The following is a 59,117-nucleotide window of genomic DNA, read 5'->3' as shown; positions in this document are numbered from 1 at the left end:
ATGTTATGTTTAGTGTTGGACTATGTACTAGATTTCAATCTAATCCCAAGAAATCTCACTTAAAAGTTATTAAAAAGATTTTTAGATACCTAAGAGGAACTCATAATCTAGGATTATTATATCCAAAATCCAAAAACTTTGGGTTACTTGCTTATGTCGATTCTAATTTTGCTGGTTGTCAAATAGATAGAAAAAGCACATCCAGAATATATCAACTCTTAGATTATGCACTTGTCTCTTGATCTTCTAAGAAACAAAACTCGGTTACATTATCTACAACCGAAGTTGAGTATATAATAGCATGTGCATGTTGTGCATAAGTTATATGGATAAAAAATATATTAGAAGATTATAGAATTCATTTGAAAAACATATATATAAAATGTGATAACACTAGTACAATATGTTTAACAAAAAATCTCATTTAACACTCTAGAACTAAACATATTGACATTAGGCATCATTTTATTAGAGATATTAATAATCATGATATATCTTTAGAATTTATTGATACTAAACATCAATTAGCTGATATTTTTATAAAATAATTAAATGAGGAATAATTTGATTTTATTAGAAGAGAATTAAGCCTGCTAAATCTTTTTAATGCATGAGTTCCTCTATTATATTTTTCAGATTTCTCGACTTTTGAAAATTGAGTTTTCTTTTTCGAGATCATTTACTATCATTCCTTCTCTTTGCAATTCATAAAAGAAGAGATATATCATTCCTTCTCTTTGGAATTCATAAAAGAAGAGATCTAATTTATGGATCATTGGTATATTTGATCTTTTCCATATGAATCCTTTCTCTTTCTATTTATGAAAGTAGAACTTTGTTTCATGGAATGACTTGATATGATATCTACGCAAATGAGTGTTTGCACTATATAATGATTGTGATCTTGCTTGTCTCAAAAGAAAATGAGGCAAGAGTATTTGCATGTTGCATCTCAAAAGAAAAATAAAAAATGCTAGACAAAGACAATCAATAGGAAAATAGTGCACCGATGATGGCACTACTGGACCGGCGGTAGCACTACTAGTACGACTGCTTATAGGCGGTAGTATTGCCTAGTTAGCGGTACCACTGCCCGCAACCCTGCCCTATAAAAACCTAAGTTAGGGTCAGTGGTAGAACCGCTCCCAACCCTCTCTACACCCCTCTAAACTGCTCCAAACTCCTCATTCCCTTTACTCTCTCTCTAGAAACTCAATAAAACCACTATTCTTTACAAAGCTAAGGATCAATCTCAAAACCCCTTTTTGGTGATCACAAGAAGGTTAAACTACAAAGGTAATTCATTAACCTAATTATTTCTCTCATTTATTACTTGTGCTTGCCTCTTATTTTTTGTAATATATGTAGTCCTAATGGTATCTAGAAGATCCTCAATGGACAAAGGAAAGAGAATATTAGATGAAACATTTGACTCTATACTCTTTGATTCCCCTCAATATGCCCTTAAATTCTCAACTTTTGAGTCTAGAAGTATACATAAGGATATATATATATATATATATATATATATATATATATATATATATATATATATATCTAAAAGACTTAAGTGATTTAAAACCAATTCAATAGTTTGCTAACTGAGATGTTCTAGTGAACCCATTTATACTAGACTTGTTCGGATAATGTGATTTGTAACCTAATAGGAATTCCTGAGAAAAGAAGAGGTTGTTACTTTAGAGAATAATATAACACATAATCGATTGAAATTACATATTCTGAGGTTGTAGGTACCATTTTTGGTAACCCAAATTCGTCTATCATTCCAAAAAGCTATGAACATTTACTATCTTTCAACACAAAATTATTTTATCATATCATGATAAGCATTCTACTTCCAAGACAATACCATCATGATGAAGTTAGTCAAATAAAATTAGGAACAATGTATTGGATCATGGTAGGACATGATAACTATTTTGGATATCTGATACGACAAAACATAATTGAACAATCAATAAAAGATATAATGCTTCTATATGGTGGCTTGATTACTAGACTAATGCATGCACATGACATAGTCATTCTACCAAATGAAGAAACCTTGAAATTAGATAGATTTAATGTCATAAATAGAAACCTATTAAGAAGATTAAGATGTATAGTAAGAAATAGGGTTTGAACTAGATTACCTAAGAGGATTGACCCTCCCCCACCTGAACCAGAATAAGAAACACCTATATATAGGGAAAGTCAATCTCCTCCTACTAGTCCCTTTGAGGTAGCACCTCCAACAAAGCCAGCACCTCCTCATCTATCGATACCATAGTGACTTGATTGGATCGAATTGAACTACATCAAGATTAAATCTTAATAGAGATGTAACAAATTCATTGACAACTTAATACTATATTTAGGTATTTCGATTTACCACCACCAAAATAGCTTATATATATCTTCTTTTTGTTAATGGCAAAGGGAGAAAAGTCGACGGATTCTTCCATATACTCTTCAATGTTACCATGCATGATATTCTACATACTTTGATATGATGCAATGTGTTAGAGCTAGCCTCAGGATATTTACCAAAGGATAATTTTGGTAACCCAACAAAGACAATAAAGTGAAAGAATAAAAGAAGCGACAAGAACACCAGATTTACGTGGTTCGGTCAATTGACTTTAACCTATATCCACGGACGAAAGAGGAGCAAATCACTACTATAAAAGGGACAATTACAAATGCCTTAGGAAGATGTTCCTAGGCCATAAAACACCCAAAAATACTAAATAAGAAAAATCCAAACTGTAAGCCCAAACTATTTAACTGAGTGTGGACTTAAACCCAAAGTAAACACTTAGGTTTTTCTTGTTGTGCTACTTGTGGTGTGTCTGACTTCAAAGCTCAGACCCTTATTTATAGTTCCAATACGAGACAACAAGTATGATTTTCCCGATGTGGGACTATGAGACTTGCCAAACTAACAAATCTCCATCTTGGCATGTCCCAACAAAACTTGCTCCACCTTCTTCATAAAAGCCCCAACGGGCAATCACCAACAATGAACACCAGCCAAGTCCAATTACTGCTTAAACTTGTAAACCGGAAGAGGCTTCGTAAGCATATCAGCTGGATTGTCCTTCGTATGAATTTTCCGAACAAGGACCTTTCCCTTAGCAATAGTATCTCATTTGCATCCAACAGTTTTCTTACCCGAAGGCGGCTTCACAAGATCCCAAGTTCTATTCCGATGGAGAGATTCTATTTCTTCATTCATCGCAATCAACCACTTAGCGGAATTATCACAAGAAACTGCATCTGAGTAGGAACTAGGCTCACCAACTTCACTTGTCTCTTCTGCAACAAACAAAGCATATGCAACCAAATTTGCATATCTTTGTGGTGGTCGAATATCTCTCCGTGGTCTATCCTTGGCTATGGAATATTGCTCTTCCTTTGGATCATCTGCGTCAGTAGACTCGGGACCACCTACTGGCATTCTTTGAGTAGAAGAGTTCGACTTAAAAGAATATGAACTATCAATCTCAAGCTCCACCTGCTTCTGCGTACTATCATTTGTACAACTAGTAGAATCCTCTTTGGAAGATAACATAGATAATTCATCAAAAGTAACATCTCTACTGATTACAAATTTTGGGGATTTGAGATCAGAACACCATAATCTATATCCTTTCACCCCAGAAGCATACCCAAGGAAAATGTATTTTTTAGCTCGAGGCTCTAATTTTCCTTCATTTACATGCATGTATGCTGGACACCCAAAAATTTTTAAATCAGAATAATCAGCAGGAGTACCTGACCAAACTTCCTCCGGAGTTTTAAAGTTAAGTGCTGCAGAATGAGCACGGTTGATAACGTAACAGACCATATTAATCGCCTCTGCTCAAAAGTCCTTTGTCATCCCTGCATTTGAGATCATACACCTTGCTCTCTCCAAGAGTGTTCTGTTCATACGTTCAGCCACACCATTTTGCTGAGGCGTCATCCTAATAGTGCGATGCCGAACGATTCCTTCATTTTTGCAGAATTCTTCAAAGTCACCTTCACAAAATTTCATGCCATTATCTGTTCGAAGCCGCTTAATCTGTTTACCAGTTTGCTTCTCAATCAAAACCTTTCATTGTTTAAAGGTTAGAAAAACATCATTTTTATACTTCAAAAAATAAACCCAAACTTTCCTGGAATAATCGTCAATGAAAGTCAACATATACCTAGCACCACCCTTAGACTGAACATGAGCTGGACCCCAAAGGTCTGAATGAATATAGTCAAGAGTACCTTTCGTTTTGTGAACTGCCAGAGAATTGAAGCTGACTCTTTTCTGCTTTCCAAAAATGCAGTGTTCACAAAAATCCAGTGGCCCAATACTCTGTCCACAAAGTAGACCCCTTTTGCTCAATATGCTCAAACCTTTTTCGCTCATATGACCCAAACGCATATGCCATAATTTGGTGATGTCAGAATCAGACAATGATGATGACGAGACTACAACTGAGCCTGTGATAGTAGTTCCCTACAAAATATATAAGCTATCAAACCTGCAAGCTTTCATAACAACAAGAGCACTTCTAGAAACTTTCATAACTCCACCTTCAGCTATGTATTTACACCCAAGGGCCTCTAGGGTGCCTAAAGAGATGAGATTCTTTTTTAAATCAGGAACATGTCTAACATTAATGAGTGTCCTCACAATACCATCATGCATTTTAATTCGGATTGTGCCTCTACCAACAACATCACATGCGGCATTATTGCCCATCAAAACAATTCCACCATTACAAGATTCATATGTGGAAAACAAATCCCTATTGGGACACATGTGATAAGAACAACCTGAATTTAAAATCCATTCATTTTTAGACATTGTCCTGTCATCAGTAGCAAAGAAAATATTTTCAACATTCTCATTAGATGCTACACTAGCTTCAGCGGACTCAGTAGTTTTCTCAATAAGTTTTCTCTTTTGCTTTAATTTATTTTTCAATTTAAAGCAATCAGTCTTAATGTGCCCCATTTTATGACAATATCTGCATTCCAAATTTTTATGTCTGGATTTAGATCTAGATTTAGATCTACTACTGTCAATTTCTCTTTTATCTGTTCTCCCCCTAACAACCAGACCTTTAGCCTGATTCTCTCTACTTTCCCCAATGATATCTTTGTCTATCTGCTCCTTAGATTTCAGTGCAAATTAATTTCTTGATACGAAACTGTTTCTTTTCTATAAATCAAAGTATCACGGAAATGCTTAAAAGATTGGGGAATAGAACACAAAAGTAACAAAGCCTTATCCTCATCATCAATTTTTGCATCTATATTCTCCAAATCCATAACCAAAGAATCAAACTTATCAAGATGCGAGAGTATAGATGTACGTTCAATCATCCGAAGCATATACAAACTCTGCTTCAAGTAGAGACGATTCTCCACTGTCCTTTTCATGTACAAGGCTTTAAGCTTGTCCCACATGCTCTTAGTCGTAGTCTCCGTAGCTACCTCCCGTAAAACCTCATCAGAGAGATTTAGAATGATGCTTGATCGGGCCTTCTTATCCATACCCGCAAGCCCTTCTTTTGACATATCATCTGGAATGTTCTCGGCTCCCTGTAGTACCAAATCAACTCCGTCTTGAACCAGAATGGCCTCCATCTTGAGTTGTCACAAGCCGAAGTTGACATTTCTGTCGAATTTCTCGACAACAATCTTTGTTATTGTCATCGTTGCCAAAAGATCCCGAAACCAGGCTCTGATACTAGTTTGTTAGAGCTAGCCTCAGGATATTTACCAAAGGGTAATTTTGGCAACCCAACAAAGACAATAAAGCGAAAGAATAAAAGAAGCGACAAGAACACCAGATTTATATGGTTTGGTCAATTGACTTTGATTTACATCCACGGACGAAAGAGGAGCAAATCACTACTATAAAAGGGACAATTACAAATGCCTTAGGAAGATGTTCCTAGGCCATAAAACACCCGAAAATACTAAACAAGAAAAACCCAAACTGTAAGCCCAAACTATTTAACTGAGTGTGGACTTAAACCCAAAGTAAACACTTAGGTTTTTCTTGTGGTGCTACTTGTGGTGTGTTTGACTTCAAAGCTCAGACCCTTATTTATAGTTCCAATACGAGACAACAAGTCTGATTTTTCCGATGTGGGACTATGGGACTTGCCAAACTAACACAATGGATTCTTCAATGTACTCTTTAATATTACCATGCATGATATTCTACCTACTTTGATATGATGTAATGAATGAAATTATAAATGCTTTAGTATCATGTATGTTATGGCTAAAGTAATGTTGATTTATTTTTGGTATCATGCAAGTGATGAGTTATAATGTTTTGACATTGTACATGTTACATTTTGATAATTTGAAGTGATGCATAATTTTGATATGATATATTACATTTGATTACTATAATCGAAATTGTTTTATTTAAATTCAAAGGTTGTGATTTTTTTTAATTCAAGTTTGTCTTATCTCAATATGACATATAGTTAGGGGGAGTTAAGGTTAACTCTGTCATCAATTCTTTGTCATCATCGAAAAGGGAGAGATTGTTGAATCTAAAATTTTGATGATGAAATCAATTGGTGAATTAATGATCTAATATATGTGTTGAGATAAGTGATGCAGGACTAACTATGATCATTAGAAAGATAAAACAATTAAAAAAGAATTGAAGTTGGGCCAGAGTTAATGATTGGGCATTGGGTTGAATGAATCGAGGGATACACTAAAGGATCGAACGATACAGTGAAAGCTCGCTAGAAGTTCATCGAGAGTTCGTCGAAAGCTTATCGGAAGTTCGTCGGGAGTTCGCTGAAAGCTCGCCAGGAGTTTGCTGAAAGTTCACCGAGAGTTTGGATGAATAATTGACGTGTCAGACAACTAAGATTGCTTGCATTGTAATTGTCTAGCCTTAATTGTCGTAGTTAGAGTTTCAATTCGAGTTAGTTTTCAGGAAATCCTACTAACTCAGCTAGGGGCTAATTAGGCCTTTAACAGGGCTGAATTAAGCTGGTTGGATGGCTCATTCAGCCACTTAGAGCCACATCAAGCGATGGCACCACCCAGATTAAGCGGTGGAACCGTTTGAGGCTTAGCGTCCCAAGTGGTTTGGGTGATGGTACCATCGGTAGTTAATGCTATTAAGTGATGGTATTGCCCTATCAGGTGATGGTACCGCTAGAGCCTGATTTCCAAGGCTCTGTCAGGCAATCATATTGCTCAAACTAAACGGTGGTACCGCCTAGTGTCAGTCTACAGGCGGTTGTACCGGCCAATAATGGCGGTGGTACTGCCAATACACCAGAAACCCAAGATGAGATACTTTTTGGATCAATTTCTGAAGCCATTGGGGCCTATAAATACCCCACTCTTTCCTGCATGAAAGTGTGAACAAAAATCTTGATATTTTGAGTTGTAAAATTACTAAGTGTCCTCCTCCTCCCTTTATAGTTTTGTAATAATTCAAAAAGATGTCTGAGGCTTGTAAGGGTTGTCTCTTAAACCTGTAAAAAGGAGAAAGCGTTGTAAGAGGGTGGTTGGTCTTCCCCATTGAAGGAAGACTGTTAGTGGATGCCAGTGATCTCAACGGAGGAGTAATCGGGAACGAATGTAGGTCACGATGAACGAACTACTATAAATTTGGTGTACGCTCTCTTTTTCTCTTTGTTATTGTTGTTCTCTAGTTTTAATTACTTCTTACATATTTACTTCATGTGAAACACATTTTCGATATCAATTCCGATACGGGTTTCATAGAATCAAAATTTTTAAAATCATTCAAGTTTTCTGAATTGATGAAATTTTTTTCATAAATATTAATTCACCCACCCTTTAGTGTCGACTCAATCCTAACAAAATAAAGGAAACATGGGTGTGAGTAACGGGGCGAAAGCAGTGACCGATAGGTAGAGGATAAGAATAATTTTATTTTTAGAAAAATAACATTCTACCATAATAAATAAAAAATAAATACTAATTAGAAAAAAGAAGAAAAACTAATTTTTTTAAATGATTTGCTCATTATTTTTTGGACCTATGTATAAATACTTATCATCGTCCTCACTCGTGGTCTCTTAAATCTCGTTAACGCATATTTGATCATTGCCATGCACAATACAACTAGAGGTGTAAACGAGGTGAGCACGATGCAAGACAAAGACAATGAGGTCAAAGTGGATGACCATAAGATGCACATCGAAGAGGTTGTAGTCTTAGTCGATGGTAATAATAATAACGAGGACAAAGGTGCGTAAGCGAGGACAACAACTAAGATGAGAGTGCACATACAAGGACGATGATAATGTAATTACCATCACCCTCATTTGTCGTCCCATCTCTTGCCATAGCTACAATCTCGATGGGAAGAATGCATAGACGAGACGAGAGATGAAGAGAGAGACGTTGAGAGCATCGGGTGAAGGCCAAGGCAAGTATTTGTTTGGACCTATAAATACTTTATAAGAGTAATTTGTCTTAAAAAAAAATACTTTATAAGAACAAATAGGAAAATAAAAAAAAGATTCTTTTTAGAAGATTTGCTCATTATTTGTTTGGACCTATAAATAAATACTTGTATTAAAGGCCTATGTATGCATATATATATATCCTATATAAAAAACGAAGCCCTCTTGTTTGTTCCATTCCGGAACCCTAATTTCAGGGTAATCCGTACCTCATCGTCGCCATGGCGAAAAAGCGAAAGCCACCTGTCCAAATCCCCGAACCCTCCTCGTCGGAGGAAGAGGAGGCGGAAGAAGAAGTCGAAGAGGTGGAGGTGGTGGAAGAAGTAGAAGAAGAAGGATCCGAAGAGGAGGAGGAGGAGGAGGAAGAGGAAGAAGAAGAAGTCGAAGAAGAAGACGAAGCCCAAGACCAAGAAGAAGAGAAGAAGGCGAAATCTGAGGAAAAGGAGGAACAGGTAGAAGTAGAAGAAGCCGATGTCTTGGACCGTGAGTCAATACGCAAGCTCCTGGAGCCCTTCGGCAAGGACCAGCTGATCGAACTCCTCAAGGAGGCCGCGCTCCGTAACCCCTCTCTCCTCTCCCAGATCGCCTCTGCGGCCGACTCCGACCCCGTCCACCGGAAGATCTTTGTCCACGGCCTCGGTTGGGATGCCACCACCGAGGTCCTCGCCGCCGCCTTCACCACCTACGGCGTCATTGACGAGTGCAAGGTGGTCACGGATCGCGCCACTGGCCGCTGCAAGGGCTACGGCTTCGTCCTCTTTCGCACGCGTGCTGCGGCCCAGAGAGCCCTCCTGGAGCCTCAGAAGAAGATCGGCAACCGCATGACCTCCTGCCAGCTGGCATCCTTTGGCCCTCCCGGCGCCCAGGGCCCTGCCCCCGAGGTTACCGGCCGCAAGATCTTCGTCAGCAACATTGGGGAGCACGTGAACCCCGAGCGGCTGCGTGCCTTCTTTGCCAAGTTTGGGGAAATCGAGGAAGGTCCGCTGGGGTACGACAAGACCACGGGGAAGCTGCGGGGTTTTGCCATCTTCGTCTACAAGACGGTCGAGGGGTGCAGGAAGGCCCTGGAGGAGCCGAAGAAGTTCTTCGAGGGCTGTGAGCTGAGCTGCCAGAGGGCGGTCGAGGGGCTTAAGCCGAAAAATCAGGCAATTGGGGGTGCCAATGTGCCGGCGATGTTGCAGCCAAACGATTTAGCGCTGACCTATGCTTCACAATCTTTAATGGGTCTCAATCCGGTGGCTGGTTTAGTTGGGCAGAGTTTAAACCCTGCAGTGGGGTTGTTGGGGCAGAATGTTGGGGTTGGAGTGCTGAACCAGGGTCCGGTGGCTCAAGGGATGTCACCATCTCTGAGTAGGAGTGGGATGACTCCTCCACCTTATGGAGTCGGATTAGGAGGGGTTGGTGGAGGTGGGACAGGGGTGAATAGTATCAGTCCCAGTGTAATTGGGAGCTATCAATCGCAGGTAGCTTTGCAAGGATTGGGGGCTTATCAGAACAGTTACTTGTCTTCATCAACAGGGGTAAGGTCAAAGTCTGATATTGGATCACTTGGTAATGGCTTGCCACCATACTTTGGGCGCTAGGTGAGTTATTCTGAAGTCCTTGCAATGTTAACATAGCAAAGCTTGCTTGCTTTTATTGAACTTTTACATCTCTCTGGTTTAATTGCAAAAAGTACATAGTTCCACATGGCATGCTGATAAATTTTATTGCATCTAGTCATTCTAGTCATAGCATTCATGTGCTAGCATCTTCATCAAACAAATTGGAGGCAACTAATTCAAGGAAAATGCAACAGAAAGAAGGACAAATTTCAGTTATGCATAGGCTAGGGAAGGATTGAATCATGTCTATCTAAAAGAGGATCAAATCTTGTTTCTCTAAAAGGAAGTCAAAATACAAGCTAAAGCAAAATAAGCTGATATAATTTATAATGGATTTTTGCAAGTCTTAGATTAGTGAATACGAAAGGTGAAAGTCATCAAGTATTTAAGCTGTGGCCATTTGCTTCTTCTGTAGTTAATATCTTTGTGCTTGGTTATTATTCAGTGTGGAATTGGTAAGTTTTTATGATGATTTGCTTGACATTTCTTTTGCCATCCTTTGCCTTCTTTGTTTAGTGAGCCTATTTTTTTATATGAGAATCAGCATCTAGACTAACATAAGATATAAATGTCTTTTACAACTGGTATTAAATGAACAAAACTGGTAATGTTTCATTGTACATATATGTTAATTGTTAATGATACTAATGGAGTTCTACTCCTTGTAAGAATATTATAGCTCAATATCACACAACATTATGTGAATTACAATATTTTGTTACTTTTCTTATCAGCTATGTGCCAGAAACTTACATCTAGTGCAATGATGATCTTAAAACATGAGGTGTTGAATTTGTTGGAGAGTTTGCACTAAAGGCCATTTTAAAATTTTATAATATGGGCTTTGTTGGTGTAAACAACTTTTTTAGCCGTGGCCTCGGGGCCGACGCGGCTTGTTCGGGGGTCCGAATGACGGGGATCTAGCGCGGCATTTCTCGGGGTCTCCCGGTGGCCCATCGCGGTGGTCTGGTTGGAAGAAAAGCTTCGCCGCGGCGCCGGGTAGGGACGACTCCGGTCTAGCACCTGCACACAGGTCAGGTCGGAAGCTCGGCCCGACCCCTCCGACGATCAAGTCAGTGATGTGGAGTGGGGTTTTGGATGAGGAAGTGCTTTTTTTGTGTTCCCCCCTATTTTGTTTGGAGCCCGGGGGTATTTATAGGTAAGTTTGGTGTTACCTGATGTGCCAGCCTGTCGGAGCAGGACCGTACCTCTGATGGCGTCTGACATCGCCGTTGGTGTTGCGTGAAGGACCGAGCTGCCGCAGGGTATGAGCGAGCTTCGGTCGACGCTTTCCCCTGCCTCGGTCGGTCGTGCGAGGTCAGACGATGAGGTCGTCTGAGAATGGTTGATGTGAGCGCGCATTAAGTCGGCGTTAATGCTCACTTCCTTGGGCAGTGTGTCGTCCAGGCGTGGCTGACGTCATGGCGCACCATGTCGCCATTTTTGTCCTTATCATATTCCCCCCCTAAGGAAGCTATGCCTCGATTGATGTGAGGGGAGGTCCGAGGCATGACTTCGGCTTTAAGAAACTCTACCTGTCGGGCGGTTGCCGGTCTGTTGCCAGGGGTGTGAGAATTGCGGAGCTTAGCAGCTAAGAAGGGTTGGACGCGTAGCGGTGATCCCGGGCAGTGTGCGGCCGTGGAGCACGGCGCAGGCGTGGTCTCGGGCAGTGTGTAGCCGAGGAGCACGACGCAGGCGGGCTGGCCGCGCAGGTGTGGTCTCGGGGAGCATCAAGCCGAGGAGCACGACGCAGGCGGGCTGGTCGCGCAGGTGTGACCTCGGGGAGCATCAAGCCGAGGAGCACGACGCAAGCGGGCTGGCCACGCAGGTGTGGTCTCGGGGAGCATCAAGCCGAGGAGCACGACGCAGGCGGGTTGGCCGCGTAGGTGTGGTCACGGGGAGCATCAAGCCGAGGAGCACGACGCAGGCGGGCTGGCCGCGCAGGTGTGGCCTCGGGGAGCATCAAGCTGAGGAGCACGACGCAGGCGGGCTGGCTGCGCAGGTGTGGTCTCGGGGAGCATCAAGCCGAGGAGCACGACGCAGGCGGGCTGGCCGCGCAGGTGTGGTCTCGGGGAGCATCAAGCCGAGGAGCACGACGCAGGCGGGCTGGCCGCGCAGGTGTGGCCTCGGGGAGCTGCTTGTGCTATTTTCCATTTTTGCCTGCTTAGTCGTAGCGGGGGGCGAAAAAACTTTCGTATTTGATTTTCTTTCTGAGGGGGAGTCGGTTGCTTTCGCCGCACGCTTTTGGGCGTTGGGATCGAGGCGTCAGCCCGCTGTCGCTTCAGCGGGGTTGCCACGTCAGGCTTTTATTAAGGCAGGGCGCCTTTTGGCATTTCCGATGCGACGTGACGGTTACGCACGTGCGCGGGTGGGCTGCCGCCCACTCTCGGGAGGTGAAGGGGCGTTGGTTCTGGTGGTATATCTCCTTTAAATAGCGGACGCCCGGCTTTACTTCTATCTTTTGCTGTTGAGTCTCCCTCTCTGGCCTTGCCGTCCCCTTTCCAATCTTCTGCTTCCTGTGTCGTCCTCCCTTTCCCCGTAGCACCTCCTTGTTAAGGTTAGTTGAGATGTCGTCCTTTCCTCCTTCCCCTTCTTCCCCTTCCTGTGTAGCTGAGGGGGGACGTCCTTCGACGCCCCCCGTAGAATCCTCTGATGGGGAAGCGGCGCGGGCCCTAGAGGCCTTGATGTGGCCGCATGACTTTGACTCCACCGTGAGTGGGTCTCTGCTGGGGGGGCTCCGGGAGCGCTATTGCATCCCGGAGGACCACATCCTTAGTGCCCCAGAACCGGGACAGCGGGCGTATGACCCCGTCCCAAAGGGTTTTGCGCTGACTTTGGACGCCCTAAAGGCGGGTCTTCGCTTTCCCCTTCATCCCCTCATTGTGTCCTGCCTGTCTTTCTGGCGGATTTCTCCATCTCAAGTGGCGCCGAACTCTTGGCGTTACCTAGTGGTATTCCTGGGGGAATGCCACTACGCCAATATCACCCCCACCCTCAATCTCTTTCTTTCCTGTTACCGCCTTTCCAAGGGTTTGGGGGGTTACTTCCTATCTGCCCGGACGGGCTTTCGAGTCGGAGGGGCCCCTTCCAATAATAAAGGGTGGAAGGGGAGGTTTTTTTACATTTGCCGTGCACGGGACTGGGGTTTTGGGGTTCGGTGGTCCGCGAGGGCGATCGACAATACCACCCCATGCTTGGGCGAAGCAGAGCGCCAAGATCTGGGGAGGCTCAAAGAGATTCTCCTCAGGTCGCAGGCCATCTGGAACATGACCGAGCAATGGCTAGTCGAGGCTGGTCTCAGCCCGATGCCTCTGGGTACGTTAGTGACGTTTGGTTCGGGTATTTGTGTGGTTCATTTCTGGTACTAACACTTTTCTTGTTTTTTGTAGAAATGGTGAACCTCCGGTCGCTTCTGGGGGGTCAGGCGTCGCAAGCTCCTCCCCCAGCTCCGCCGGCCGACCTACAGCCCGGCTCGGAGGACGCCCCACTGGAGGTCGAGGCCGGGCGCCCTCGGAAGAAGGCGAAGGCAGCACCTTCGAAGGGGCCTGAGGCGGGCCCCAGTCGGGGCGAGACCGGGCCTAGTCGGCGGGCGGCTGGGAAGGGTCCGCGCCCTACCTCCGTACGTGACCTGTGCCGACTACCAGCCGGGGACGGGGAGCCGTTCCAGTCGCGGTTGGTGAGCGAGATCCCACTTGGGGAGTCTAGCGACCCCCTGGTCGCTCGCTGGGGGGGCTTGTCCCGGGGGGACAGAGTGTGGGCCGGAGGGGACCCCTCCGCAGCGTTCCTCCGAGGCGCGCTTCATCCCGACATGGCTCGGGATTTGTACGTCTTGCCCTCGGAGGTGCTGCTCAACAAGTCCGCCCAATCCTTGATCTGGGTAAGTACTTCTCCTCTTTTCTTGTTTGGGTTTGTTCGTATGACGTCGCCCTTTCTAACCTGTCTTTCCTTTTGCAGGGCCTCCATTATGCGACGGCCCTGATGGACAGGGTGCATGACGCCGGCCGGGTCATCGGGGGCCTCGTCAACCGCAACGTCGAGCTCCACCGCCAAGTCGAGGAGGTCCGAGCCGGGGCCGGCCCGGAGGCTGTGGCGGCCGTCGAGAAGCGCGCGGCGGAGTTTGAGGCGGAGGCGGCTCGCCTCAGGTCGGAGCTCGAGGCCGCCAAGAAAGCAAACGAGGAGCTCCAAAAAACAATAAGGGTGGAGCGGATCGAGCTCCGTCTGTTGAAGACGGAGGCGAGCGCCCTCAGCAAGAAGCTGGAGGAGGCGAAGGCCGAGACGAGAGCGGCCTTGGAGGCATTGGCGAAGGAAGCCCGTCTTCGACCCGCCAAAGATAAGGAGCTCCTCGAGGCGTATAAGAAGTCCGAGGGGTTCGAACTCGGGCTAACGCGGACGGGGCGGGTATCCTTTGAGTACGGATACCGAGTCGCCACGTCCCGTTTTCGCGCTCGTCACCCTGGCCTCGAGGTGGAGGAGGACCCCTTCGCTCCTCACCCCGAGGATCTAGGGGTAGACATGCCCGAGGACGTCCCCTTTGACGACCGCCTGGTTGTCCCATAATAATAATAAGGAAGGGTCCTGTATTTTAAAGTGCTAGTTAATTTTGTAAGTCGGGATCGAGTCCTGTAAGTCGGGGTCGAGTCCTGTAAGTCGGGGTCGAGTCCTGTACTCTTAGTTTTGAAATATAAAGCAAAATTTTCTTCTCGTGTGTTGCTTGTCTTCTTCTTCTTGCTTTAGGCGAAGAAGACTTCCTCTTCCCTTGGGCGAAAAAGCTCCTTCCTTAAACGAAGAACTTCCTCTTCCCTTAAGCGAAAAATTGCTTAATTTAAGCGAAGAACTTCCTAAGGTTCTGGACGTTCCATGTTCTCGGCAAAGGAGAATCGTCCATTGTCGCGAGCCGGTATGTACCCGGTCGGACTATTTTGTCGACCCGATAAGGTCCCTCCCATTTGGTGGCCATCTTCCCCCTCGCGCGGGTCGGGTCGTTGACCTCGGTCTTACGTAAGACTAGGTTGTCTAACTTAATCGGTCGGGGCCGTACCTTCCGGTTGTAGACCCGAGCGACAGCTCTTTTGTAAGAGAGGGCCTTCAGGTGCGCGTCGGCACGCCGCTCCTCGAGCAAGTCGAGGCCGGCTCGAAGTCCTTCGTTCGTGATTTTCTCGTCGTAGTTTCTCGTCCGAAGGGTGGCGATGGCTACCTCGGGTGGTAGGACGGCCTCGGTTCCGAACGCGAGGCTGTAGGGGGACTCTCCAGTCGCGGTCTTGGGGGTGGTGCGTAACGACCATAAGACGCTCGGGAGTTCGTCCGTCCAGGCTGATTGGGCTGCGGACACTCTTCTTTTGAGCCCGTCTAGAATGGATCGATTGGTTACTTCCGCCAGCCCGTTCGTCTGAGGGTGACCCACCGAGCTGAACCTCAGCTGGATTCCGTGGCTTGCGCAGAACTCCCGGAACCTTCTACCGGCGAACTGAGGCCCGTTGTCCGTAATGATGGTTTTGGGCAAGCCAAACCGGGTCACCAGGTTCCTCCACATGAACTTCTCCATTTGCCGCTCCGTGATCGTGGCCAGTGGTTCGGCCTCGACCCACTTTGTGAAATAATCCACTCCCACGACGATGTACTTCCGCTGTCCCGAGGCTAGTGGGAAAGGCCCGAGCAAGTCCAGACCCCACTGCGCAAATGGCCATGCGCAATCGATGAGGGTGAGCGGGGTCACGGGCTGCCGGGGCGTGCGGGCATGTTCTTGGCACGAACTGCACCGCTGCACATAAGCCTTCGCGTCGCGGCACATGGTCGGCCAGTAGTAACCTTGGCGAAGTATTTTGTGTGCCAGGGTTCGCCCGCCGATGTGTTCCCCGCAGACCCCCCCGTGGACTTCAGCCAGAACTGCCTGAGCTTCGTCGAGCTCCAAGCACCGTAGGAGGGGGTATGTGAAGGACCGCTTATAGAGCCGTCCACTCACCTCGGAGTACCATGCATGCGTGCGATGCAGGCGCCGAGCCGCAGCCTCGTCGGGAGGAAGGGTCCCGTCCCGCTTGAAGCGTAGTAACTCATGCACCCACGTGATTGGAGCGCCGCCGGAGACCGCGGCTACGATTTCGATGGCACGGGCAAGGAGCTTGTCGATCTCGGGCCGGACTCCGGGGGCTGGCTTCGACGCCAGTTTAGCTAGCGCATCTGCTCGCTCGTTTTCTCCCCTCAGAACATTGGATAATGCAAAGTGAGAGAACTTGGTGGTCAGGTTCTTTACCTGCGCCGGGTACTTGGCCATGACTGGGTCCCGAGCCTCGTATTCGCCTCGTATTCACCGCTGAGTTCGGCTACCAACTGCGAGTCGGTGAGGACGTGTAAGGCATCCACTTGCATTTCGAGGGCCAACCTGAGTCCGGCTAGGAGCGCCTCGTATTCCGCCTCGTTGTTGGCGGCTTGAAACCCAAAGCGGAGGGAGCGCTCGAATGATCGTCCGTCGGGAGACCGCAGCACCAGCCCTGCACCGGCGCCCTTTGAGTTGGCCGACCCGTCCACGTGCAGGACCTATGGTTCAGGAGGTTGCTCCAGATCCGTGTCCTCGGTCTGGGTTAATTCTGCGATGAAGTCGGCCACGGATTGGGCTTTGATGGCAGTTCTGGGCACGTATCGTACGTCATGCTCGCCGAGTTCCACCGCCCATTTGAGAAGACGTCCTACAACATCAAATTTAGACAAGACCTGCCGAAGTGGTTGGTTGGTGATGACCTCCACTGGGTGAGCCTGGAAGTAGGGGTGTAGCTTCCGGGCTGATAGCACAAGCGCCAGTGCCAGTTTCTCAATCGGTGGGTATCGTTCCTCCAGCCCGTTTAGGACATGGCTGACGTAGTAGACCGGTAGCTGCTCACCGGAGTTTTCTTTGATCAGAACAGAATTGATTGCGTGCTGGGAGGCAGCCAAGTAGAGGCCGAGCTTTTCCCCGGGAGAGACTGAGGCAAGTCGGGGGAGGCTGGCCAAGTGTTGCTTCATTTGCTTGAAGGCTTCCTCGCACTCCGTCGTCCATTGAAAATTCTTCGGGTTCTTCAGCGCCCTGAAGAAGGGGAGGCAGCGATCGCCCGATCGGGCAAGGAAGCGTGACATGGCGACGAGTCTCCCGTTAAGGCGCTGCAGGTCTTTGATCGTCCGAGGCGACTGCATGTTGACAATTGCCTGGACCTTCTCTGGGTTGGCATCGATCCCTCTTTCGTGTATTATGAACCCGAGGAATTTTCCCGAGGTGACGCCGAAAGCGCACTTCGCGGGGTTGAGGCGCATGCCGAACATGCGTAGCGTGGCGAATGTCTCGGCCAGGTCGGTAAGATGAGTTCTTGCCTCTTGGCTTTTCACGATCATGTCGTCGATGTAAACTTCCATGTTTCGCCCGATCTGGTGGGCGAACATCTTGTTCACTGTTCTTTGGTACGTAGCCCCGGCGTTCTTTAATCCGAAAGGCATGACTTTATAAAAGTATACCCCTTGATCGGTGAGGAAGGCCGTGTGCTCTTGGTCTTTGGGCGCCATTATGATCTGGTTGTATCCTGAGAAGACATCCATAAATGAGAGGCGGGCGTGTCTGGCTGTGGCGTCTACCAACTGGTCGATCTTTGGGAGGGGGTAGCAATCTTTAGGGCATGCATTGTTGAGGCTGGTGTAGTCAACGCACATCCTCCAGTTTCCATTGTGTTTCCTTACGAGGACTACATTGGATAGCCATCGCGGGTATCTGTCTTCTTCTATGAAGCCGACCGCTAAAAGTTGGTCCACTTCTTCTCGTATGACGAGTTGTCGATCAGGGGCTTGGCGCCTGGGCTTTTGCTTTACCAGGCGAGCGTCGGGTAGGATGCTGAGGCGATGTTGCGCGACCTCCGGGTCGACGCCCGTCATGTCAGATGGCGACCAGGCAAAGACGTCGGCATTTTCCTGTAGGAGACCGACGAGCTGCTTTCGTTCCCGCTCGGGTAACTCCAACCCGATTTTGATCGTCTGATCCGGCCGTCCGCTCTTCTAGCAACGGCAAGTCGACGGTGGATTCCCTTGGCTCGGGATGGGGGGTCTGTCTCTTCATCTCCCGAGGATCCTCCAGCGGTGGTTCGATCCTCGCCCTCTTGTTTAACGAGACGGCGGTCAAGTAACAACGCCTGGATTCTCGGGGGCTTCCCGTGACTTCCCCGACCCCGGCGTGAGTCGGGAATTTGATAGTTTGGTAGTAAGTTGAGACGATGGCTTTGACCTTGTTGAGGGTTGGTCGGCCGAGGATGGCGTTGTATGCGGTGGGGAGGTCGACCACTAGAAAAGTGGTCATTACTGTCTTCGACCTCGGCGGGGCCCCCAAGGTTAAGGGCAGGGTGATAGCTCCCAGCGGTAAGATCGAATCTCCGGTGAATCCGGTGAGCGCCGAGCACATTGGCTTCATGTTCTCCCTAGCCAAGCCGAGCTTCTGGAAGGCATCGAAGTAAAGTATGTCGGTTGAGCTCCCGGTATCGACCATGATCCTCCTTACTTGCGCGTTGGCGATCCTGGTCGATATCACAAGCGCGTCGTCGTGCTCGGGTTGTTCGGATGCTCCGGTCGGGAAAGTGATCTCGGGTTCGGGTCCGTTCCCGTGAGCTTCGGTCGAGGCGGCTCTGGCGTAAGCCTTTCTTCCCATCATGGAGCCCCCGCCAGACGCGGGGCCGTCGGCTATCACATCGATGTGTCGCTCGATAGGGCCCTCCGGGCGCGGCGAAAGTTCCTTGTCTGGTCGAATGTACTAGCCGAGATGCCCTCTATGAATGAGCTCCTCGATCTGCCTTTTTAACTCACAACACTGTTCAGTGTCATGCCCATGCTGCCGATGGAAGCGACAATATTTTGATCGGTCTGCAAGCTCTCGCGGGCTCCTCATCGGGTGAGGATCTTTGAGTAGTCCATTCTCCTTTATGTGGAGAAATATTTCTGTTCGGGACGAGTTCAAGGCGGGGAGAGGGGACCTTGGTGTCGGCGGGTCGGATCTATCTAACCTACGCCGGGATGCGACGGGTTGTTGCTGCCGGGGCGGTTCTGACTTGCCCCTCTTGTGCTCTTCACGCCTCCCGGCCATCCATGTCTCTGCGGCGACGAACTGGCTCGCTCGCTGCAGCATCTCGGGCACCGCCGTGGGGGATCGCTCCACGAGAGACCAGAAGAACCTGGAAGGCCGTAGGCCTATCATGAACGCCTGCATCAACAGAGAGGGGTGAGCGTCCGACAGCCCCTGAATTTGCGTCGTAAAGCGGTTCACAAAATGGGAGAGAGGCTCGTCCTCCCTTTGGTTGAGTCCGAGGAGCAACGCCACGGACGGCTTTGGTCGAGCGTGGGCTAGGAAGTTGAGCTCGAAGTCCCTGGCGAGCTGGTCAAAGGAGGTGATGGTCTCGGTCTTTAGCAGTGATTTAAAAAGCGCTAGGCGCCAAGGTCCAAAAATGCCTGAGGCGCTTGGCGCTCGCCCGAGCGAAGCGAGGCGCTAAAATATAAAAATATATAATATAATTAATAAGTATAATTATTTAAAATTTTAAATAAAAATATGCTATTAAATTAAGAAAATCTAAGATACAAAATCACAATGTCACATTAACAAAAAGTTTCAAAATTCAAAACATTAAAATTTTACATCAAAGTCATTCATCATAATCAATATTATCGTCATTTTCACACAAATCATCTTCATTGAATTCGTCTTCTTCCTCTTGTTCTTCGATTCCTTCCTCTTTATCAAGATATGTTTCATTCTCTATGTCTTCAACAATAGCAGGAGCCGAGCTTGATGCTTTTGCATTCATTTTTCTCTTTGACATCTGTCTTGTATATGTTTGTAATTCTCCAGCACCTAAAGCTCTTGCCACGTCTCCCCACGTCAATCTATCATCTTCAAATACAAGCTCGTCTTTAGCATCTTGCAAGTTAGCACCCATTTCTCCTACTAACCACTCATTTGAATCATCAATATCTTACAATGAGATTGAATCAAATCTATTTTTCAAATCATGACGAGTCTTCAAAGCTTGATTATACTTTATGTAAACAAGATCGTGCAATCGTTGATGTTCTAACCGATTTCTTCTCTTCGAGTGAATCTGTCATGTCATATAATTTAAAAATATATTAATACATATATCTAAATAAATAAATAAATTAAAATAAAAATATTTAGTAATACTTACATGCTCAAAGACACTCCAGTTTCGCTCACAACCCGAAGCACTACATGTCAAACTAAGTACTTTGACAGCAAATTTCTGTAAGTTCGGGGTGGAATTTCCAAATAGACTCCACCATTCAGCTGCAAAATTTATGTTATTATTAGCAATAACATAGTAATATAATATATATGAAATTAATTATATCAAATTATTAATACCTGGAGAGGTAGTTGTCCTGGATCGAACGACAATTGGAATTCCAAAAAGACCTTCAGCATTTTTATATAAAGATAATTCATGAATAATCTTATCTTGAACCTCAATGCTGGGAACTAATCTTGCAACACACTGATATAACCCACCCAAAACTTCTACATCAAATCCAACAGATTTAATCTTATAAAAGAATTCAGGGTTTAAATAATATCCTGCTGCATGTAAGGGACGATGAAGTTGACAATTCCATCTTTCGTCAATGATTGTAAAAATTTTCTTATATTTTTCTTCATTTTCATTAAAAGATCTTTTAATCGTCTTCTTTGCTCTATCCATAGCCTCATAAATATATCCCATTGCAGGCTTATTTTCATTATCCACCAACCGAAGGACTCGAACAAGAGGGCCCATTACCTTTAATATATAAACTACATGATTCCAAAAGGATGACATTAAGATGATATCAGCAGCCCTCTTGCCTTTTGCTTCTTTTGCCCATTTGCTTGTCACCCATTTCTCAGAGGTAAACATATTTCTCAGAGTATGTTTTTGACGATGCACGCTCTGTAATGTCAAGAATGAAGTAGCAAATCGGGTAACACCATGTCTCACTAATTCTTTATTCCCTGTAAATTCTCTCATCATATTCAAAGCTCCAATGTGATTATAAAGAAATCCAACAACAAAAATTGCCCTTTCTAAGGTTTTCTTGATTTCTAAGATCTTTCCAATATCTTCCAACATTAAATCAATACAATGTGCTGCACATGGAGTCCAATACAAGTGTTGTCTTTTTGATTCAAGCAATTTACCTGAGACAAAGGATAACAAAAATGATAAGACTTAAGAGTTTAACACACTTAATTGAAGATAAAATAATTAACAAAATCAAAAGATGAATATTACCAGCTAAAACATAGTTGCTTCTATTGTCGGTTATGATTTGAACGATATTTTGTTCTCCAATTTCTTCCACGAAGTTGTCAAGTAAATCATATATCTTGTCTCCAGATTTTACAAAAGATGAAGCATCTATTGACTTCACAAACATAGTCCCTAAAGAACAATTAACCATAAAATTAATTAGACTCCTGCGCCTCCTGTCAGTCCAAACATCTGACATAATAGAGCAACCATGTGTTGCCCATGATTCTTTATGACCCTTTAGTAAGTCATTTGTATAATTCAACTCTTTTTGCAGCAATGGAACTCGCATCTCATAATAACTTGGAGGTTTTAATCCTGCACCATATCTTCCAATAGCTTCAATCATATCCTTAAAACTGTCTAAACGAGTTGTACTAAGGGGAAGACCAGCCTGATAGAAGAAGCGAGCAATGTGTTGAATTGTTCTTCCTCTTATTTCTTTATCACAAGCATCACTTATATTTGTTTGTCTCAATTTTGAGCCTCCTGCTTGCCCTTGTTGTTTCTGGGATCCTTGAAGCATATATAGATCCATCGGTCCTTTTCTACCTTTCTTAGTACTCATAACTTCTTTTCCCTTTTTGTCGTATACTCTTTTTTCACTTGGGTTAATACTCGTAGAATAATCTTCTTCTTCATCTCTGATATGTTCAACATTGTCTTCTGGTAAATTCTCATAAGATTCATTCTTTTGTGTCTTCTTTTCATTCATATAATTCAGCAACTCTTCTTTTATCTCAGGTGGACATTTTTTGCAAGCTGCTGCATTCTTGAAATTTCCTACTAGATGTTGTTTTGCACGAAAAATACCACCTCTGGTAGTCTTATCGCAGAATATGCAAGTCACTGCATTAAGATCTTTCGGATCCTTCAAATAATTATACTTCCATGCAGGATCTTTTTTTGGTACCATTGGAGACTCTATTGAGTTGCTTTCTGCACTTGTCATTTATGTTGAAACCTAACAATAATTTCAAATAAATAAAAATTAATAACATTAAAATCAAAATAATATATTATTAATCTATTAACAGAAAATTAATCATTTCAAAATTCAAATAAACTTAATATTAAGAGTATACTAAGCCTGATGGAGAAACAAGGAAGCAGCGGCGACGAGCGGCGGCAGCAGCAGCGGCGAGCGACGGCAGCGGCGGCGGCGGCAGCAGCAGCAGCGGCGAGCGGTGGCAGCGGCAGCGGGAAAGGGAAAGGGAGCGGAAGGCGTGAGCAGCGGGAGGCCTCGAGGGAGGCGCGAGCAGTGGGAAGGCTCGCGGGAGGGCTCGCAGGAGGCGAGAGGGCTCGCGGGAGGCGCGAGCAGCGGGAGGGCTCGCGGGAGGCGCGAGCAGCGAGAGGGCTCGCGGGAGGGCTCGCAGGAGGCGCGAGCAGCGACAGCGGCGAGCAGCGGCAGCGGGAGCAGCGGTAGCGAGCGACGAGATCACGATCGGGATCGGGATCGAGAGCGGCAGCGGCAACAGGTTAGTGTTGGGTTAGGGTTGGGGTTATATCGGTTTAGTTGGTTCGATTGAACCAACTAACAACCGAACCAGGACCGAACCAGAACTAAAATTCTGGTTCGGTCGCCTTGGTTTACCCAGCGCTCGCCCGAAGCGCCCAGCGCCTGGGCTCGGGCGAGCGCCCAGGCGGCGCCTGTTTGAAGCGCGCCGCCTGGGACATTAACGAGGCGCTCGGGCCTCGCCTCGCCTCGCCCGAGCGCCTAGGTGAGCGCCCGAGCGCCTTTTGCAATCACTGGTCTTTAGGATGCTGTACCAGGCGCGGGCCGGTCCCCTCAAAGTCGTCGGGAACACCCTGCACATCAAGGCGTCAGAAGTCCCATACAACGCCATCTGAGCGCGAAAAGCGGCTACATGGTCCGCTGGGTCAGTGGCGCCGTCATAGGCGTCCAACGAGGGGAGTCGGAAGTGCGATGGGATCGCCTGATCTTGTATTTCGGGCGCGAACGGGGACCCTTGGTGTCCGTCCGCCCCGAGCTCTCCCTTTGTCCTGCGAACCTCCTGTTGTATTTCGTCGAGTCGTTGGCTAACAAGGCGCAACTGGACTCGCAGGGCGTCTGTTGAATCCACAGACAGCGCCTCGGGCACCGGGCGAGTCGTTGGTTCCGTCGTTCCTTGGTTCCCGGGTCGGGCTGACTGGTTTCGGGGCGAAGTGGGGAGCTCGGGAAGTGGTGCGTGAATCCGGGCGGCGGGCTCCCGCTGTTGTAGGGGTTGGGTCATGTGTGGGGGCGTCGGATGGGAGACGAGCGGAATGATGGTTTGGATCACGCCCGTCAAAGCTCGGACTTGATGAGCGAGGTCGTGAAAGGCTTCGGGCGATACAGACGGTGGGCCGGCGGGGGCACCGTCGGGTGGCGACAAACCCGGGTCGTTGAACAACCGCCAGTAGTGCTCCGATGTTGTGGCGGGACGTTCGTCTCGGGTTTCATCGCGCGGGGGGTGTTCCTCCGGGGTGCTGATATGGTGCAACCCGACAGCTGCGGGTTCATCAGAGTGGGTTTGCTGATCGCTCGACATTCGGACGACCCTCCTTCTAGCGCCAATCTGTTGGTGTAAACAACTTTTTTAGCCGTGGCCTTGGGGCCGACGCGGCTTGTTCGGGGTTCGAATGACGGGGATCTAGCGCGGCGTTTCTCGGGGTCTCCCGGTGGCCGATCGCGGTGGTCTGGTTGGAAGAAAAGCTTCGCCGCGACGCCGAGTAGGGACGACTCCGGTATAGCACCTGCACACAGGTCGGGTCGGAAGCTCGACCCGACCCCTCCGACGATCAAGTCAGTGATGTGGAGTGGGGTTTTGGATGATGAAGTGCTTTTTTTGTGTTCCCCTCTATTTTGTTTGGAGTCCGGGGGTATTTATAGGTAAGTTTGGTGTTACCTGATGCGCCAGCCTGTCGGAGCAGGACCGTACCTCTGATGGCGTCTGACATCGCCGTTGGTGTTGCGTGGAGGACCGAGCTGCCGCAGGGTATGGGCGAGCTTCGGTCGACGCTTTCCCCTGCCTCGGTCGGTCGTGCGAGGTCAGACGATGAGGTCGTCTGGGAATGGTTGACGTGGGCGCGCATTAAGTTGGCGTTAATGCTCACTTCCTTGGGCAGTGTGTCGTCCAGGTGTGGCTGACGTTATGGCGCACCATGTCGCCATTTTTGTCCTTATCAGGCTTGTTATGTGAAGCATTTGATTTATGAACATGTGTGGATGTCACCGGAGTTCATATTTGTAGCTGAGGCTTGTTTGCTAGAGCTCATTCTATTTATTGCCAAAGGATTAAGACTCTCCAGCTGAAACCTGATCTGACCTCAAAATCAAAACCTTAACCTAAGCCCAGCACTAGCTTATTTCCAAAGCTTGGTTAAAGTCATTTTATTCAGCATTTGTCTGCCTGCAGGAAAGATCAAGGGAGGTTTTGGCTTAGGGCCACATAGGCAGTGATGGACTCTATGGCAGGGTTTAGATGAGCACCACTGAAACAGAGAGCATATAGAAGGTTAAGAGATCTCTTATGTAGTGAAAAATACAGTTATAATACTCTATATGAGAGGTTTTACAAAGGCGAGAGAAAGATCATGTGAGCTTTCTTATGGAATATGACCAAACACTAGCTGAAACCTGATTAGACCTCAAAACCACCGTCCTTAACCCGAGTCTGGCACTAGCTTATTTTCGAAACTTGGTCGAAGTCAGTTTACACAGCATCCATCCGCCAGCTGGAAGGATCAAGGAAGGCATTGGCTTAGGATCACCAGACAATGAGGAACCAAATGACTGATTGCTGTGAGGACCATTGAAACAAAGAGTAAAGAAGCCCCAGTTATTCTTTATAAGAGAGAATATCAGTTATAATACTCTAGATGAGAGGTTTTGCAGAGGATCTATTGCAGAGAGAAATGGTGGTAAGAGGAAGATTATGTGAGCTTGTGTTATCGAGTGACCAAATCCCCAACCACTGTCAGGGTCACACCTTAGCTAGCCCTAGATAATGGTCTTTTAGATAGACTACTGTGTTCTTTTGATTTTTCATTGTTGTTTTTTTAATATTTTATGATCAAAGTCTTTTTCTGAATCCTAGTAGTGCTAAAATGTTCTGTTTTGGATATATAGAGAGGTTGGACTAGATATATATAAGCCACTAGGAGAGATGTCTTTGTATAGAATTTTGTGTGAGATGAGATCTCCTGTGAGGGAAATGTTTTTTCCTCACAGGAACTCTTATTACTCCTTTAGATATTTGAGATTGTAAATCATAGGAATTGTGCTTGAAATTGAGCATCTTTCCGATGCAATAAATTAATGGTGGACTAGTGGTGGTTTTCCTTCCCTTGTTCATCTTTGGGAGGTCAATTCTCCTCGAATAGAGAATATCCCAATAGGAGGATCATACTGTATTAGCTTGGGAGTCTAGAGTGGAACCTGACCTGTAGAGTTTTCGACCCAGCTGCAAGCTTAGCATGGAGCATCAGCAAAAAGCCACCATTAGAATTAGTGAATAAAATATGGACGACGCAAGGAACAGTGATGATGGCCTGGGATAGGGAAAAAGGAAACACAGAGAGTGGTTAATTTGAATGAAGTAGGAGTCTATTTAGGGTTTAAATCTCTCCGTCTCACATGCAGATTACTTTTGAGTATCATACACTGGGCACTGAAAATGGTCAGATGAGGGTTGAAAAACACTTGAATTTATACCACAAGTGAGCTCAGCTAGGGCCTGGTTTTCTAACCCAAGCAGGGGCTTGAGCAGTGGCAGTGCCCATCAATATTAAAGTAAACATGGTCTGCTTAGGTTGGAATTTTATATTTGTTAAGGATACCTATTAGAGTCCATATATTACTTTGAATATCAGATGACTTTGCATCTTGGTGCTTCATGGAATTGGAAAGTTCAGATTTAAGGGCAGTAACCCATGAATAGAAGTTTAGTGAGGATGTTCTTGTAGATTGACTGCCAGAAGAAAAGAACTTAGTGCAACTGATCTGTCTCAAGCTTGGCAGTTTATTATTAATGCTGGTTGTCAGGATGCAATGATGACAAAAAGTAGAGAAGCAAGCTGTTAGTAAATGAAGACGGTAAGTTGTCTTTGATAATTGAAGTTGGGGTTTTAGATAAACTTGGAAGCAAGAAAAAGAAACTATGTTGGCCGTTATGCTTTGCTGATTTTCTTTTTATTATTGATTGTTAATGTGTTTTGTTTCACTTTCTATTAGTGGGTGCCATACTGTCATTGACTTAGTTGATTTTGCCTATGTTGTGCGGCATCCTTGTGTGTCCATTTGCAAAGGGTTAGTCTTCTAGAAGCCTCTTATGGTTTCGTAAGGACCTATAAAAGAGAAGACGAGTAAGAGGAAGCATTTAATTCAGAATTCCACAAGCAGGCATTTCAATAAGCATTTGATAGGTAATGCAAATTACAAATATAGACTTTGCAAGCTTTGAACAGTCACGCAACCAAGAGTTTAATGTCGTTTGTTGTGATCAAAAGTCCCCACAAGTGCTCACATGACACTATTGCCGAACAAAACAGTGAACCAACCCTCGACAATACCCCAAAGGCTTATCCAACTATTTGTCACTCATGTAGCTCTAGTGTGCTATACTGGCTGACATTGCCCACCACTTTGTGGAGTTAGAAAACCCCCAAAATGATTGTGTGGATGGCTTATTTTTAAGCAATTTTGCCTTTGTGCGACGATTGCACACGATCTGTGTTTACAGGAGTAAAATGATCACAAAAGCTAACTAAAATAGGGTTGTCAAGCCTACTGTAAGTCCTTCACATGTTATGTAAAGTATGAACAAACTAAAAGACACAGACATACACAAACATTACATTGAACACCCTTTGTACGGATTTGTCCATGACATTCTCTCCCACTTATTCTTTTGACATCCTTGTTGAAGCCTTTGTGGACGCTACATCTCGTTGCCTTCGCTGAACCTTTAATCTTATACTTTAGCTACAATGCACTTCCCTCGGCTTCCAACTGCTCTAGGTCAATAACTTTGACTTTGGTGTGGAGTCGATTGAGTTGTGTTAGTCGTAGCTGGTTCTTGTGGATTTCTCATATGAAGGAAAAGATCTTCCTTATTGTGCGTTAATCTCTCAAATGTCTTGTGCTGCTTGAACTGAGTGGATGCCTGGTGGAGCTTTAATGAGCATCGTTTTGCAGACTTTGAAGTTTTGAAGGTCTTTCCTTTGCAAAATTTGTTGATCGATTCTTCTTCTATTTAGTTGTCGTCTCCAAGTAGGTTCACATCACTTTTGCTTTTGATTGACATTCAGTTAGGAAATGAGGTGGACAATCTACTCTTGATAGAACAATCACCGTTGGTGAGGATTGATAACTGTTGTCTTGTATTAGGTTTCTTCGAAGTTTCTTTGAACATGTGCAGAACTCCTTTGTTGGATAAATAAGAGAATTATGGTACTCAATTTCGCTTGTTCTCTTAAGAGTTGAGAAGACAAAGGTTACTCGACTTCGTTCGTCTTCTCGAGGGTTGTACTTTATGTATCAAGCTGGTTACTATCTTTCGTCTACTATTTACTCATACTTCTGAAGCACATGAAATATTTGCACTCCTTATGTTGTGTTAGTTATTGCAATTCGTTTCATTGCCATCGAACTTTTGGAATCCAAGAAGTTTTGCTTGAAAAGAGCAAATTTTCACCCCGACTTGGAGTAAGTCTTTGATAGCCTTAGTCGCCTCTAGGATTGTATCGTCTTCTCCATCATTTTCGTCGCCTATTCCTCTAAGTAGAAAAGATGCAACACCATGTATTGCCTACTTCGTTCCTTGGTCGAGCACTCCTACATCGACTTGAAGTCCCCCACTTTCGACTATCTTAATGGGAAGCCCGTCGACACCAGTCTTATGAAATCCCGTGGTCTTTGCCTTTTGGTGTGGTCTTAGTACTTGGAGTTTTCCTCTGCATTCTCCACTTTTTGTCCCCCTTTCATGACCATATATTCTTTCTCCATGAAAGCAAGGGATTGTTGACTCAACGAAAGTCCTGCCTCTACGATACCATGGCGATACCATGCCCATGGCCCTATTATCTGTCGCCTTGCATCTGTGTCCCTTTCTTCGTGATCGGTACATCCGCTTCTTCGACATTGTGGCACTTCTTCGAGTCCACCTCTATCTTAATCAACGCTTGGTTTTGGGTAGCTAAGTCCCTCTAGACTTGTCGTCGTTTTCTTGCTCTTTTTGACCACCTGTTTCAATATCTCTGTGTTCTCCGAGCAGTTCCTCTTGCTCGATGGAAAGACAAACTGTCACTTCCACGTATAGCCTTCGCTATCATGCTGTAGGGATCGCATCGATTCTGTTCACTTTTGCGTTCTTGGTAACAACGTTCGCTCTTTCGGCCTTGTCCTTGACTTGTCGATCTCCCTCAAGCAAATATAAGCTCTGGAGCAGTTTAACTTTTCAATCTCTTCGATCATACCTTTGTATGATTAAGTCCCCCTCATGGGGCTCATTGGCACTTGCACTTAGAATCTCTCTCGGTGGTACACGACTCTCATATGTTGATGACCAAAGCTTTCATCTGATGAAAAATTTGGTGCACGCATGTAAGATCCGTCTTTGTGGTGTCATAATATTCATTTCTTGAATCTATAGCCCTTCTTGCCGTCATGTTGCTCACTGGAGTTGGGCTCTCAGTAGCTTCCGACCATACCTCTGTATGCTCAAATCCCTAACGGGACTTTTCCCATATGTGTTGTATTGCCTTGAACTGTTCCACTACGATCTGCTGCACCACGTTGCCTCCTAATGACATCTTCATCTTTGTGGGATGAACTCGGACTGTGATCTTTCTATGTGTAGCCTCTAGCAGTACATCGCAGGGCTTCCACCCCCTTCAATTGTGTTTGTTCATTTAGCAATCGATTTTTGCTCACTTGTTCTTGGGTTACACACGGACGAAGCTTAACTCTAAAATAGTATGTTGCCTAGCAGCTCTCGAAGTCCATTGACTTTGTTGAAATTGGTGCGTTAATGTTTGAATCCTGGGTCCCTGCCCCCAACACAATCTCCACTGTTCACAGTTTCTTTTGCGATAATTGGAATGATAACACTACAACATATCCTTCAAGAGTATTTGTTTTTGTGTTCTCTTGCTTCATGCCAAAGTCTTCTAACCCCAATTTCACCTTTGCAAGTTGAGTCACCTTAGTTTCTGCGTCAATTGCTTCGCTGAGATAAGGTGCATGTGCCTCGAAGCTCCCTTCGACTTTGGCACCATGCAAGATAAGTTCGCTCCATCAGGACGAGGGACCCGTGGAACGACATGATTTCGATCTTGCCTTTGCAAGAGTTTATGCCCTTAACCTTTATTCAAGAAAAACTTCACCCCTTCGCTCTATGTTCCATCTTCTATGTTGATTTCCTTTATACGACTTGGGCATTTCACCAAGTTCCACCTAAGTTGTTTTGCTCCTTCGTTTGCATTGAGTTGATGGTAGCCCTTGCACCCACCATTTCACAGGTCAGACCTTCATTGAATTCGATTTTCATATCGACTCTAAGTGTGCTTTCGTTTGGTGTTACCTAAGATTGCTCCCTTACTTGATCTCACAATATGTCCACTAAGACATTACCATGTGTGAGATCATGCGATGACTCATCGTCGCTCACTCGGTCCATTGGGCTTTATGGAGCTATTGTCTTGAGATATCCTTTTCACATGTATGGCCCGTTGCATATGATTTTCTCTGTAGAGAATCAAGACTTATCCCTCTTGGATATCTGTCCCGTTAGAGCAAATTTTCTCTTTGCATCCTTCTCCTAAGAAATTTCAGAGACCACCATCCCCCTATACTACTCTGCCTTGCTAAACAAACTGTGTATTGTTTTGCCACCGTGAATGCACTTGCTAGATTGCAACTCTTCGCCCATATAGCCTTCGTTATGCTCCTTAAGGCTTGGCAACATGCTAAACCTACTACACACTTCAGCCTCCTATGAACGTATCCTTCCTATGCTGAAGAGAAGTTGCTTTGGGTTGGCCATGAACAATCCATCGTCCGTATACAATCCCTTGCATGAGTATCGAATCCTTCGAGTTAGCAATTCCTCTCACCTCTGTGAGCTTTGCACAACTCTTTTAGTCGTCGAGCAATCCATCCCTCCTTGCACGGTCTCACACTTTGCCAAGCGCCCATTTTGCCTTTAGCACTGTCAAGTTTGATTGTAAACGTCGAGTCGTAGCTCAAACTTAGTCATCCCAATCTTTGTACATTACGCGTTCTTCCCAGCTTGCTTGTACTCGTGGTGCCTCTCGCGCTAAGGATTGCCCATTCCTCTGAATGTCAATCTCGGATGCTTGCTCCATTGAGCGACTTCTTTCCCTATGTCTTTATGCCTGTTTCCCTCAAACGGTTGCGCATGTTAGCTACCCTCAATGCAGCCACGTTAGGTTCCTCACATTTGCATACTAAGTGTTTTTAAGTGTGCTTGTCTCACTCTGATATCATATGTCACGGACTTGGTTGGTTTTGCCTAAGTCGTGTGACACTCTTGAGTGTTCGTCCGCAAAGAATCAGCCTCACCAAAACCTCTTATGGTTCCATAAGGACCTGCAAAAGAGAAGGCGATTTAGAGAAAATGTTTAACTCGAGATCCCACAAATAGATATTTCAGCAAACACTTGATAGATAATGTAAATTACAAACATAGACTTTGCAAACTTTGAATGGTCGCGCAATAGGGTCCAAGGTGGTCTTGCATAACCAAAAGTCCCCACAAGTGGTCACATGACACTATTACGGAACAAGACAATGAACCAGCCCTAGACAAGACCCCAAAGGCCCACTAGCCATTTGTCACTTGGGTAGCTCTAGGGTGCTGTACTGATTGACACTCTGCACCATTCTGTGAAGCTAGAAAACCTCCAAAATACATGGATGACCTATTTTTTGACAGTTTTGCCTCTGCACGATAGCTGCACACAACTTACGTTTATAGAACTAAAACGGCCACAAAAATCAACCAAAATAGGGCTATCAAGTCTATTGTAAGCCCTCTACAGGTTATGCAAAGTATGAATAAAATTGAAAGACAGACATATACGAATATTACATTGAAAACGTTTTATACAGATTTATCCATGACCCATTTATGGTTATTTTGCTGGCTTGCAAACTTCAGTTTCGAGTATATTTGTTTCTTTGTGCCATTTGCAGAATACAAATTTTAATTTGATTTTTAACATACTGGACGCAATATCTATATGTAAGAGCTAGACCTTTCTTCGGGGTTTTTTCTGATTATTATTGTTGCTAGAAAGAATGATAAATAGTGCCTTTTTACTAGAATGCAGGTATTATCAGGCTACAATGAAATATATCCATACTAGAGGAGCTGGAAGGTGTGATGAACCATCAGACATAAAGGCTATGCTTTCAGGAGACATACAGAGATACTTTTAGAAGATTCAGGTTCTCCTTGTTAAGTAGACACTCGGGCACTGTATTACTATGTCTACAGTGAGCTTTTGTGGTTATTTATTGAATTGTCCTGGTTATTTGAACATATTAGTTGTTGCCATAACTGAAGTATTTTTTTCATACTAAGCAATTTCTTGTCGCTTTTTTATGATGACATCTTTGTGATGATTCAGTTGGTTGCCAATCAGCCCTTTTTTGGTAGGTCAATGACGAATGGATAATTTTCCATGAGAACTTTCTTGGGCTATCTATCGTGATCAATGAGCTAGTCCATTCCTTTTTAGTATAAGCAAGTTCTAGTTTTAGATATTGGTAATTACTCTTGGATGTACTTTTCTATGTCACTGTGTTTCTGACCCCTGCAATTTTTTGTACTCGTGCGATATTTCTTTTCTTGGTTTAGTCCGGCCAGCATATTATGAACGGACGGGATCGTCGGCTGTGGTTGCGCTATCTTCTGTGTGCCAAGACAGTGCTGAAATTGTTGGCTTAATAAAGGCTAAAAGAAAGTTCTTAAGATTTATGTATATGTTTTTCTAAATATACATAAATCACCTGATTGGGATTTCATCTGTTTCCTTCCAAAATAAAATAAAATAAAAAACATTGTTTGTTTTGCTAAATAGTTTGCAGAAAGCACCTGTTTGTTTTGACAGGAACTACATTACGACTGGAATCCCCCCCTCAAGAAGTCCTTTCAAGCACGTGCAAGCGAATAAAGCTCTTGATCGATCGGCCTTTGGTATTAACCTAATTTTTTGCCTGCATAAAGTCATTTACGAATAACAAAAGGTATGTACCAATTTTTTTTTTCTAAGAATAAATGATGAAGACGGATCTTGGTCTCAGGATTTTATGATTCTTACCTCTTCTTTTTAATCGGTGCATGAATCCAACAACGTACCCAAGTGCATGAATCAGTCCTGAATTTGATTTATGTATGTGTTTTTCTACTTGCACTCATTATCTTAATCTGATTTATGTATAGTCATGACTTTTACCTTACCGGAGTTTACATTTAACTAAATATTTCAGTACCTTTCTATCCATACTCGTTTTGAAGTCAATTAAAATCATAACCCATCTTAAGTGGGTCAGTTTAGTACAAAATATCCAATTCTTTTGACACATGCTAAATGATTCAGAGCAGAGCCATTGCTCTCGAGTTCTTTCGATGGTAACTCTGCTCTCCTAATCTCTTATAGGATTTTGGAGGACAACTAATTAAGAGTGTCTACAGACTTCACCGCAATTGGGTAAAAGAAGCCAACTTGCAACTTCAAGTTTCGTTATCGATCACCGAGTTCGCTCATCTCAAGCTTTTCTGCCGGCCAACTTCTGCACCGGCGGACGCAGTCGATACATCATCGGAACTTGCGTTGATCCCTCGTTTCCAAGAACAAAGCCAATTGCCTCGAAAGAGTGAAGGTCAAGAGGTCGTTCTGATACAAAGCGTTTCTCCACAGTGACCCTCCGTTACAATCCTCCCAGCCGTGAGTCATCATCTATTACGCAACTTGAGCTTAAACGAAGAAGAAAGGACACAAGGAATGGGGACTCGGTATATAGTGCATACACATGCATACAGAGAGTCCAGTGTCCTTTCTCGTGCTTTAATTCAAACTGATTCTTGCTGGGGAATTTTGGTCGAATGCAGAAGCTAGATCTCATGCATCAGGGACGGACAAGAAGAAGTGGGATGAGGAAATGGGCAGCTTCAACAGTTTTGCTCACAAGCTAAACAATCACCAATGCAGTGCTTTTGTAAAGGTTTTAGGTACTTAATCTTTTGCAAGGGAATCAACCAGTGACACATGGCACATCTTCAACTAGGCAATGACATTTCCATACTTTTGCCTCTGTCTCTGTTGCTGCTTTTCAGAGATCTGACCACTTGGCACAACCCCAAGCGATGAGCACACCGATGTCCTCTTTTCTTTTGGGTGGGGGGTTGTACAGCAGAAAAGGTTCTGCAAGTTCTATCGTCATAGCCAATTGAATTTGAACGTGGAGACAGTGGATTCATGTCTGTCAAATACCGGATCGTCTGGATGATGATGAGTGTTAACAAGAAGCCAATGCCAATCCCCAGCGCATGGTGTAGGAGGTTTGTCTCATTTATGTCACCAAGCACAGGGACAGGAGGCAAGAAGAACCTGGGTTCTGTTGAGTGATTTCCCTCCCTTACTCTTGGAGCTGTCTGCATCACTTCCGAGTAGAGAGTTGGGAGCCTCTGCAACTTCTTCTGACTAGGTTCTCTGTCATTTTCTCTACTGCTTTCTTGAAGTAGGTTTCTGTGGTGAAGATGATGAAATCTTTCGGTCACTTGTGTTATTTAGGTTTCTTTCCATCTTTTGTATGGGAAAGACACAGCTCATTGTGTTGTGTTTGTTGGCTCTCTTATTTTAACCTGCAAATAGCTCTCCCGGGATGTTCCATGCAGTTGTTGGTTGGCTGGATCACGAGTTAAATAAGAAAAGGAGCTGCCTTTGTAGGATTCCAAGAACCATGCAAGTGGGCACTGGCCCCTGGGGCTTTGCTCTGATCCTATATCTCCAAGCAAGCAAGTTGGCGAATGGCGTGCTTAGAGACGATGGCTGATCATGGCGGCGGCCGGGATCAGCAGTTGCAGCCTCTGACCGACGCCGAACACGGTTCCTTCCACGGTCTCACGCTCAACGAGGTCCAGAGCCGCCTGGGGGGGCCCCTGCACGGCCTGAGCCTCGGCGACCTCCTCGAGCATGCCCCTCTCGTCGCCGACGGGCTCCGTTGCAGTGGGAGCGGCGGCGTGCCGCGTGTCCTGAGCAAGAAGACCATTGTCGAGGCGTGGAGGGACATCCAGCTGCGGCACGAGGAGGGGAGCAGTGAACGCGCTGTGCTCGGCGAAATGACCGTCAAGGACTTCTTGCCGAAAGCGGGCGCGGCTGCACAAGGCACGGATTCTGGTGTTGCGGACGCTCATGCAGTGCGTTCCCCCGGCCGAGGGAGCAATTCGTCGGCTGCTGCAGCGACCGCGCCGCCGCGTTCACGACGACGGAGGAGGGTAGCAACAGAGGACGTGGCCGAGAAGATGGTAGAGCGGAGGCAGAAGAGAATGATCAAGAACCGGGAGTCAGCTGCTCGATCTCGAGCAAGGAGGCAGGTAAGGAGGCTCAACAGATCCCCTCTCTCGCCCTCCTCCATATCTTAGACATGCTTGGATCTCATGACAGGCTTACACGAACGAGCTAGAGAACAAGGTCGTCCTCCTTGAAGAAGAGAACCAAAGACTCGTGAAACACAAGGCAGTGTCCTTAAATCTCAAACCTGATACATCTTTTAGCGCTTGGCAGCAATAATCTTTAACCAAGTTCTAAGCATGCAGCTGAGCTTGCCAAGTTCATCATCTTTGATTCTTCTTCCTTGCAGGAATTAGAAGCAGTAGAACGTAACATGCCACATCCAGATCCGAAACACCAGCTCCGACGTACGAGTTCAGCTCCATTCTGACCATGTCAATATCGATCTTTGATGAGGTAATCCGGTGAAACATTTGCCCATCTGTTACGTGAGCTATCGAGCTCGATATGTTCACGAGGGAGATGGTGGAAGCTCAACAGGCCGTGGCTGCCGTGTTTGTTTCGGCTTCCTAGCATCGAATGCTGTCTGTGCTCTCTTTGTGGTGCTAATGGATGCTTTTACTTTGGAGATGGGATGTGATTTAGTTCTTTCTTCAATGTCTCGATGAGATTTAGTTCATCACATTGAACTTGTAAATGAGTTATTCCTTCTTCGATTGCCAATGCTTCATAGGATTTCGCATTAAAAATACTATTTCTGATTGAAAAATCCAATTCCACCCTTACCTGTCAATGTATCGAAAGCATCACATCATATATGATGAAATTGCTTTATATGCAATAGTCAATGGATCATCAGTCTTAACTCTATTCGATAGGAACTCATTTCTGGAAGTCGAAATCCATTATTCCAGACATCAAAATACAAAGAAATATTTAAATTTTATGGATTCCAATTAATTACCGCTGTTAATGTTACCAATCTAATATAAATTCATGGCATCTCTGCGCCTCCTATTTTGAAAACTAAGCTTTTCTATATAGTTTGTGGCGATTGAATGTGAGGACTCACAGCGTAATAATAGAGGTCGATTGTGATTTACGTATCAATTAAAGCTTAGATCATGACGTTTCATCAGACAGAAAAAATGTGCAGAAACAGTCTGCCAAGCAGTGAGTGCAGTGATGGGAACTGATTGGCTGACTACACGTTCTATTCGAACACAAATCCGAATATAAATCTGAAAGGTTATGTTCTTACTCGAATTTTTCTATTTAAATCTATCATATGCTCGACTAAAGAATATCCATACCCGATTTGAGTCAAACAAACTAAATATTTGAACTAAGGTTCGAGATATCAATTGTTAAATATATTAAGATGTTAACTAGCTTAATTAATTGATCTCTCAATAGAAAAATCTCGAGATTAAGTTCATATCTATTGATTATTATTATTATTTAAAAAAAATATTTAACCCTAAAGGTAGTCGAACTTGAATAGGATACGAAGACGATGAAAGATATATAAACTTGATCCGAAAACCGTATGATCTATCATGTCCAAATTTGATTTAAGTGAGTCAAACAAATTAAACATATTGATCCATTCTCATTTATATTTTAAATTACGAACAAAAATAATCATATACCATATCCACAAGTTGAGGATCCAAAATATCACTTAATAAATTAATAAAAATATCAACTAATTTACCTGACGTTTAATAACAATATTTTGATATTAAATTCTCTCTTCGCCAATTATTATTTGAAGGAGAAAAAAAGGGATTAGCTACCAAACCCCAGAGGAAGTCGAACATAAAATTGGATACTCAAACTCAATTTAAGTGGATTATATATATATATAGCCGTACTACTTGAAAACTACATTATTTAAGTCTAAAAGATAGAAAGTCGATGTGCATCATATTATCTACCAAATTAATGCAATGCCCAATTCTTACGCATCAATTGCTACAAGCACCACTTGTCGAACTTGTCATTGTCAAACATTCAATTGCCCATCACCTTATCATAGTCATGATATTTAAGAACATGAGAATTAGAAAGATGGAAAAGTGAATTTGATCCATAAGAATCGAGAAGAATCGCAATTCCCAAATGATAAGATATAATGTTTTCATTCTTTCTTTTCTTATCTTCTTTTTTTCTTTTTCTTTCTTGGAAGAAATAATGTTTAACAAAATCATACATATATATATATTTATTAGTGGAATGAATGGAGAGAGCAAAGAAACATAGACAACCATACGAACTTGTTCGATATCATGTGTCCTAAAAATAACAATAATAGTAAAGATAATAATAATAATCCAACGTTAAAGGCAAGTGATCAAGGCAGAACGCAGCTGCACGAAGTTTACAGCGAGAAGCGGATGTCACCACATCCACCACGAATAGCTTGCAAGCCACACCCCAGCCATATCGTCGAGCTCTCCTTCGTCCATCTCGCCGCTCTTCGTCGCCACCGATCCGTGAGGCACCAAGGCGTCCCGGCACAGCGGGCACACCGCCCGCCGGTGCGCCAGCCACCGATCCAAGCAACGCCGATGGAAGAGGTGCTGGCACCGGAGCTCTCTGACCTCGTCGTCTTCCTCGATGCCGCAGAGGCAGAAGACGCAGTCCACGTCCTCGTTGGGCGCGTCCACGCCGCGCTTATACTGCGCTATGCCGAGGCCGACGTCGCATGGTGGCAGAACCTGGTCGTCCCAAGGTGCATCGTGGCCGAGAAATTGGGAGATCGGCGGCCACGTAAAGTGAGCTCTTGTATGCATCTGGATGATGGGCATGGCGAGCCGGAGAAGAGTTCTGGTGAGGAAGATCAACAGGTTGGAGAAGGGGATGGAGAGGATGGAGACGAGCAGACATGTCAGTAGTCCCATGCTCATATCATGTTGCATGGAAGGTGAGGAAGGAAGACTCTTTATTTGTAGACAAAGATCAACTACTATCCAAGTTAGAGATCTAAACAACGCAAGTAATTATCTACGTATTTGTGTACGGGTGTATGGATGCAGACATCTGGATTTAATCCGGAAAGCTAAATCGACCATCATTATGGAGATGTTGTTGTCTCAAGTCTCAAAGAAAAGACACTTGTGGTTCTCCTTGATGAAATGTAGAGCTTCAAATCTATAGGGATTTAACGTCGACTGAGAACTCTACATCGGTTCATTTAATATGGCGATGTTGCATGTTCATACTTTATAGGTTGAGGCGCAGAAATGCTTTCCAATAACATCAAAATTAATGGGGGTGTAATAAACATTGGCCGACGATAAAGTGGCACTTGTCATTTAGATTTAGGGTTCGGGGTTCAAAAATTGTTGCTCATGTTTCAGCTTCATTGAACGGAGAAGAAATGGGGGAAGGGGTGCCGTATTTACGAGGGAGAGCTACAGTAGCTCGTCGCCAACTGACCTCGTCTTCTTCACTGTGACCATGTGTCCTTTCTCCCTGCCATAAAACCTACTTCTTTAATACAAAATAATTAGTCATGGCATGTAAAGCGACTGTCTAGGAAAATAATTTTATTTTTTTTGAGTTTTAATGTTCCAAAAATACCTCTTCAAAAAACACTATACAGTATTTTTAAAATAAAAAATATTATACATATAATATTTTTATCCATAAAATAGTTCAAAAACACTACATTGTGTTTTTAAACTAAATATTAATGTCACACTGTTTTTGTAAGAAAAACACTAATAGAATGTTTTTAAAACAAAAACAAATATTTGATAGCTTTTAGAAAGTATTTTTGAAATAAAAAAGAACTGTTTAAGAGTATGAAAAGCGGTACCATCCAAAAAAATAAACCTCGAAAAAAGATAGATATATTTTTTCGAACAATCATCCTTTGTATGTAAACAAAACTATCCACTCTTTGTTTCTTAGATTTTGATATAAAAAAATAATTCTTGATTTTACAAATTTAAGTAATTCATAAATTATGTATCAACATAGTAACTTAATGCCTAGCAATATCGTAACCAATAAAAAAAAGTACCAACTTCAGACTGATGGCAACTTCGAACATTCAAATTAGCGATTATTGCCTCAAGTGGATAAATGACCAGAGTTGACAAGGAAGAAGTGGAAGAGTCTTTCTTTCATGTGGCAATATATATGATGAACTTTTTGTCATTTTTGACAGACTGACATCCATTGTTCAATCTTCATATGACACAAGTCTGTGAAATAGATATCAACTTCTTGTCATCTAAAATGGACAAGAGGAAGATCAAACAGAAGATAGAAACATATCATTCTACAAAGAGAGAAAAGAAAAGAAGAGGAAAAGTAGGAAGCCATGGGACACACCACATTTTGAATCCGAGTCATATGACATTTCTTTCCAAACAGGTTGAGAAAGGAATAATAAAGACTAAAATATATATTAACGCCAAGATAATGAGGCATGGGGTATGAGTAAATTACTATTTAGAAGAAAACTAGAGCAAATGTATCAAGTATTTTTATGTACCTGTTCACATGTTGAGAGTTCCATCTCTATTGGTGAAGCTTGGTGCACCTAAGCTCGTCGCCACCACGGCTAACACTTGTAAGAGACAAACTCAGATTTAAAACAAGATATTAACATCAACAATTTATATCTTTACCGACTAAACTAATCTAACACCTTCAAAATATTGGACAAGAGTACCAATGCAGGATTTGAAAGTCTACATTCTTGTATTCCTGGAGTTCAAATAATTTGAATAGAACCATAGTGTTTGGCATCACTGCATAAATTATGATAAAAGAAGATAATTTGTTGAACCATAGATAGAACATGGCAAGAGAAAGAAAAGCAGCCGAGAATGAATCTACTCAATTACTACAGAAATTTAGGCCATTATAACATAATGTGCATCCTCAACCTCCCAAAGACTTTGATCAAGGAAAAGAAATACTTCTTCCCCAAAAGGGACTTCTAACTTCAAGATAGACACTGATAGAATTGTTGAGAAGAAACAAAATCAGGCTATCAATAGCAAGAATAAGCATTCATTGAATCTGCAGTTTATGTTGCATCTAATTCATAAGGAAATAAATTCTAATGCAATCATAGAACACGTCTGCAACGAAGTCTTGCATCCTAACCATTGGCAATAAGAAAGGACCGTCAAATGTTGAGAGGTGGAGGTGTCGTGCATTCTGGTGACTGCAAATGAAGACCCTTCCTGTTGCACCCTTGGAATCATTCTGCTTCGGCTGTAAGTTCCAATCCATGAAAACTCCTCACATCCACGAAGACTTCAAAAAGTATGACATATGAATGTTTATAAATATGTTTATGGAAATTCACATTCCGCCATAAACAATTTTTCCACCATTTAAGCTTAGTAGGACCGGTCCATGCTTATTCATGATTTCTTATTCTCTTTCTAGCACCGCACACATCCATCATAGCATCTTTATCTTAGTACAGTATGAGTTATTTGCATAAGAGGATCCTGACACTTCTGAATAAATATCATAGATGCAATCAACTACTAAACTACTATGATGTTGCATGATAAAAAAACAAAATGATTTTAACCCAATTATGTGCTGGCTAAGAATTTGATATATTTGTTTCTTGTTGAATGAGAAAAAAAAAGGGGGGGTAGATGGCGTTAACAATTGATGGATGAAACATATATTTAGAATGCCAAAAACTATTGATCTTCAAGCAGATGTCCAGAACAATGAAGTAACAAGTATTTTGAATTCGGATATCCACAAAAGTTCTGAACAGGTTGGAGTGTTCTGTTTCTGTAGGCAATAGAGGGATAAAGAGTATGCTAGGGCTAGAAAGGTGGTGGAACACAGGCCACTAAAACAATGTTGGGGGAATTGTTGTAAAGAGCACTACTTCAACATTGTTGGATCGAGTCTGGTAGACAAATGTGTTGAAATGTGTATAATAGTAACCATAAATTTTCAAAGGAAAACATCACAATACAAATCATCAGAAAGCCCCTTTCTAAGATGTCACAATTGCTAGTGACTTAAACCACTAGTAGGAATCTTACACCATATTCCAGAGACACTTCATTAAGAAAACCAAAACTTTCTATCAGCATCCCGAAATTTGCAGCCAAGCACTTCAAGACGAACTCAGATAACAATGGAACACATTCAATTCTGTTGGAGAAGATCGATCAAAAGACTGCTTCACTGGTTAAGAAGGATATATACCATTTGATGCAATGCAAGTAAACACATCTCTCAATATGTTCCACAGGTTACCATCAATCCACTTGAATAAATAACTGTCAGCAATAATTTACTTCATGTTCTCAGAGTATATCACTTTCATAAAAAAACCACATACAAAGAGAAATGACAAAATCTGTGTGTATATATACAGCAAACACAAAATGCAGCATGTCCCTATCCTACCATAAGATGCATAAGTAGACATGTTTCAGATCATTCAGTATAGTAGTAAATCTAAAATGAAGACATGTTAAGAAGCCATACATGAAAAAACGCATGTTCACTTGCATGTCTGCTATTTTATTAATCATAATTAATCATGTATCAGATTACCATAAAAAACAACCACTCATCACACACACAGTAACCACTGTGGTAAAGTAGAAACTTTTCACGATAGTATTGTTGATCATAATTCCAAATCCCAGTCTCAGCACTTTAAAGAAAAGAGAAGCCGCTCAGGCTCTCATTTATTGATTCACTTCAACCCTGACTAAAATCCATCCTTTTAGCCACAGCACTTTACATGGCCACATAAATTTCACCTCATGTTCCTTGCTAGCCCGAGATCACTTCTTTGTTCCAACTTTGTTTATACTAACAAAGTAATGAAACCAAAGAAGCTAAAGAAGCCTCACCTTTATTAAGACTCGTTCCTCTGGGACTCCCCATCACCATCCTCTGCGACTGGAACACAGTGGCTTACCAGTTTCTCCTTGATCTCTCCATTCTCCTCCTCACTTTCTCCCGCCTTTTGCGAACCTGTCAACCTGGCGAGCATAACAAAAGTCATCCCGCCAAGAACATTGTTCAAGCACCTCAGCACCACCACGGATGCCTTGAATCCGGCGGATGGCAAGGTTTTCTCCATCAGAAACTCCAGACCGTTCAGCGTCTGGTACCGGAAATTACTGCTCAATCCCAAGTGCAGTGACCAAGTCAGTGCGTTCAGCACTGTGGGCGGAGGCTTGTTCGGTGTCTCAAACGCAGGATCCATCCGCTTGCGCAGCGCGATCAGCCCATTTGAGATGGCGGTCCCTGCAAGCCCCGCGGCGAAGCCGACGGCGGCAAAGGTGGCACCTTTATAGAGGAAGGTGCCAAGACGGGAGAAGAGGGAGTAAGGACCGGGCTGGAACATGTGACTAGTGGGGCAGGAGGCGAAGATGCCGGGAAGGGCGGAGGAGGCAGCGGCGGATGCGGCGGTGGGGGCGAGGAGGTACATGAGGACGAAGTTGACGATGGATCCCACGACGAGGGTGGAGAACACGAAGTCGAGTTCGTTAAGGCCGAAGTTGGGGCGGGAGGCCATGTCACCGATGACGTTCGCGGTGACACCGACGAGCTCCTCCATGAGGACCTTGAAGGGGAACTGAGGATCGGCCGTGACCCTAGAACGCCAACCCTCGAGGAAGAGCCCAAGGGGACCGCCCGGATCGGACGACCTCGGCTCCTCGCTGTGGTGATCATCGCCGGGGGCGCCGTCGCCGCCGCCTCCGCCGCGGCCATTATCGCTGGGACCGTGTGGTGGTTTGGAGGGTCCGCCGCTGGAGAGGGCGGGGGGTTCGGTGGAGGCTAGAGTCTGGGAGAGGCTAGGGTTGGCGGAACGGGGGAGGAGGAGGGGGATGGAGATCGAAGGGAAAGTGCGGGGGATTGAGGGTAGGGAGAGGCAAGGATGGTAATGGTGGTTGGTTCGTCCGTGGAGGCGGCGGCTCTCGGCGAGATCTGGAACCGGAGAGAGGTGGAGCTTCACCGCGACGCCAGCCATGATGGCGTAGTTCACGAGAGAGAGAGAGAGAGGGAGAGAGAGAGAAGGGGAGTTGAACAACGCAAACTATTAGGTTCCTTGTTAGAGTCGCTGTATTAATTCAATAGGGAAACAGCTTTAAAGACAAATATAATGAATATGTGATGACGTTGAAGATTTCTAGATGGGAACTTTGCTGTTTCCTGTGTGTATTGATGATTAGTGACCTCTCTTCTTTGGGTTGTAGCAAGATTAGTGGTAAGATTCCATCCGCCCTCTATTTTATCGTGCAACAATGACATTTTGGGGATTATAATCATATTCAAGGGTATTTATGGGATAAAAATGGGAGTGTGTTAAGTGGCCGTTTATGTTGAGAGATTTTTTATATATTTTTTTTTTGGGCCATGTGAATTAGAAATTCCAATTGATTTCACGTAACTTTTAATCCGAAATGGATTAAATTGAATTTATGTTTATACTCTGATTTTTAAATTAGATAATCATGATAATCACAATCAATCTCTTCTCATTTCGACAACCAATTTCGATTTATTTTCTGAGAATAAATTCTATTTAAATTGAATTAACTCCATATGATTAGATTATATATTTTTGATATGTTTTAAAAGATTCTTTTACTATGATGTGAGAATTAAAATTGAGTGAATATAATCTGTATGCAACGAGGTTTATAAGTTCAAACAATCTCGACCTAATTTTAGCATAATAAAATGGGTATTGATAGTTAATTAAGAGGGTAGTTTAATCTGATTTTATCTTAAGCTAAAAATTTATGTCTCTTAATTTTTTTATAAAATTTCATGATAATTTAATATCAACTAAAATAGTTGTTAGGCGAAGATGTTGTTGACGTCTTGGTTAGCCCGACGTGGTCTAAATCTGTATGCGCAAGATTATTTGATGAACTCCTAAGGTGCCGCATGCACAAAGACCGAGATCGAGAGAGATTTTCTAACTCAGTCCCTTCGACGCTTAGGTTGGTAACCCGAGGTGTATGAGTGCAGGTACGAGTAGTCCCCTAAAGTTTTCTTTATCTATGTTAAAGACGAACTTTTATACTTAATTGTAAAGGACAAGAAGGAAGCTTGCGATTACTTTCTAGTCATAAATGACGAGAAAGAAGCTTATTATCGTTCTAATCATAAATGACAAGAATGAAGCTTCATCTTCTTCCTCTTTGGGCACCATGTGGAGGTGATGTGTGAAATAATTGGCCGACAATATATCCCTTATCATTTGTTTCCCCCCCCCAGGCATACTTCATAACTCTTTCGATAGAGGTTCAAAGTGCGATGTCTAGTTCATCCGACATGAGAGTGTTTGAGATTTTTTCTCATGGGTTGAGTTTTCTTGACCCACGTGCCTCGGGTATATTTTACCATACATTTTTATCATGGTAAATTTCTTCTCATGTGAGTTGGGTTATTCCGATGCACTTGCCTTAGGCACATTTTACTTTGTGCCTCTACCGTATTGGATTTCTCTTTACATAGGTTGGGTTTTCCTGACTCATGCACTTTGGGTACATTCAGCCTTGTGCTTCCGCTATAGTGGATTTCTCTTCTTATGGGTTTGGTTTTCTTCACTCATGCACCTCAGGCACATTTAGTCTTGTGCCTCCGCTATGGCGAATTTCTCTTCACGCGGGTTGAGTTTTTCTAATTCACGCACCTTGGGCAAATTTTACTTTGTGCTTCCATCGTGGGGCGGATTTCGACGCTTATTGACTCCTCCATCTAAGGCATTTTGAATCCTTCATTCGATGCTTTTCAAATCCTTTATTTTGTTGGCATCCCTTTGGAGGGGACATTTATCTCAATCGTGGGAGGAGAGAGACCGACTCCCTCCCTATAAATCCTCCCTCACCTAGTGGGTGAGGTTCATTCTTCTATTTAATTATCCAGAGCCTCCTAAGAAACCTTCTTTGCTTTATCACGATTCCCTATATGGTGAATTGATCCTCGGGTCTCGCTCTTCTACATGCCGAGTCGATGCGAGTCTCAACCTGGCCCCTCGGAGTACGAATTGAACCTCCCATCACTTCATCTCATCCTTCTTTTTAATCTTCTGTAGCCTTATGATTGTGATCCTCTATGAATCTGTATTCCTTAAAGAGGAAGGTGTCTGGCTCCTCTTCGGGCTCGGTAATGGCCTCTTCAACTTCAGCCACTATCCATGAGCCATTGCTTGAAACGTCAAGCCCAACTCGATCCAACCACCACGCTAGCATTGACAAGTTGAGAAAGAAGTATAAGGTTATCGTGAGGAAGGTGCCTTGCCCCTAAAGGGGTGGGGTGTTGAATCTCAAATTTTGATGATGAAACCAATTGATAGTGTTTATCTGTGCTTTGAGTGAAGCAGAAAGCTTCGATCATGGAGAGATAATTAAAAGCAAGAAGAATCATGTTGGGCTGGAGTGGCACAACCGGAGGATCGGTCGACGTATCGGCAGAAGGTTCGGGCCATGGGTTCGGGCATCGGGCCAAGAAGAGCAGAAATTGCATCAAGAAAATTGGAGTTACGGAGATCAACTGACCGATTAAGCAATAAATCGCAAGAGAGGATGATGCGCCGAAGAATCAAATGAGGCATCGATGAACCAATGACATATCAGACAACATTTGATTAGCTTTATAATAATTGTCTAGATCGAAATAGGTTTTAGGCGTAATTGGGTTAGAATTGGGCCAACTCAATTAGGGGCCAATTGGGCCCATGTTTGGGTTATGTTGGGCCAAGTGAAAGGCCTAAACAAGGACCCAACAGGTGGAACCATCGTGGCATAGTCTCCGAGACTATGTCAAGTGGTGGTATCGTCAAACTGGGTGGTGGTACCACCCAGACATAGTCTCCGAGAGACTATCAAGTGGTGGTACCGCCAGATTAGGCGATGGTATCACCTAGTGGCTAGGGTGTCAGGCGGTGGTACCGCCACCGCCTAGTGTTAGTGCTGCCGGCAATGGTACCGCCTAACACAAGCCCTTGCTCAAAGCCTAAGTGGATGCTACCCTAGCAATTGCATCAGCTTGTGTGTTTTCTTCACGGGTGACCCCAAACACATTGAGTCGGGAAAAACTAAGCTAATTTTCATATATCAGTAAGGTACTTCATCATAGTTGCATCTTGGGCCTTATAACTCCCCTCCACCTGGCTTATGACAAATTGTGAGTTGCTGAACACTATTAAGTCTTGGACTTGAAGCTCTCGAGTAAGCTAGAGCCCCAAAAGACATGCTTTATAGAGGAGGAGAGGGGTAGAGGAGAATAGGAGGTGATAGCTAAGAAGGTCTAGCCTATGACCCTTTGGTTCCCTCCTATTTATAGAAGCCCTATATCAACTTAACCCTAATAGATCCTACCCTATTGGGTACTAGATTTCCATCTAACTATACAATTCTTTTAGATTAGTGGATCTCTATCCAATAATCTCTTATTGGATCTCATCTATTGGATCCAATAATTCAAGGACTTATTGGATATCCAATAAGATAAGGGCTTCAACGAATATCTCATATCTGAACCTCTACTCATCGTAACACATACCATATGTGTATGACTCTCTAGGCCCAATATTAAGCTGGCCGTGAGTAATATTTGTCAGAACTCCTTCTGGCTCAGTGACAACTCATCGACTACGGACGTACTAAGTTACTACACCATAATTCCCAAACGATATAGGGGAATCCAATCTTTTGGACATATTTATTCTCACTTATTGTATACCTAAAGTCCCTTATCCATCTAATACCTCAAAGACTGTATACGTGGCATAGCGCTATCAGGCTCATACGGTTTCTACTCGAGTCTCGCTCTAATCGGATTCTCCCGTAGAACTATTTCTCTCTCAATCCGAATGACCATAGTCAGAGATTTGTCTGAGTAAAAACACATGAGATATATTCCTCTTATGATACTAAGAGCGGATAATCCTCTATCAACACTTAAAAGTCCTTGTAAAGTTGGCTGCTACTCCCGATAATCGGCTATAATAGATTTAAAAATTCTAGACCTCTGAGTCTGATATTAAAGAGTGGAGTACTCATACAGGACATCCTTGGTGTCTCAAGTCTAAGGATCAGATGCACCACTGGGATGATTGAATCACTATCTGACAATGAGGTATCATCAACCATATATCATTTCGTGAGTGGATCAATCAGTGAACTTATTCTTCAATGAGCACATACACTATATTCATAGTATCCCCACACGAGTAGCTATCAGACCAACCTCTTCCATCATATGGATGGGTATATAGTACACCAGTCTGTCCGGTTATCTTGATATCCCTCTCGAGTAATATATAACCAGGATTATTTAGGATCAGTGTTTAAAAGCGAATCGCTCTCATTATTGTGATTTCATCACGATTCGATTCTCATTGCACAGATCTATAGACATCACAATATATACATGCAACAAGAAATATAAAGTGAGAAAATATTATAATAATAATAAGCGAAACGATTGCGTATCATATCACACATGTCATCACTCATGTGATTGGCTTGTAGAGCTTCTATGACTAGTAGTTACATCCAATACTAACTCAATTAAGACATAAATGATTACAAAATATGAATCTTATGTTGTCTGACTTGTTATTGGTTTATCCGAACTCCCAACGCATCATACTTTCTTTTGACGTATTGCCCAATCTATCAGCATATTAACTCTCACAACATCTGATCTTGGCATAATATCTGATTCTTTTGGCCCGATGCCCGATCTCTAACTCTAGGTCAATGTTTGATTCTCCTATTTCAATCGATTTACCTTTTCTTAATCGATGATAGTCCTGTATCACTTTTCTTAAATACAGATTAGATCATAAACTCATCAATTGATTTCATTATCAAAATATGGGATTCAATAATCTCTCATTTTTTATGATAACAACTAATTGATGACGAAATTTTAACTAAACCCCCCTATCTATATACTATATCAAAATAAATTTAAATTTCAGAAAATGATAACCTTCTAATCATAATATCTTTGTATTCAAGTCGAAACAATTTTAATCATAAATTATAGTGATCATATGTAAAAAATCATATAAAAGTAATCATTACTTACTTCATATGCATATCATTACATATATTATTAGTATAAAATCATGAGTATTGCATACATAATTTTAAATCATCAAGGTACATTATGCATAATTCAAATTTCAAATCATCATCACTTTGGCATAATTTTAAATCATTATGTATGATTCTAAACTATTAAAATTTTAAATCATCATTATTTCTTCCCTTTGTCATCAACAAAAAAGGAGAAAAGTGTAACTAGCAAGTTTTTAAAATATGCAAGCTAGTAAGTTAGTAAGTTTTACTTCACATTAGAACATGCAAGCAAGCTAGTAAGTTAGTAATTTTTTTTGCTTATATTGAGATGTGCAGGATAGCAATTTTTGCTTCTCTTGAGATGTGCAAGCTAGTAATTTGTACTTTTGTTAAGATGAGCAAGCTAGCAATTTTTGTTTCTCTTGAGACGTGCAAGATAACACTTTTTTTTCTCCTCTTTGTCATTATAAAAAAAAAAAAAAAAAAGAAGGGAAGGATTCAATGGTGTAAAAATTTATATCAATGTTTCAATCATCACATAAAAAATGAAAAATCAAGTCATGAATACTGAAAGACTATAAATCTTTTTGATAAATCTCTTCTTTTATAAATAGAAAGAAGAAATCATAGGAAATGATTTTGATTCAAAAGAAAACTTAAGTCATGAAAATCGAGAAATCAAGATAATGATCCACAAAAAAATATATGACAAGAATTTATGTATTTGGAAGATTTAACATGCCTTATTCTCTTCTAATAGTATCGAATTATTCATCATTCAATGGTTTAGTAAAAATATCTACTAATTGATGTTTTGTGTTAATAAAATCTAAAGATATATCATGATTATTAACATGATCCCTAATAAAATAATGTCTAATATCAATGTATTTAGTTCTAGAGTGTTGAATGAGATTCTTTATTAAACAAATTATATTAATATTATTACATTTTATAGGGATATTTTTCAAGTAAAGTCCATAGTCTTCTAAGGTATTTTTCATCCATATTAGTTGTGCATAACATGCACTTGTTGCTACATATTCAGCCTTGATTGTAGATAATGTAATAGAATTTTGTTTCTTAGAAGACCAAGAAACAACAAGTGGATGACTTACAAGTTGACATATTCTAAATGTACTTTTTCTATCTATTCTATATCCAGCAAAATCAGCATCAACATAAGCAATCAAATTAAAATTTTTAAATTTTGGATATCATAATCCTATATTATGAGTTCCTTTTAAGTATCTAAAAATCTTTTTAATTACTTTATAATAATATTATTTAGAATTAGATTGAAATCTAGCACAAAGTCCAATATTAAACATTATATTAGGTCTAGTTAGTATGAGGTATAGTAAGCTATCTATCATACCCCTATAAGTCTTTTAATCAAAGCATTCTCCTTCAATGTCCATATCTAATTTGGTAGAAGTGTTCATTGGTGTATTAATGGCCTTAGCACTATTTAGGTGAAACCGTTTTAGTATATCAAAAGCATACTTAGTTTGACTAACAAAAAGTTCCATCACTTAGTTGCTTAATTTACAATCCTAAAAAAATTATCAATTCACCCATTAAACTCATTTTGAATTCTTAGCTCATATTTTTGGCAAAAAATTTATATAAAGATTCATTTGTAAAAAAAATAACATCAATAATATTTATTTGAATAGTAAGAAAATTATTTTTAAAATATTTAATAAATAATATGGTATCGGTCTTACCTTTCAAAAATTTATTCTTAATAAGTAATAAGCTAAGTCTTTTATACCAAGCTCTTGGGCTTTGCTTCAATCCATACATAGCCTTAGATAACTTAAAAACATGGTTTGGAAAAAGAACATTCGCAAATCTGAGTTGCTCAACATAAACTTCTTCGGAAATAAACCCATTAAGAAAAGTACTTTTGACATTCATTTGAAATAACTTAAAATTATTACAACATGTATAGGCAAGGAATGTCTTCTTGATTGAAACATTTGGCTATTAATCTAGCCTTGTTTCGAACTACGATATCAAGTTCATCTTGTTTATTCCTAAAGACTTATTAAGTGCCAATTACAAGATGATCACTAGGTCTAGGAACAAGCTTCTATACCTTATTTTTCTCAAATTGATTTAACTATTTATGCACTGCAAACACCCATGAGTCATCTTTTAAAATATTATTAATGTATTTAAGTTCAATTTGAGACAAAAAGGTAGCATTAGCATAAATTTTTTTAAATAAAGAACGAGTTTGCATACCTTTTGATGTATCTCCAATGATTAGCTCTCTAGGATGCACATTGTTAGGACTCTAGCTAGGAGAGTCCTAATTGAGAGACATTCATGTAAAATCTACCTAAGATGACCCCTATTAAAGAGGTGAAGAGGTCGACTAGGGTTTGGAGGTTGTTTCTTAGAGAAGAATTAGGAGTTGTAAAGAAATATGAGTCTTGAGTAGGGGTCCTATTAGGAGTTAGGGTTTAGAAGCCCTATAAATAGTCATGTATTTCTCCTCTTTTCATAAGCAATAGATAAATCTTTTCTGCAGCCTTTGAGCAGCAACTTGGAGGGAGGAACCCCTATAGAGTTTCAAGGAGGCCGATCCCCTAAAGAGATTAACCCCAAGTTTAGAATCTGCAAGGGTTCTAACACCTGGTATCAGAGCAGCGTTCTTGGCATCTTGCTGTCCTTTCACAGCCATCCATCAACCCTCCACAGCCACTCAAAGTAATTCCCACAATTGCTTAAAAGATCATCATCAAATTTCACCGTCATCTCCATCACCACGGATCATCCTTTAATCTCCCCGTAAATTGCAACAGGTTCTGATTTCTTACCTTACTGCTATTACAATTTAGTTATCCTTATTCGAAAATCTAAAAAATAATTGTTCCAAAATTGCTGCATAAACTTTTCATCGCAAAGATTTCAACTCTACGACGAAAGATACATTACAAAATTTCAGCCGCATAACACAGATTGTTTGATCTTGATACTACATTTTTTCTATCCAAATCTCTACGAAATTTTTATAATAACTTTGACACTTCCTAATGGTAGATTTTTCTTTAGTTTTTTCAAAAAATTCTTAATATAAATCATTGATCTTTTATATCTAATTTGCTATACTTGAAAATCTGTATTGTAAAATTTCAGCCGCATAACACTATTTATTTGATCTTGATACTATGTTTTTCCTATCCAAATCTTTACAAAATTTTTATGATAACTTTGACACTTCATAACAGTAGATTTTTCTTTAGTTTCATCGAAAAAATCTTAATATAAACCACTGATCTTTTACGTCCAATCTGCTACACTTGAAAATCTGTGCTACAGAAAATTTCAGCCGCATATTGTTGCCTTAACCCGTCTATTTGCAATCTTTTTTGAATAAAATTTCTTATACACTTCATAGATCATCTTGGATTCCATCTAGGATTGATCTATTAAGGAATTCATCTCTAAAAATGATTTTGTGTTGTTATAAATTTTTGTCGTAAACCGCTAAAATTTTTCGACGAGAATTCTGCTATCGTAACTTGCACCAATTTTCTTGCTGTTACTGTCAAAATTTTCTTGATTAACTTGGACATCCTTGCTGTCATATAAACTGAGATATTGCTGTCAATTCCCTCCTCAAATCTCTTAAGTTTTTGGTAGAAATTTCATCGAGAAATCGCTGTTTCTTCGATGACAATTTTGCTCTTACAAGACAGCACATATTTGCAGCAACTTCCACTGATTTCTATCAAACCTTTGCTGCTATCTACCATAGATCCAAAACTTTCATCCATAGCCCTAAAACTCCACTAAAGCACACCTTCAAACTGCACCCAAAACAACCACAAAATAAGCCTAAACCGCAGCCTACATCCACCAATCCACCAACCCTTTCGACCATCACTTCTCTCAACTTATACATGCCTTTAACCCGGCAACAAAAGAGAGATCTTAACATTACAAATTTGCAGGCATATACTATGGCATCTAAGGAGGTAATCAAAGCTAAATTCGAAGCCTTCAAGGCCCGAATAGAGGATAAGGTTTGGACTCTCTTTATCGAACTCAATTTGGGCCGACCACCAAGCCCGAAGAAATCACATCAAGGAGAGGGATCTAACCAATTGCACCAAGCCCGAAGATATGACTTCCAAGAGAGGGGAGGCTCTATGACTGACCCCAACTATCCATGCATGAGAGTGAACTTCCCTAGATGAGAAGAAGGAGACCCAATTGGTTGGATCTCACACACGGAGTGATATTTTCGGTACCACAAAACCGCGGATGCATCTATGGTAAAAATTACAGCTATACATCTTGAAGGGGATGCCATACAATGGTTTGACTGGTTTGAACACACTCATGGAATCCTCTCATGGTGACAATTCAAAGAAGGACTACTGATCCGCTTCGGACCAACCGATTATGAGAACATTGACGGACAACTAGCAAAGATCCGACAAACCTCCACCGTTCAGGAGTACCAAACCAAGTTTGAAAGATTATCTAATCAAACTCATGATTGGTCTCAAAAACAACTATTGGGGACCTTCATTGAGGGCTTGAAGCTGGAGATCTGGGGAGAAGTTAAAGCGTGACAACCGTATACGCTTATGGCAGCCATCTCTTTCGCACGACATCAAGATGAGCGATTGAACCATGAAGCTCGGAGGACTATGGTCACTCCTCAACCAGTAATACTGAAGCCCTCAGCCCCCCATACTGTCGACCGAGTCCCCGCACCAAAGAGGTTGACAAGAGAAGAGCTTTGGGAGCGATATGCAAAGGGGTTATGTTGGCATTGTGATGAGCCGTGGAGCTGTGAGCATCGCTGTAGTAAAGGGAGACTTCTTATGATTGAACCAATAGAAGAAGAGGTCATTGAATATCTAGAAGAGAGGCTTGAACATAAATAAGAAGATGCAGAAGAAGAGCCATAATCGACCAAAGTTACGGTACATGTACTAGCCGACTACTCAAATCCGGAAATAATGAAAGTTGGAGGCCTTCTCAAACAATAACCGATCACTGTTCTCATTAACATAGGCAGTACTAATAACTTCCTAAACAGTAAGGTTGCTATCCGGATGGCCTTACCTATTGAGAATTGTAGTAGGTTTGACATTAAGGTCGTCGACGGATGGATTTTAAAGTATGATCGTAGGCGCCCGCGAGTGAAACTGTTACTGCAGGACTAAGAGATAATTGCATATTTCTTCCTCCTCCCTCTTGATGATCATGAGGCCATGTTTAGAATTAAATGGTTGATGACATTAGGTGATGTTTCCTAAAATTTTATGAAACTAATTATGAAATTTTACAGTAAGGGGAAACAAGCGATACTGCATGGGAAATGTAGGGGCGACGTAACGACGATTTGCACACTACAAATGGAGAAGGTTTTGCATAAAGTATACAACGACTTTTTGGTACAACTTGAGCAGCAAACTAAGGGAGAGCCAACAAAATTTGAAGATCCAAATCTACTTCATTTGCTTGTTAAATTTTCAAATATATTTGACGAACCGCGCAACCTACCTCTTACCCATCGGCATGATCATTATATAACGATTCTTCCAGACAAATCTCCGGCAAATACTCAGTTATATCAGTATCCACATCTCCAAAAGGATGAAATAGAAAGGATTGTAAAAGAGATGCTTGAAACAGGAGTTATTCGGCCAAGGTGCAGCCCCTACTCTTCACCGGTGCTCCTCGTACGAAAGAAGGATGGAACATGGCGATTGTGTATTGATTACCGAGCTCTCAATGACATAATCATCAAGGACAAATACCCTATTCCAATAGTAGATGAATTGCTAGATGAAAGGGAGCATAAATCTTCATAAAGCTGGACCTTTAATCCATGTATCATCAAATATGAGTGTGCAAAGAAGACATACCGAAAATCACCTTTTGAACACATAACAACCACTACAAATTTTTACTTTCTTCAACAGAAGGTGGAATATCTTGGGCATATCATATCAGAGGAACGTGTGGTAGTGGACCCCTTCAAAATTGGAGCAATGCAAAACTGGCCGACCCCGAGGAACATAAAATTGCTACATGACTTTCTAGGTTTAATAGGCTACTACCGCAAGTTCGTGAAAAACTATGGAAAGATCAGTGCACCACTTACTTCCTTACTAAAAAAAGATATCTTTCAATGGTCAGACAAAGCCTCCGCTGCCTTCGATAAACTTAAGGCAGCCATGACGACGACGCCGGTGCTAGCACTACCAGATTTTAATCGACCCTTCATTATTGAGGTCGACGCATCTGGAGTCAGAATTGGAGCCATTCTCATGCACGATGGTCGACAACTCACATACACTAGCAAGGCATTGTCTCCCTCCTATCAAAATATGTCAACATATGATAAGGAGATGCTTGCCATTGTGCACGCAACAATGAGGTGGAGACCCTACTTGATCGGTCGATGATTTCAAATTAAAACCGATCATAAAAGCCTCAAGCACTTTTTGAAGCGAAAGATATCATACCCTGAGCAGCAAAAATGGGTAACAAAACTTCTTGAATTTGATTATGAAATAACTTACAAAAAGGGGAAAGAGAATGTTGTTGCAGATGTGCTTTCACAACTACCTGAGCAAGCTGAACTTTTGACCGTTTCACTTCTGACCAGCGACTTCCTTAAGGATATTAAGATGGAATGGTAGGAAGATTCGGAGACCAGTAAGATCATAAAAAAATTGGAGGAAGCACCAAGCTCCGTAACTCATTACAATTGGGACTCAAAAGAATTACACTATAAGGGACGCATTGTGCTTGTGACAAATTCTACTTGCATCTTCACGAGTATATTTTGGACAAAGTTATTCCATATGTAGGGTATTAAATTGAAAAGGAGTACGACATATCACCCACAAACTGATGGCCAAATGAAACTTGTAAATAGGTGCTTGGAGACAGCCCAAATCCACCCACCAAATAAGACTATCCAAAGAGAACTCCAGACCCAACCAAGTGTCATTATTGATTAACAGATCGTGACTCGACGACGACGATCCACTACTGAAGTGCTAATATAGTGGGCGAACCTACCAACAGAAAATGCCACTTGGGAGAACTATGATGACTTGAAGATCAAATTCCCAGAATTCATGAATCATTAGCCTTGAGGACAAGACAATAATAATTTTTAAATTCACCACCATGATTATTACAAATAGAGAAAATCATAAAACCCTTATCATTTTGAACATACTTACAAAACTTAAAAAAAATTAAAACAATCATTTTTATGTACCAAGAAGTATGTCCAAGTATATATACTATAATCATTAATAATCATAAAAATATATTTACTACATCCTAGACTTGTGATATCAATTGGTCCAAATAAATCTATATGAATTAATTATAGTGGTCTTGAGGTAATTACTTGTTTTTTAGATTTAAAGCTACTCTTTATTTGTTTACCTAGTTGGCATGCATCACAAACTTTATCTTTGATAAATTTAATTCTAAGCATATCTCTTATATATTCTTTAGTTATAATTTATGAAATTAATTTTTTACTTGTATGACTTAATCTCCTATGCTAAAGTCATGCATCATCGTTTAAAACCAAAACCAAAAAGTAAGTTTCATCAGAAAAATCATCAAGATCAATAGCATATACATTGTCCTTAAGGCAATCATAGATTTATTTTTATGTGATACATCTATAATGTAAGTATTAGATTCAAATTTAATGTTATATCCTTTATCACATAATTGATTAATGCTTAGTAAGTTATGTTTTAAACCATCTACTAATAAAATATCTTCAATCAAGAGGTTTGATTTGTTACCTATATTTTCTTTATCAATAATTTTTTCTTTGTTATTGTTTTCGAATGTGACATATCCTTCATCTTGGCTAGTGAGCTTACAGAAATGTATTAGATCTCTAGTCATATGCCTTGAGCATCAATTATTAAGATAATATCTTTTGCTCCTAGCTTTCGATTGTAGATATATCTACAAGAAATGAGGGTTTGCTTTAAGTACCAATTTAACTTTGAGTCCCTCATGAATAGATCTACCTATATTGACTATTGGCATTAAGTTATTTATGATTCCTTTAGGAACCCAAACTAATTTATGCAAGCTATATCTTTTAAATGAATATTTATAGGCATAATGACCATATCTACCATAAAAATTACATATACTTTTAGGGGAAACATACAATGTGGGTCCTTTAACAAATATAGTACACTTTCGTTGAGTGATACTACTCACAAAGCCGATTTAATGATATGTTTTCAATTTTAAAATTTTCTAATATTTGTTGTAATACTATATTTTCCTTTTTGACTAAGTCTAACTCTTCATTTGAGTATAAGAGGTTAACATGCAATTGTCATACTCATTTTTTAATTTTTTAAATTTATTAGAGAGAGAAGAATGATCCTTTTTTAGTAATTTATATTTTTTACTAACTAATTTAAATTCATTATATAAACCATGAAATGAATTAAGTAATTTATCATAAGATAAAGAGGTTTTGGTTGAGTCACATATCTCATCGTTGAGAGCCATCAAGGCGTAGTTCGCCACCTCATCTTCATTGGTTTGCTCTTCGTCTTCTAATGCACTTGATTCGTCCCAAGTCACATTGTGTGTTTTCTTCTTCTTTTGTGTTAGCATTTTCTTCTTCAATTGTTGACACTCACTTTTGAAGTACCTTGACTTCTTGCATTCATAGAAAATGATTATTTTCTTTTTGAATTCATTTTTGTTCTTAGTGTCTTGTTTTACGAGATTTGTTTTGTTTCTTTTTATGAATTTTTAAAATTTTCTTGTGAGGAGTGCCCAAGTCATCATCATCACTTAAGCTTTCACATCAGTGGTCTTCTTTGGTTCGAAGTGTCATATCTTTCCTGTTCTTTGGAATATTGTTATCATATTCATCATGTGTCTTGTAAGTCATTTCATATGTTATTAATGATCCTGTGAGTTCTTTAAGAGAAAAATAGTTTAAGTCTTTTGCTTCTTAAATAACAGTTACATTTGGATCCCAACTTTTTAGAAGAGATCGTAAAATTTTATTAACAAGTTCAAGATTAGTATAACTTTTATCAAAAACTTTTAAACCATTAATAACATCTATAAAATGGGTGTATATATTACAAATAGTTTCGCTTGGTTTCATTCTAAACAATTCATAGCTATGCACCAAGAGATTAACTTTAAATTCTTTAATTTTACTTGTGCCCTCATGTGTAACTTTGAGTGTATCCCAAATATCATACGTATAGTTTCACATATAGAAACACGATTAAACTTATTTTGTTTAAAGTATAAAATAAAGCATTCATATCTTTAGCATTTAAAGAAAACGATTTTTTTCTTTATATCATTCCATTCATTCATTAGTATAGAGGTTTTTTTAAAATCATATTCGATAATATTCCATAAATCAAAGTCTATATAAATCAAAAAAATCCTCATTCATATTTTTCAATACGTATAGTCCATCCCATTGAACATAGGAGGACGAGTGATAAGTGTAACCCTCTTGATTGTAGGAAAAAAGTCATATAATCTCTCTTGGGTTTTAAACCAACTAAGAGAACTTGGTTTTGATACTAACTATTAGGATCGTAAAGTCACTAAGAGGGGGGTGAATTAATACTTTCAAGAAATTATGATTTAAAAATTCATTCGATGAAACTAATATCGAAAATATGCTTGACTTAGAATATGAGTAAATGTAATAAGAAATTAAATCAGAAAACAATAGTAATAAAGAGCATAAAAAGAAATACACACTGAATTTATAGTGGTTCGGTTGTTGCGACCACGTCTACTCCCAATTCCTCCTCCGTCGAGGCCATCGGCTTTCACTAACGATCTTCTTTCAATGGGCGAAGATAAACCACCCTTATTACAACTCTTTTCTCCTTTTCATAGGTTTAGGAGAGAAACTTTACAACTCTTTTTTTCTTATAAGTAGTCCTCACAACTCCTTTAGATTGACTTGGAAGATTGAGGAGGAAGGACTTAACACTTAGATTGTATACTTAGAATTACAAGTTTTTTGAGCTCTTTTCTTGCTATCTCAAGTAGGAATGAGTGGAGTATTTATAGGTTTTAAATGACTTCAAAAATAGAGCCAAAAAGTCTTATCCCTAGGTTTTTGGTGTATTGGAAGTACCACCGCCTACAGCATTGAGCACTAGCAGTACCACCGTCAATCTAGGTGATATCATCGCCTAACATAGTCTCGAAAACTATGTTCTGACGGTACTATCGCCAGTCAGTTTGGGCAGTACCACCGCTTAACCCTGGCAGCCATTGCCGGGTCTTCCGAGAACGTACACTTCGTATGTTCCAACTCATAGGTGGTTCTACCATTTGGTTTGGCGGTGCCACCGCCTGACCCAACTGTAGGCCACTGAATGAGCCATCCAATTAGCTCAAATCAGCCTTGATTTAAGCCCAATAGGCCCCTGATTAAGTTGACATTGTTACACCCAAAACCAATTCAATTAAGACCTAAACTATAATGATCAAGACAAACGATTACAAAACATGAATCTTATGTTGTCTGGCATGTCATTGATTTATCTGAACTCTCGGCGCATCATACTTTTCTTCGACATATTACTTGATCCATCGGTATGTTGACTCCCACAACATCCGATCTTAGCTTAATGTTTGATTCTTTCGACCTGATGCTCAATCTTTGACTCTAACCCAATGTATGATTCTCCTGTTTCAATTAATTTGCTTTTTCATGATCGAAAATAATCCTGCATCATTTTTCTCAAACATAGATTAAATCATACACTCATTAATTGATTACATCATCAAAATCCGGGATTCAATGGAAGAGGGACCAGAAGACCACTACGTGCCTAGCGTCAAACTAGTCGACGCACATCCACTTGAGATAGGACCAGAAGCTCTTGAGCTCATCGTCAACGCGGGAGAAGTTACATGCGTACGACACCGTGCTAAGCAACAACAACTCGGTGCTACTATCGGTGGTCGCTTCTATGATGACGTCTTCTCCCATAATTTACGATGATCTTATTTTTTTTAATTTAAAATATATATATCATTATATTAATAGTTTATTATGAGTCAATATGTCACGTAAGAAAACTTTAATGTTTGTTAACTCATACTCGATGGAAGGGA

The 59,117-nt window shown here is 42.0% G+C and overlaps 6 protein-coding genes across 7 annotated transcripts; 3 read left to right on the top strand and 3 right to left on the bottom strand.

Moving 5' to 3' along the window:
* Positions 1 to 8,631: 8,631 nt before the first annotated feature.
* Positions 8,632 to 31,979, top strand: LOC135595245 (RNA-binding protein P-like). 2 transcript variants are annotated; one of them, XM_065085907.1, is made up of 2 exons: positions 8,632 to 10,048; positions 31,705 to 31,979. In XM_065085907.1, the coding sequence occupies exon 1, from the start codon at positions 8,687 to 8,689 to the stop codon at positions 10,046 to 10,048; it is 1,362 nt and encodes a 453-aa protein (XP_064941979.1). In that variant the 5' UTR covers positions 8,632 to 8,686; the 3' UTR covers positions 31,705 to 31,979. The 2 variants fall into 2 exon arrangements, with proteins under 2 accessions (XP_064941979.1, XP_064941978.1); XM_065085906.1 differs by having other exon boundaries at positions 31,698 to 31,979.
* On the top strand, positions 10,055 to 14,669 carry LOC108951563 (uncharacterized). The gene is made up of 2 exons (XM_018819789.2): positions 10,055 to 13,946; positions 14,024 to 14,669. Exons 1-2 carry the CDS (start codon positions 13,260 to 13,262, stop codon positions 14,624 to 14,626), a joined length of 1,290 nt encoding a protein of 429 aa, XP_018675334.2. The 5' UTR covers positions 10,055 to 13,259; the 3' UTR covers positions 14,627 to 14,669.
* On the bottom strand, positions 17,958 to 20,001 carry LOC108951437 (uncharacterized). Its single transcript, XM_065085638.1, has 3 exons — positions 19,930 to 20,001; positions 18,875 to 19,466; positions 17,958 to 18,808 (listed from the first exon to the last, which is right to left on the bottom strand). The coding sequence occupies exons 1-3, from the start codon at positions 19,999 to 20,001 to the stop codon at positions 17,958 to 17,960; spliced, it is 1,515 nt and encodes a 504-aa protein (XP_064941710.1).
* Positions 31,980 to 34,406: 2,427 nt separating the features above from the next.
* Positions 34,407 to 35,169, top strand: LOC135595116 (ABSCISIC ACID-INSENSITIVE 5-like protein 2). Its single transcript, XM_065085637.1, has 2 exons — positions 34,407 to 34,973; positions 35,044 to 35,169. Exons 1-2 carry the CDS (start codon positions 34,407 to 34,409, stop codon positions 35,167 to 35,169), a joined length of 693 nt encoding a protein of 230 aa, XP_064941709.1.
* Positions 35,170 to 37,292: 2,123 nt separating this feature from the next.
* Positions 37,293 to 37,796, bottom strand: LOC103999628 (brassinosteroid-responsive RING protein 1-like). The gene has a single exon (XM_009421427.1). The coding sequence runs from the start codon at positions 37,794 to 37,796 to the stop codon at positions 37,293 to 37,295; it is 504 nt and encodes a 167-aa protein (XP_009419702.1).
* A 3,590-nt stretch (positions 37,797 to 41,386) lies between these two features.
* On the bottom strand, positions 41,387 to 42,947 carry LOC103999623 (protein RETICULATA-RELATED 3, chloroplastic). The gene has a single exon (XM_009421420.3). It carries the CDS (start codon positions 42,884 to 42,886, stop codon positions 41,765 to 41,767), a length of 1,122 nt encoding a protein of 373 aa, XP_009419695.1. The 5' UTR covers positions 42,887 to 42,947; the 3' UTR covers positions 41,387 to 41,764.
* Between the last annotated feature and the right edge of the window lie 16,170 nt (positions 42,948 to 59,117).

Source organism: Musa acuminata, chromosome BXJ1-10 (assembly GCF_036884655.1).
Source record: "Musa acuminata AAA Group cultivar baxijiao chromosome BXJ1-10, Cavendish_Baxijiao_AAA, whole genome shotgun sequence".
Classification (NCBI taxonomy): Eukaryota; Viridiplantae; Streptophyta; class Magnoliopsida; order Zingiberales; family Musaceae; genus Musa; species Musa acuminata.
The sequence above is the reverse complement of the archived record's forward strand: the minus strand, read 5'-3'. Positions and strand labels throughout refer to the sequence as shown.

What these genes read in the sequence shown, in the direction of transcription:
- LOC135595116 (XM_065085637.1), top strand. Translation starts at nt 34,407, where the DNA reads ATGGCGTGCTTAGAGACGATGGCTGATCATGGCGGCGGCCGGGATCAG. An exon ending in GATCTCGAGCAAGGAGGCAG is followed by an intron (nt 34,974 to 35,043) that starts GTAAGGAGGCTC and finishes ATCTCATGACAG; the next exon opens with GCTTACACGAACGAGCTAGA.
- LOC135595245 (XM_065085907.1), top strand. Translation starts at nt 8,687, where the DNA reads ATGGCGAAAAAGCGAAAGCCACCTGTCCAAATCCCCGAACCCTCCTCG.
- LOC108951437 (XM_065085638.1), bottom strand. Translation starts at nt 20,001, where the DNA reads ATGGGTGCTAACTTGCAAGATGCTAAAGACGAGCTTGTATTTGAAGAT. An exon ending in GATTGACGTGGGGAGACGTG is followed by an intron (nt 19,467 to 19,929) that starts GCAAGAGCTTTA and finishes TCACTGCTAAAG; the next exon opens with ACCGAGACCATCACCTCCTT. An exon ending in GCATGACACTGAACAGTGTT is followed by an intron (nt 18,809 to 18,874) that starts GTGAGTTAAAAA and finishes ACATTCGACCAG; the next exon opens with ACAAGGAACTTTCGCCGCGC.
- LOC103999623 (XM_009421420.3), bottom strand. Translation starts at nt 42,886, where the DNA reads ATGGCTGGCGTCGCGGTGAAGCTCCACCTCTCTCCGGTTCCAGATCTC.
- LOC103999628 (XM_009421427.1), bottom strand. Translation starts at nt 37,796, where the DNA reads ATGGGACTACTGACATGTCTGCTCGTCTCCATCCTCTCCATCCCCTTC.
- LOC108951563 (XM_018819789.2), top strand. Translation starts at nt 13,260, where the DNA reads ATGCTTGGGCGAAGCAGAGCGCCAAGATCTGGGGAGGCTCAAAGAGAT. An exon ending in CCGCCCAATCCTTGATCTGG is followed by an intron (nt 13,947 to 14,023) that starts GTAAGTACTTCT and finishes TTCCTTTTGCAG; the next exon opens with GGCCTCCATTATGCGACGGC.